This window comes from Lutra lutra, chromosome X (assembly GCF_902655055.1).
Source record: "Lutra lutra chromosome X, mLutLut1.2, whole genome shotgun sequence".
Lineage (NCBI taxonomy): Eukaryota > Metazoa > Chordata > Mammalia > Carnivora > Mustelidae > Lutra > Lutra lutra.
The window spans coordinates 170,167-242,255 of record NC_062296.1 but is presented as its reverse complement, the minus strand read 5'-3'; the positions used below and the strand labels follow the sequence as shown (position 1 = coordinate 242,255).

The 72,089-nt window shown below is 37.9% G+C and overlaps 1 protein-coding gene across 3 annotated transcripts; it reads left to right on the top strand.

The window, feature by feature from the left end:
* Positions 1 to 38,268: 38,268 nt before the first annotated feature.
* SPRY3 (sprouty RTK signaling antagonist 3) lies at positions 38,269 to 49,092 on the top strand. 3 transcript variants are annotated; one of them, XM_047716636.1, is made up of 3 exons: positions 38,269 to 38,572; positions 38,968 to 39,139; positions 45,133 to 49,092. In XM_047716636.1, the coding sequence occupies exon 3, from the start codon at positions 45,236 to 45,238 to the stop codon at positions 46,100 to 46,102; it is 867 nt and encodes a 288-aa protein (XP_047572592.1). In that variant the 5' UTR covers positions 38,269 to 38,572; positions 38,968 to 39,139; positions 45,133 to 45,235; the 3' UTR covers positions 46,103 to 49,092. The 3 variants fall into 3 exon arrangements, with proteins under 3 accessions (XP_047572592.1, XP_047572593.1, XP_047572594.1); XM_047716637.1 differs by lacking the exon at positions 38,269 to 38,572 and adding an exon at positions 38,757 to 38,868 and having other exon boundaries at positions 39,006 to 39,139; XM_047716638.1 differs by lacking the exons at positions 38,269 to 38,572; positions 38,968 to 39,139 and adding an exon at positions 43,968 to 44,037.
* Positions 49,093 to 72,089: the final 22,997 nt, after the last annotated feature.

Sequence of the window (72,089 nt, the reverse complement as noted above, 5' to 3'; positions counted from 1 at the left end):
TTTTCATTTTATGAACAAAAGACAATACAAAGGTTTTGTAAATAGTTGGAAAATCTCCTCACCTTAAATTAACTTTTCTATTCTCTAGGATTTCATATCTCCAATAATAACTTGGATATCTGTTAATCTTCAATTTATAATTGTACAGAGGAAAAAATCATTTTCTCTTATGTATTTGTCAAGCCTTAAGATGGTTCCAATAGTGACTAGTTATTTTTCACTCTGCTTTACCCTGTTGTGTTTGGAGTATTACATTCTCTAACATTAATAAATAACTGTACATCTACATTAGTCTTTCTTCACTAGAGTGCCCTCAACTTCTGGAAGGACTAACCTGGTGATCTATAATGGACTGCTGTATAGCCTCAATGAATGAACTCTCGAATAATCTGCAACTAATTCTAGGCTAGAAGCATGGGAATAGTTTTTGAAGGTTGGATAATTGAATGGTCAGAATTTTGTAAGAAAGCTACTGGAAATGTTCACTTTACACACAAAGTTTCCAGGTACTATATTTCTGTATTTTTATTTTTCATTTACTGCTTTGATTTCTTTGTTGTCTCCTTTTGGCTCCAAACTATGGACCACATATATCTCCAAGAAAATTTTTTAAAATTTCTTTTCAGTGTAACAGAATTCATTGTTTATGCACCACACCCAGTGCTCCATGCAATATGTGCCCTCCATAATACCCACCACCTGGCTCCCCCAACCTCCCACCCCCAGCCCCTTCAAAACCCTCAGATTGTTTTTCAGAGTCTATAGTCTCTCATGGTTCATCTCCCCTTCCAATTTCCCTCAACTCCCTTCTCCTCTCCATCTCCCCATGTCCTCCATGTTATTTGTTATGCTCCACAAATAAGTGAAACCATATGATAGTTGACTCTCTCTGCTTAACTTATTTCACTCAGCATAATCTCTTCCAGTCCATTCCACGTTGATACAAAAGTTGGGTATTCATCCTTTCTGATGGAGGCATCATACTCCATAGTGTATATGGACCACATCTTCCTTATCCATTCATCCGTTGAAGGGCATCTTGGTTCTTTCCACAGTTTGGCATCTGTGGCCATTGCTGCTATGAACATTGGGGTACAGTTGGCCCTTCTTTTCACTACATCTGTATCTTTGGGGTAAATACCCAGTAGTGCAATTGCAGGGTCATAGAGAAGCTCTATTTTTAATTTCTTGAGGAATCTCCACACAGTTCTCCAAAGTGGCTGCACCAACTTGCATTACCACCAACAGTGTAAGAGGGTTCCCCTTTCTCCACATCCTCTCCAACACACGTTGTTTCCTGTCTTGCTAATTTTGGCCATTCTAACTGGTGTAAGGTGGTATCTCAATGTGGTTTTAATTTGAATTTCCCTGATGACTAGTGATGATGAACATTTTTTCATGTGTCTGATAGCCATTTGTATGTCTTCATTGGAGAATTGTCTGTTCATGTCTTCTGCCCATTTTTTGACATGATTATCTGTTTTGTGTGTGTTGAGTTGGAGAAGTTCTTTATAGATCCTGGATATCAACCTTTTGTCTGTATTGTCATTTGTGAATATCTTCTCCCATTCTGTGGGTTGACTCTTTGTTTTGTTGACTGTTTCCTTTGCTGCACAGAAGCTTTTGATCTTGATGAAGTCCCAACAGTTCATTTTCGCTTTTGTTTCCTTTGCCTTTGAAGACGTATCTTGAAAGAAGTTGCTCTGGTTGATATCGAAGAGGTTACTGCCTATGTTCTCCTCTAGGCTTCTGATGGATTCCTGTCTCACGTTGAGGTCTTTTATCCATTTTGAGTTTATCTTTGTGTACAGTGTAAGAGAATGGTTGAGTTTCATTCTTCTACATATAGCTGTCCAATTTTCCCAGCACGATTTATTGAAGAGTCTGTCCTTTCTTCCGCTGTATATTTTTTCCCTGCTTTGTTGAAGATTATTTGACCATAGAGTTGAGGGTCCATATCTGGGCTCTCTACTCTGTTCCACTGATCTATGTGTCTGTTTTTTTGCCAGTACCATGCTGTCTTGGTGATCACAGCTTTGTAGTAAAGCTTGAAATCAGGTAATGTGATGCCCCCAGTTGTGTTTAAACTGGGGACATCACGTTGTTACCTGGTTCCAAGCAAATTTTTAGCCCTTAATTGCCCACAGCATTGCATCCTTTCTGAAGCACAAGATAATTTTTCTCTAAATTAAAGGGAAATCATAAGTCCTCACGTTTAATGCTCCTGATTCAAAATTAGTTTTCTTTCCTTAGATGCCTAAATTACCCCCGTGCATAATTACAGAATCTTGCTTTGAAAAGGGCCCTCGAGGGACATCTGGGTGGCTCAGTCATTAAGCAACTGCCTTCGGCTCAGGTCATGATCTCAGGGTCCTGGGATTAGCCCCCACATCAGGCTTCCTGCTCAGTGGGAAGGCTGCTTCTCCCTCTCCCACTCCTCCTACTTGTATTCCCTCTCTTGGTGTGTCTCTCTCTGTGAAATAAATAAATAAAATCTTAAAAAAGAGAGAAAAGGGCCCTAGAGCTTAATCTAATTTTCAGCTCATTGAAGGATTCATTATTGCAGTATCAATGACAGTTTGTAAATCAGTCTCTAATTGAGTACTTACCTGGTAAAGAAGACTACTTTATTAGTTGTTAGAAAAATATTTCTTAAAATAAGACCCACCTCCCTAAGTTTTCTTTAAGGAAAAGTTTATAGTCCAAAATAAGATTTCCCTACTTTCTTTTTTTTGAAAGATTTTATTTATTTATTTGACAGAATGAGAGCAATCACAAGTAGGCAGAGAGACAGGCAGAGGCAGGGGAGCAGGCTCTCCACTGAGCAGAGAGCCCGATGCAGGACTCAATCCCAGGACCCTGAGATCATGACCTGAGCTGAAGGCAGAGGCTTAACCCATTGAGCCACCTGGGAGCCCAAGATTTCCCTACTTTCATTTAAAATGTTGTACTATCAAAATGTTGTACATTTATCTCTAAATGGATCAAGTATGGCACATTTTAACAGGAAGTATTCATAGTGGTTCTATGTCCATTAATCCATATTCCAAAATATTGTCTACTCTTTAAAGCTACCAGCCCTGATGCAACATCCCAAATATCATTGCCAAAACCAGAAGTACATTCTCCTATTACATTAATTATAATTTTATAGTATGGTGGCAGGAAATGCACTTTCAGTTCACTGGCTATAGCTATTATACTATGTGGAAACAACTGCCTGGAAATCAGCCAAGTCCCTTGGCATAAAGGCCAACCCTGAGTAAGACAAAGGTAATACAAGAAAGGAAACTATGCCACCACACCAAAAGCATTATTGAGACACTCTAAAGCAGGGCTTCTCAACTCTTTGCTAATCATATGTGTAAGGGAAAATATGTTTGCCTGGTGGTAGGTTGTATCAAACATCATTTTTTTCAGTTAGGTAATCACCAGAAATAGAATTCAGGAAGTGGCATCACCACATAGGCAAAAGAGAGACCCTCCAAAAAGTAATTTTTCCAGAACCCTGGAATAACCTTAGGTCAGAGGTAGCAAAAAGGAGAGGGGAATGCGCCGTAAAATGATAGATGGTATATTTAATTAAAGAACCGAGGAATAGTTACATGATTTGCCCTCCTCTGTCACTGGTGATTGCTTCAGGATGAAACTTTTAAAAATGAAGTCTGACATTGAAGGTTATCAGGTTGCACTTACTTGTGGAATATAAGGAATAACATGGAGGACATTAGGAGAAGGAAGTATTTACTGAAAAGTAAAAACATTAAAACATTAAACATTAAAAAACATTAAAAGTAAAAACATTGAGTCACCAGACTCAACTAACATGATAACTAATATTCAAGGAAATAGTAAATGGCGAAAACAGAAAAGAACTATAAATATGCTTAAATAATATTTAGAGAAAGATTCATCACCCTTAGAATACATCATTAAATAATTCACATTCATAAAATAAAAATAAGCTCCCGTTCAAAAAAAGGAAATAATCAGGGTTCTTATTTGTAAATAATATAATATAATACAACCCATATAGCTTTGTCCAAGCCTAAGAAAATGGCTATTGAGTGGCTGCTATGTGCCAACTACTCTTTTAGACATTGGAGATAGGAGATACAGCAGCAAGTAAAACAAAGTTCATTTCTTATAGAGCTTATATTTCAGTGCAAATCTAAAGACTACAAAGTTGTATGATTCAAGGGGTACTTGGGTAGCACAATCAGTTAAGTGTCTGGCTCTTAGTTTTGGCTCAGGCCATGATCTCAGGATAGTGAGACTGAGCCCTGCATTGGTCCCTACTTTTCTCTTTCCTTCTGCTCCTCCCCCTCTCAAATGAATAGATAAATCTCTTTTTTAAAAAGTGTATGATTCAGGTAGTGATATCAAGCAGAATAAGGGGACAGCAAATGACAGGGGCATATGTATGTGTGTCTGTGAGTATGTGAGCACATTGTGTGTGCTATTGTATATAGAACAACAAGAATAAGCCTCTCTGATAAGGTAATATTTGAGCCAGGAATTAAAGAAACTGATAAGATGAGCCAAGAGGATAGAAGAAGAATATTCTAAGCAAAAGGAGTGTCTAGGGGTTTTTGATTAATAGTAAGGAGACCAGTGTGTCTTCAGCACACTGAATAAAGAGTGGTACAGTTGAAATGAAAGCAATAAGAGCAGGCCCAGTTATATAAGATCTTGTAAATCATTGTATTTTGGGTTTCGGTATGAGATATTTGGAAAGCCATTGTGTGCTTACTAGGTGAAGACTGACATAATCTGACATACATTTTAATAGTCTCACATTGGTGGCTGTATAGACAATAGGCTACAGGGAACGTGAGTATAAGTAGGGAGACCAGTTAGCAGGTTATTATAGTGATATGGAAATGAGGTGATTGTGGCTTAGAGCAGGGTGTTACCAGTGGGAATGAGGATATATGGTCAGACTCGATATATCTAAAAGGAAATATGGAAAGGATTTGCTGGTGACTTAAATTTGGGGAATGAGAGAGAGAAGACAAGAATAACTCCAATATTTTGCCTGAGGAAGTAGAGTAGCAAAGGTACTATTTATTAAAATGGAGAAAATTACAAGAGAACTGGCTTATTTTTGTTGGAGAATGAAGAACTGTGGTTTTGGACATGTTAAGTAGGAGACATCTATTGAACATCCAAGTGGAGACATTGAGTAGGTAGTGGGATATATTATTCTGAAGTTCAGGGGAGGGATCTTAAGCTATAGATATTAATTTGGCAGCCCTCTATATATAGGAGGCATTTAAAGTCATGAGACTGGGGATGAGTCTAAGGAATGAGTGGGGTCAGAAACGAGAAGAGGACCAAGGATTGAGTCTTGTGTTTCTTCACTATTTTGTAGCTGGGGACTAAAATATTACCAGAGGATATGGAGAAGAAACAACCAGTGAGGTAGGAGAAGTATAAAGAGGTGTCCTGGAGGCCAAATGAATAAAGTGTTCCAAGAAAGAGAGAGTAATTGACAATGTAGGTAATACTGACAGGTCAACTAAGATGAGGACTAATAATTACCCTTTGATATTAGCAATATGGAGGCTATTGTAAACTTAAGGATTATTTGTTAAATAGGGTTATCTGTTGAGGGTGAGAATGGAATACTAGTTATTAAAGGCTTTTTTAAAAAAAGTTTTTTTATGTACTTAAAACATTTTTTTAAAATTTCTTTTTGGTGTTCCAGAATTCATTGTTTACGCACCACACTCAGTGATCCATGCAATACATGTTCTCCTTAATACCCACCACCAGTCTCACCCAATCCTCCACTCCCCTCCCTTCCAAATCCCTCAGTTTGTTTCTTAGAGTCCACAGTCTCTCATGGTTCATCTGCCCCTCCGATATCTCCCAACTCCCTTCTCCTCTCCATCTCCCAATGTCCTCCATGTTATTCCTTATGCTCCACAAGTAAGTGAAACCATATGATAATTGACTCTCTCTGCTTAACTTAGTTCACTCAGCATAATCTCTTCCAGTCCCATCCATGTTGATACAAAAGTTGGGTATTCATCCTTTCTGATGGCTGAATAATATTCCATTGTGTGTGTGTATATATATATCACATATTTTCTTTTCTCAGATCTTGGAGTATGGTTCAGTGTTGGTCTGGAGTAAGGATAAGGGTTCAGGTTAGGGCTGTGGTGAGTGTATGGGTCTATTGTACTGCAGTTCAGAGACCTCTACAGAGGGCTAAGTTTAGGGCAGGGTTATGGTCATGGTGAGAGCTTAGGGTTAGGGGTTAGTGGTTAGCAGTTTGGGGTTAGTGTTAGGGTTTGGTTTAGGATTAGGTTTTTATGCTCTACCTCCATCCATGTCTTGCACAGGGCAAGATTTCTTTTTCATGGCTGAGTAATAGAACATTGTCTATATACACCAAGTCTTTTCTTTTCTCAGATCTTGGAGTAGGGCTTGACATATGGCTGTATGGAACCACAAAAGACCCCAAATAGCCAAAGCAATCCTGAAAAAGGAAAGTAAGGCTGGAAGCATCACAACTCCGGATTTCAAGATGTATTACAAAGCTGTAGTCATTGAGACAGTATGGTACTGGCACAAAAGCAGACACAGATCAATGGAACAAAACAAAAAAACCAGAAATAGACCACATTTATATGGTCAATTAATCTTTGACAAGCAGTAAAGACTTTCTAATGGGAAAAAGACAATCTTTTCAACAAATGGAGTTGAGAAAACTGGACAGCAACAGGCAGATTAATGAAACTGGACCACTTTATTACACCTTACACAAAAAAATAAACTCAAAATAGTTTTTCATGATATTCTGATAATTGTATTTTTGTGGATTATTTCTCCTCTCTGTTTGTGATTTTATTTATTTGATTCCTTTCTCTTTTTCTTGATAAGTCTGGCCAGAGGCTTATAAATTTTGTTGATTTTTTTCAAAGAACCATGTCCTGGTTTCATTGATCTGTTCTATTGGTTTTTTTGTTTGTTTGTTTGTTTGTTTAGTTTCTGTATCATTTGTTTCTGCTCTTTATTATTTCATTTCTTGTGATGAATTTGGGTTCTTTGTTGTTATTTTTTCTAATCCCTTTAGGTGCAATGTGAGGTTGTTTATTTGAGATTTTTCTTGATTCTTGAGGTAGTCATGTATTTCTATAAACTTCCCTCTTAGAACACTTGCTGCATCCCAAAGGTTTGGGACCATTATGTTTTCATTTTCATTTGTTTCCATGTATTTCTTAATTTCTTCTTTTATTTCCTGGTTCAGCCATTCATTGTTCAGTGACCTGTTATATAACCTTCATGTATTTGTGATCTTTCCAGATTTTTGCTTGTGGTTGACTTCTAGTTCATAGCATGGTGGTCACAAAAGGTGCATGGCATGATTTTGATCTTCTTGAATTTGTTGAGGCTTGTTTTGTGGGCTAGCATTTGATCTATTCTTTTTTTTTTTTAAAGATTTTATTTATTTATTTGACAGAGAGAGATCACAAGTAGACGGAGAGGCAGGCAGAGAGAGAGAGAGAGGGAAGCAGGCTTCTTGCTGAGCAGAGAGCCCGATGTGGGACTCGATCCCAGGACCCTGAGATCATGACCTGAGCCAAAGGCAGCAGCTTAACCCACTGAGCCACCCAGGCGCCCCCATTTGATCTATTCTAAGGGATGTTCCATGTGCAGTTGAAAGGAATGGGTATTCTGTTTTAGGATGGAATGTTCTGAATATATTTGTTAAATCCATCTGTTCCAGTGTGTCATTCAAAGCCATTGTTTCCTTGTTGGTTTTCTGTTTAGATGATCTGTCCACTGATGTAAGTGGGATGTTAAAGTCCCCTATTATTTTTGCCTTATTATTATTAGTTCATTTATGTTTGTTTTAATTATATTATATATTTGTTGCTCTTATGTTGCATGCATACATATTTACAATTGTTATATATTCTGTCATATATTTATTATCCCCTTTATTATTATATGGTGTCTTTCTTTGTCTCTTGTTACAGTCTTTGTTTTAATGTCTGCTTTTTCCAAAATAAGTATTGCTACTCCAGTTTTCTTTTGACATCCATTGCATAGTAAATATTTCTTCATCATCTCACTTTGATCCTTTACGTGTCTTTAGGTTTAATGGATAAAAAAAGATGTGGAAAATATGTAAAATGGATTATTACTCAGCCATCAAAAAGGATGAAATCTTACTATTTACAATGATGTGGGTGGTAGTGGAGGGCATTATCCTAAGCAAAATAAGTCAATAAGAGAAAGACAACTATCAAATGGTTTCACTCATAGTGGAATTTAAGAAACAGAACAGAAGATCATAGGGGAAAGGAGAAAAGGAGGAAAAAATAAAATAAGACAAAATCAGAGAGAGAGAGACAAACCATAAGAGACTCCTAACTATAGGGAAAAAAATAAGGGTTGCTGGAGGTGAGGTTGGTGAGGGGATGGGGAAACAGGGTGATGGGGGATTAAGGAGGGCACATGATGTAATGAGAACTGGGTCTTATAAGCAACTAATGAATAACTGAACTCTACATCTGAAACTAATGATATACTACAGGTTAACTAATTAAATTTAAACAAAATAAGTTATTTTTAAAAGAAAAAAAAGAAAATGAGTCTCTTGTAGATAGTGTATAGATGGATCTTCTTTTCTTATTCATTCTATCACCCTCTGTCTTCTGTTTGGAGTGTTTAGTCTATTTTCAGAGTAATTATTGATAGATATGTATTTAGTGTCATTTTCTTATTTGTTTTGTGGTTGTTTTCTGAAGAAAGATCTTTTCTTGTCTTTCTGATTTGCTGATTTTCTTTAGTGATATAATTTTCTTTCTCTTTATTCTATACATATTTATTAGTGGTTTTTGATATATGGTTACCATTAGGTTATATATAACATCTGCATATAGCAGAAATCTGTTTTAAGTTGATGGTCATTTAAGGTGAACCCATTCTCTTTTCTCCTCCCCATATTTTAGGTGTATGTTGTTATATTTTATATCCTTTCTTGTGTGAGGTCCTCAACTGATTTTTTTCCAGAAATATTCATTTTCACTGCTTTGTATTTCCTACCTCTATACTGTCATTTTTGGTATCTCCTTTCCACTCAAGAAATCCCTTTTAATATTTTTTAAAAATTATTTTTATTAACATATGATGTATTTTTGCCCTGGGGTACAGGTCTGTGAATCATCAGGCTTACACATTTCACAGCACTCACCATATCACATACCCTTCCCAATGTCCATAACTCAACCACCGTCTCCATACCCCCCCACCATCCAGCGACCTTCAGTTTGTTTTGTGAGATTAAGAGTCTCTTATGGTTTGTCTCCCTCCCGATCCCATCTTGTTCCATTTTTTTCCTTCCTTACCCCCCAAACCACCTGCCCTGCCTCTCAAATTCCTCATATCAGAGAGATCATATGATAATTGTCTTTCTCTGATTGAGTTGAACAAAAGAGAGAATAAAGAATTGCACAAAACAAGAGTAGACAAGGAACTCAGTGATTCCATCAAATTTAACAATTTTAATAATATAGGAGTCTCAGAAGAAGAGAGAGAAAAAAGAGCAGAATATTTGAAGAAATGATAGGTGATAACTTCCCTCATCTGGTGAAGAAAACAAATACCCAGATCTAGGAGGTACAGAGAAATCAAAATCAAGAAAAGCACATGCACACCAAGATATATTGGGAGCAGCCAACTACATAAGCCAATTAATAACAAAATCAAAGAAACACATTGACAATAATACAATAATAGTAGGGGACTTTAACACCCCCCTCACTGAAATGGACAGATCATCCAAGCAAAAGATCAACAAGGAAATAAAGGCCTTAAATGACATACTGGACCAGATGGACATCACAGATATATTCAGAACAGTCTATCCCAAAGCAACAGAATACACATTCTTCTCTAGTGCACATGGAACATTCTCCAGAATAGATCACATCCTGGGTCACAAATCAGGTCTCAACCAGTTCCAAAAGATTGGGATCATTCCCTGCATATTTTCAGACCACAATGCTCTGAAGCTACAACTCAGTCACAAGAGGAATGTTGAAAAGAACTCAAATACATGGAGGCTAAAGAGCATCCTACTAAAGAATGAATGGCTCAACCAGGAAATTAAAGAAAATTTGAAAAAAATCATGGGAACAAATGAAAATGAGAATACAACAGTCCAAATCCGTGGGACACAGCAAAGGCTCTGCTGAGAGGAGAGTATATAGTGATACAAGCCTTTCTCGCCTTTCTCAAGAAATAAGAGGGGTCTCAAGTACACAACCTAACCCTACACCTAAATGCGCTGGAGAAAGAAGAGCAGAGAAAGCCTAAACCCAGAAGGAGAAGAGAAATCATAAAGATCAGAGCAGAAATCAATGAAACAGAAACCAAAAGAACAGTAGAACAAATCAACGAAACTAGGAGGTGGTTCTTTGAAAGAATCAATAATATTGATAATTCCCTGGACAGACTTAGCAAAAAGATAAGAGAAAGGACCCAAGCTAATAAAATCATGAATAAAAGAGGAGAAATCACAACCAACACCAAAGAAATACAAATGATTACAAAACCATATTATGAGCAACTATACGTCAGCAAATTTGACAACCTGGAAGAAATGGATGCATTCCTAGAGACATATAGACTACCAAAACTGAACCAGAAAGAAATAGAAAACCTGAACAGACCCATAACCAGTAAGGAGATTGAAGCAGTCATCAAAAATCTCCAAACAAACAAGAGCCCAGCGCCAGATGGCTTCCCAGGGGAATTCTAACAAACATTTAAAGAAGAATTAACACCTATTCTCCTGAAACTATTCCAAAAAATAGAAATGGAAGGAAAACTACCAAACTCATTTTATTAGGCCACCATCACCTTGATCCCAAAACCAGACAAAGACCCCATCAGAAAGGAGAATTACAGACCAATATCCTTGATGAACACGGATGTGAAAATTCTTACCAAAATACTAACCCAATAGGGTCCAAGAGTACATTAAAAGAATTATCCACCATGACCAAGTGGAATTTATTCCTAGGCTACAAGGTTGGTTCAATATCCACAAATCAATCAATGTGATACATTAATAAAAGAAAGAACAAGAACCATATGATCCTCTCAATAGATGCTGAAAAAGCATTTGACAAAATACAGTAACTTTTTTGATCAAAACTCTTCAAAGTGTAGGGATAGAGGGTATATACCTCAATATCATCAAAGCCATCTATGAAAAACACACAGTGAATATCACTCTCAATGGGGAAAAACTGAGAACTTTTCTCCTAAGATCAGGAACACAGCAGGATGTCCACTATCACCACTGCTATTCAACATAGTACTAGAAGTCCTAACCCCAGCAATCAGACAACAAAAAGAAATAAAAGGCTTCTGAATCATCAAAGAGGAAGTCAAACCCTCACTCTTTGCAGATGATATGATATTTTATGTGGAAAACCCAAAAGATGCCACTCCAAAAATGCTAGAACTCATACAGGCATTCAGTAAAGTGTCAGGATATAAAATCGATGGACAGAAATCAGTTGAATTTCTATACACCAACAGCAAAACAGAAGAAAGAGAAACTAAGGAATCAATCCCTTTTACAATTGCACCCCAAACCATAAGAATACCATAAGATACCTAGGAATAAACCTAACCAAAGAGGCAAAGAGTCTGTACTCAAAAAACTATAGAATACTCATGAAAGAATTTGAGGAAGATACAAAGAAATGGAAAAACTTTCCATGCTCATGGATTGGAAGAACAAATATTGTGAAAATGTCTATACTACCTAGAGCAATCTATACATTTAATGCAATCTTTATCAAAATACCATCAACTTCTTTCAAAGAAATGGAACAAATAATCCTAAAATTTGTATGGAACAAGAGAAGACCCCAAAGAGCCAGAGGAATGTTGAAAAAGAAAACCAGAGCTGGTGGCATCACAATTCCGGACTTCAAGCTCTATTACTAAACTGTCATCATCAAGACAGTATGGTACTGGCACAAAAAAAACAGACACATGGATCAATGGAACAGAATAGAGAGCCCAGAAATGGACCCTCATCCCTATGGTCAACTAATATTTGACAAAGCTCCTGTTCTTGAGGGTAATGGCCTTATGAAGAAGAGGATATATAGTACACTACCATGTAGTGTTCCCTCCTTGCGAGGGTCTGGAGCTTCTGAGTGTCTCTAATGTATGCTGCATGTGCTCTGCTGCTTTGTTCTAGACGTTTTTTCCCGCGGGCCAGTCATCTGCAGAGGATCTCTTTGGCTGCTGTGGGCAGTGTTTTGTTCCTGGTCTGAATGTGGTACATTTTAACTAGGTGTGTTCTGGTCTGTTTGTGAAATGAGACCTGTTGTGACCCCCACTAGAATGAGGCTCCACTCTTAACCAGGAGATGTAGTCTGAACAGAGGTTTGGGCCAGTCTTGGGGAGGGGGCCTACATGCTGGAACTGAGACAAACTAACTGGGAGGGGTAGCTCCATGGGAGCCCAGAGATTGGGTAGTTGGGGCTTGGTATAAGCAAGTTCAGTAGTAAGCATCAGGGCTGCACTGGTTCCCACAGGTGGCCCTGTCTGTGCTTATGCTGAAGGGTAAGAGGGAACTGTTTCTGGCCAGCCTTTGTCCCCAGAGGAGTCACTCTTAGATGCTGCCTCTCTGGGATGTACTCCAAGATGTGCAAATTACCTCCCCACTGTGTCCTTGTGCTCTTCAAATTACTGTTTCCACATTGTATGTCTGTGAGCTGTTTCCGCTGCCTTCTCCAAGAGCAGCATAATGCCCTCAGGGTTCTATCCTAGCCAAGACTGCTGATCTTTAAAACTCAGGTCTTTAAGCTCAGCTCATGTAAGAACCCATGAAATTCTCCTGCTTTCAAAGCCAATTGCTATGGGGATTCATTTTCCCCATGTGCTTCCCTGTGTGCTGGTCTTCACTACACCTTAATGATTGAAGATACCTCCCCACTGCAGTGGCCATGATCCATTTTTCTCCCAAACTATGTCTCTGCACTTCCTACCTTCTTGATATGGCCTCTTCTCTACCTTTAGTTATGGAGTTTTTTTCTGTCAGTGTTCAGGTCGATTTCTGGAGAATTTGGGATGATTTGATAGTTATCGAGTTGTGGGATGAGGTGAGCATAGGATCCTCCTACTCCACTGCTACCTTCCTACACCCCCTAGATATTGGAGGTTTAAGAAGATAATAGGTGGTATACAATAGTCATCTAGATAACATGTTATGAAAATGTCATAGCATTGCCAGGCAACACTAAAGGCCCTCTGAGATTAATGGTCATGAATTTGAAGATGAAAATTAAAGGAAGATCAAACCAGTTAAAATGAAAACAGAGAAATGAAGAATTGGGTTTAAACAGGTTTGAGATTATTTTTTCTGGTGAGTATAATGAATGGAAAGAAGAGCAAAGGAGTAAATGGTATGCCTGGGAGTTGTTATAATAATGGACCATGAAATATAAAATTATAAAAAGGAAAGTAGTAGTAAAAGGTCAATGGATTGGAGTTCCCAGAAGGGTCAAGAAAATGTTGAAATTGAGGTATTACAAGGAGTGAGGAAAAAGATAGGGGAAAATAGTTTGAGAAGGGGGATGTTAAAATTGAGGATGTATACCTGGTGAAGTTATTTATTAAAGGAAAGCTGGAAAACCAATTTTAAGACTCAGTTTCCAGAAACAATTACCCAGGGCCAATGCCACAGAACTGGCCTGATTTGAAAAACTGTTGCTCCTGCATTATATGCCAACAAATTGACTTTACTGCAACAGCTACTGCTGCCAGCCCCGATGCCACTACTTTAAGAACTTGACCTTGCATTCTCTGCCATCCTTCAAAGCCAAGTTCCTTCAATACTACCTATTCCAGAAAATAGAAACCACACAGTACCACTTTATTCATTGCAATTCCAAATCAAACTCTCATGCCAGGGCATCTAATTGGTAGACCCTAAGTCATATTCCTACATCTTAGTTTCAACACAGACTAGAAGTTTGAGTTTTGACTTTTTTTTTAAAAGATTTTATTTATTTATTTGACAGACAGCGATCACAAGTAGGCAGAGAGGCAGGCAGAGAGAGAGGAGAGAGGAGGAAGCAGGCTCCCTGCTGAGCAGAGAGCCCGATGTGGGGCTCGATCCCAGGACCCTGGGATCATGACCTGAGCTGAAGGCAGAGGCTTTAATCCACTGAGCCACCCAGGCGCCCCTGAGTTTTGACTTTTATATTTGATAGGTAAAAATTATAATATAAGAATTTCCCAAATATCAAAAGGCCATTCATAATATGCTGGTCAAACACAATATGACAAAAATTTACTATAGATATTTTTAGAAATTAAAAACAAAATTGTCAAAAATTTACCCATTTCTGAAGGAATGAGTATGCATACAACTAAAACTAGAGTTATATTTTAGTTGAAGATTGAACACAGAGATTCTTCCAAGATGCAACACAAAAAAGCAAAAAACAAAAAGATAAAAATTCAGAGACATGCAGATCTTTATGAGAATCGCAATATTTATTTAATAAGAGTTCCAGAAAGGAAAGGAAGGGGACAGAAGGAAAGATGAAGGAGAGACAGTGACAGAAAGACAGAAAGACAGAAAGGAAAGGAGAGGAGGGGAGAGGGAAGGGAAGAGAAAGAAGGGAAGGAGAGAGGGAAAGGAAGGAAGAAGGAATCAAAGAAATACTATATACTAAAATGTCCTTAAATTGAAGAATGTCTTATATCTTCAGATTTAAAGGGTCCATCAGGGGGACTTCTAGAGAATATGGTGGAGCAGGAAGACCTTAAATTCACCTCATCCTGTGGCTACAACTAGATAACACTGCATCAATGTAACTATCCCAGAAAATGACCCAAAGACTGGCAGAACAGACTCTCCATAGCTAAATGTAGAGAAGAGACCACATCAAAGAGTGTAGGAAGGGCAGAGATACAGTCAGGAGCTAAACAGATCTTTAAGACTGCCCATAGGAAGGAGGGATGCTTTGGGCATAGAGATGGAACAAAAACAGACCTTCACTTCAGGCACCCCAGGCATGGGGAACCCACAAGGGAAGATAAATCCCCATAACATTTGGCTTTGAAAATCAGAGGGGCCAAATTTCAGGAGTTATTATAATTAGTGGGGCTTAACACCTGGAATTTTAAAAATCAGTGGGGTTTTGCTCTGGGAGAGTTGGGAAGGTGATATGAAATTGAGTTCCCACCCTTAAAGAGATAACACAACAGATGGACCTGATGAGATATATCATAGAAGCAGCAGTTTGAAAAACACCTGGGGGGGTATGGAAAGGAGATTTATTTACTAATTTTAGAGCATGTGCTGGAGGAACAGGGATCACTGGGAGACTTCTCCAGGAACTGGCAGTGCCATTTCCTTCTCCAGCCCCCTACCTTGATACAAGAACCTGCAGGAACCAGCACAGTGCCAACACTCACTACCAAACTTGTTAAAATTGTACCCTATTCCCAAGTCTTCCTGTGGACATGCTCCCTCTGGCCCTATGTTTTCTAAAGCTGCTCCAGTTCCCCTCACACCGCAGATCTGCACAAACCTTGTTAATACCATATGTCCTGCCCATGTGCATGATTCTGTGGACCTGCCCCCTCCAACCTGGCCTGCCTTGGTTCCCAGTGGCTGCAGGTCCCGTCCCACAGCAGACTGAAATAGAGCTTAATGGCACCATGTGCCCCACCCCGATGTTTTCCTGCAGACCTGTCCCCTCCAATATGCCCTTGGCCAGAGCCCATCCAAAGCAGTGTCACAAGCCTGGAGTGTGCAAGCAGGATCCCTGCTGAACAGAGAGCTTAATGTGGGGCTTGATCCCAGGACCCCGGGATCATGACCTGAGCCGAAGGCAGAGGCTTTAACCCACTGAGCCACCCAGGTGCCCCTGGAGAATTTAAATAATGATCATAAAAATACTCACTAGACTTAAGAAAAGAGTGGATGACTTCAGTGAGACCCTTAACAAAGAGATAGAAAATATAAAAAAGGAACTAATCAAGAGATTGGTTATTTTAATTTTTATTGGTTATTTTTATTTCAGTTATTTTCAATAACTGAAATTAAAATTAGATGGAATAAATAGTAGACTAGAGGAAGCAGAATGGATCAGTGACCTGGAGGACAGAGTAATGGAAAGAAATCATGCTGAAGAGAGGAGAGAAAGAAATAAAAAATGAAAACAGACCAGGAATACAGTGTCACAAGCAAGCATAATACTCACATTATACAAATCTCAGGAGAAGAGAAATAAAAGGGAATAGAAATTATATTTGAGGAAATAATGGCAGGAAACTTCTTGAATCTGGGGAAAGAAACAAAAATCCAGATCTAGGAGTCACAGACAGTGTCCAAGGAAATCAACCCAAGGAGTTCCACACTAAGACACATAGTAATTAAAATGGCAAAAGTGATGATAAAGGGAGAATTTTAAAACAGAAAGAGAAAAGAAGATAGTTACATACAAAAACCCCATAAGACTATAAGTTGATTTTTCACCAAAACTTTGCAGGCCAGAGGGAGTGGTGTAACATATTCAAAGTACTGAAAGAGAAAAATCTGCAGCCAAAATAATACCATATCCAGCAAGGCTGTCATTCAGAATAGAAGGCAAGATAAAGAGTTTCCCAAACAAACAAAAACTAAAGGAGTTCATAACCACCAAACCAGCTCTACAAGAAATGTAAAAATGGACTCCTTGAGTGGAAATGAAAGACCATAAGTAGGAGTAAGAAAAGAAAGAAGCACAAAAACAGTAAAAACAAGTATATCTATAAAAATCAGTCAAGGGATTCACAAAATAAAAGTATATAAAATATGATACCATACACCTAACATATTGAGGTGGGGAGAAGAGTACATAAGGGGTTCACACTTAAGCAACCATCAATTTAATATAGACTGTTATATGCATGAAATGTTATATGCAAATATAATGGTAAGCATAAATCATAAACCAGTAATAGATATGCAAAAAATAGAAAGAAATCCAAGGATATCACTAAAGAAAGCCAACAAACTGTGAGAAGAGAGAGTAGGAGAAGAAAGGAGCAGAGAACTACAAAAACAACCACAAAACAAGAAACAAAATGCCAATAAATACATACCTATCAATAATTACTTTAAATATAAATGGACCAAACACTCCAATCAAATGACATAAGGTAACAAAGTGGATAAAAAAGAAACACCCATCTCTATGCTGCCTACAAGAGACCCATTTTGTTTTATTTTATTTTATTTATGATTTTTTATTTATTTTTTATGAGACCTATTTTAGATTGTTTTTAAAGGTTTATTTATTTGAGAAAGAGAGAATGGAGGGAGGGGCAGAGGGAGAGAATATTCAAGCAGACTCCCCACTGAGCACAGAGACTGATGTGAGTCTCAATCACACAACACATGAGATCATGACCTGAGCCAAAACCAAGAGTTGAATGCTTAACTGACTGACCCACCTAGGCACCCTGAGACCCATTTTAAAACTAAAGACACCTGTATATTGAAAGCAAAGGGATGAAAAATATTTTTTACACAAATGGAAGTGAAAATAAAGCTGGGGCAGCAATGCATATGTTGGACAAAATAGACTTAAAAAAAAGAGTAAGAGACAAAGAAGGTCACATAATCATAAAGGGGACAACCCAAAAAGAAGATATAACAGACACATGATAAAATGTTCATCATCACTAGCCATCAGGGAGATTCAAATCAAAACCACATTGAGATACCACCTTACACCAGTTAGAATGGCCAAAATCAACAAGACAGTAAACAACAAGTTGTTGGAGAGGATGTGGAGAAATGGGAACCCTCTTACACTGTTGGTGGGAATGCAAGTTGGTGCAGCCACTTTGGGAAACAATGTGGAGAGTCCTTAAGAAATTACAAATAGAGCTTCTCTATGACCCTGCAATTGCACTACTGGGTATTTACCCCAAAGATACAGATGTAGTGAAAAGAAGAGCCATCTGTACCCCAATGTTTATAGCAGCAATGGCCACAGTCGCCAAACTGTGGAAATAACCAAGATGCCCTTCAATAGATGAGTGGATAAAGAAGATATGGTCCATATATACAGTGGAGTATTATGCCTCCATCAGAAAAGATGAATACCCAACTTTTGTATCAACATGAATGGGACTGGAGAAGATTATGCTGAGTGAATTAAGTCAAGCAAAGAGAGTCAATTATCATATGGTTTCACTTATTTGTGGAGCATAAGGAATAACACGGAGGACTGGGGAGATGGAGGGGAGAAGGGAATTGGGGGAAATTGGAGGGGGAGATGAACCATGAGAGACTGTGGACTCTGAGAAACAAACTGAGGGTTTGGGAGGGGAAGGAAGTGGGGGTTGGGTGAGTCTGGTGATGGTTATTATGGAAGGCATGTATTATATGGCTGGGTGTGGTGCATAAACAATGAATTCTGGAACACTGAAAAGAAATTTAAAAAAAGAAGATATAACAATTCTAAATGTGAAGCCAACATGGGAGCACCCAAGTACGTAAAGCAGTTAATAAGAAACATAAGGGAGTTAATTGATAGTAATACAATAGTAGTAGGGGCCTTGAACGCTCCACTTATATCAATGGACAGATCATCCAATTAGAAAATCAACAAGGAAAAGTGGCTTTGAATGACACATTGGACCAGATGGGTCTAATATATATTTAGAATAGTCCATCCTAAAATAGCAGATTACACATTCTTTTCAATTGCACATGGAGCATTCTCTATAATAGGTCACACATCTGGCCACAAAACAAGTTTCAGCAAATACAAAAGGATGAAAATCATACCATGCATTTTTTCATCACTATGCTATGAAACAAGAAATCAAACACATGAAAAAATTTGGAAAGAACACAAATACATGGCTGTTAGTAACATGTTATTAAACAGTAGATGGATTAAACAAGACCTCAGGGAGGTAATCTAAAATTACTGGAGACAAATGAAAATGAAAACACAACAGTCCAAAATCTTCAGGATGCAGCAAAAGCAATTCTAAGATGGAAGTTTAAGGCAATACAGGCCTACCTCAAGAAGCAAGAATAATATTAAAAGACTGAATCGTACAACTAAAGTAGCTAGAAAAAAGATGAACAAACAAAAACCCCAAACAAGTAGAAGGAAAAAAAAATGATGATTAGAGTAGAAATAAATGATACAGAAACTTAAAACAAAAAATAGAACAGATGGATGACATCAGGAGCTTGTTCTTCAAAAAGATCAACAAAATTGATGTCTATTTTTTTTTGGTCTCCCAGTCTTTTTTATTTTTTAAAATTGATAAGCCTTTAAGCAGACTCATAAAAAAAGGATAGTACAAAATCAGAAATGAAAGAGGGGAAATAAAAATGAATACCACAAAAATACAAAGGATTATGAGAATTTTTTTAAAGATTTTATTTATTCATTTGACAGAGAGAGAGATCACAAAGTAGGCAGAGAGACAGGCAGAGAGAGAGAGAGAGAGAAGCAGGCACCCCACTGAGCAGAGAGCCCGACGCGGGGCTCGATCCCAGGACCCTGAGACCATGACCCGAGCCGAAGGCAGAGGCTCAATCCACTGAGCCACCCAGGCGCCCCCTCCTTTTTTAAAGATTTTATTTATGGATTATGAGAATATTATGAAAAATTTTATGGCGACAAATTGGGCAATCTAGAAGAAATAGACAAATTCCTAGAAACATATAACGTCCCCAAATGGATCAGGATGAAATAGAAAATTTGAACACAGAATACTATCAATAAAATTGAATCAGTAATCAAAAAACTCCTAACAAACAAACCCCAGGACCAGATGGCTTCACGAGGGAATTCTACCAAACATTTACAGAGGAGTTAACACTTATTCTACTCAAACTTTTCCAAAAAATAAAAGAGGAAGGAAAACTTTCGAATTTATTCTGTGAAGCCATCATTACCCTGATACCAAAACCAGATAAAGACACTACAGAAAAAGAGAACTACAGGCCAATATCTCTGATGAACATAGATGCAAAACTCCTCAACAAAATATCAGCAAACTGAATCCAACAATACATTAAAAAAATCATTCACCATGATCAAGTAGGATCTATTCTGGAATACAAGTCTGGTTCAATATTTGCAAATCAATCAATGTGATAGATCACATTAACAAGAGAAACCATATTATGCTGTGAATTGTGTAAGACTGATGAATCACAGACCTGTACCCCTGAAACAAATAATATATTATATGTTAATAAAAATAATAAATAAAAAAGAGAAACCATATTATCATTTCAAAGGATGCAGGAAAAACATTAGACAAAGTACAACATCCATTCATGATAAAAATCCGCAACAAAGTAGGCTTAGAGGAAACATACCACAACATAATAAAGGCTATATGTGAAAAACCCATGGGTAACATCATGGGTTTCAATGATGAAAACCTGAGAGCTTTGCCCCAAAGGTCAGGAACAAGATGAAGGTGTCCACTATCACCACTTTTAATCAACATAGTACATGAAGTCCTAGACACGGCAATCAGACAACAAAAAGAAATACCAAATTGGTAAGGAAGACATACAATCTCCCTTTGCAAATGACATACTATTCTATATAGAAAATCCTAAAGACTCCACCAAAAAACTACTAGAACTAATAAGTGAATTCAGAAGATTGTGGGATACAAAATCAATATTCAGAAATCCATTGCATTTCTATTCACTAATAACAAAGTACCAGAAAGAAATTAAGGAATCTATTCCATTTACAATTGCACCAAAAATAATAAAATTTGTAGGAATAAACTTAACCAAGGAGGTGAAATGAAAGAAACTGAAGATGACACAAATGGAAAAATATTCCATGCCCATTGACTGGAAGAACAAATATTGTTAAAAAGCCCATAGTACCCAAAGCAATCTATGTATTTAATGTGATTTCTATAAAAGTAATGATGCACTTTTCACAGAGTTAGAGCAAACAACCCTAAAGTTTGTATGGAAGCACAAGAGATCCTGAATAGCCAAAGCACCCTTGAAAAAGAAGAACAAAACAAGGTATCACAAACCCAGATTTCAAGGTATACCAAGCTGTAGTCATGAAAACAGTATGGCACTGACACAAAAATGGACAAATAGATTAATGGAACAGAATAGAAAGCAATAAACCTAGGATTATATGGTTAATTAATCTTCAACAAAGGCAGAAATATGCACAGAAAAAAGTCTCTTCAACCACTGCTGTTAAGATAATTGGAGAACTACATGTAAAACAATAAAATTGGACCACTTTCTTACACTATACACAAAAATAAACTCAAAACAGATTAAGGAACTAAATGTGAGACCTGAAACCATAAGAATCCTAGACAAGATCACAGGCAGTAATTTCTCTGACATCAGCCATAGGCACATTTTTCTAGATATGTCTCCTGAGGCAAAGGAAACAAAAGCAAAAAAGCAAAATAAAGTATTGGGACTATATCAAAATAAAAAACTTCTGTACAGTGATGGAAACAATCAACAAAACTAAAAGACAGCCTACTGAATGGGAGAAAATATTTGCAAATGATATATCTAATGAATGGTTAGTAGCCAATATTTATAAAGAACTTATACAACTCAACATCTCCCAAACAAATAATCCTAATTAAAAATGGGCAGAGGAGGGGCGCCTGTGTGGCTCAGTGGGTTAAAGCCTCTACCTTTGGCTCAGGTCATGATTCCAGGGTCCTGGGGTCAAGCCCTTAATCGGGCTCTCTGCTCAGCGGGGAGCCTGCTTCCTCCTCTCTCTCTGCCTGCCTCTCAGCCTACTTGTGTTATGTCTGTCAAATAAATAAAATAAAATCTTTAAAAAAAATGGGCAGAGGACATGAGCAAACATTTCTCCAAAGGAAATATACAGATGGCCAATAGACATATGAAAAGATGCTCAACATTATTCATTATCAGAGAAATGCAAATCAAAATCACCATGAGATAACACTTCACACCTGTCAGAATGGTGAAAATCAAAAACAGAAGAAACAAATGTTGGCAAAGATGGTGAAACCTTCCTGCAGTGTTAGTGGGAATGCAAACTAGTGAAACTACTCTGGAGAACAGTATGGAGGGTCATCATAAAATTAAAAATAGAATTACCATACGATCTAGTAATTCTCCTACTGGGTATTTACCCAAATAATATAAAAACAGCAATTCAAGAAGATATATGCACTCCTATGTTTATTGCAGCATTATTTACAATAGACAAATTATAGAAGCAACCTAGTGTCCATTGATAGATGAGTGGATAAAGAAGATGTGGTATATATATATACAATGGAATAATATTCAGCCATAAACAAGAATGAAATCTTCCTATTTGCAACAGCATGAATGGATCTAGAGAGTATAATGCTAAGTGAAATATATCATTCAGTGAAATACAAATACTACATTATTTCACTCATACGTGGAATTTAAGAAAGAAAACAAACAAGAAAAGGAAAAAGGGATAAACCCAAAAGCAGACTATTAGCTATAGAGAACAAACTGACAGTTATTAGAGGCAGGGGTGAGGGGAGGGGAGATAGGTGAAATAGGTGAAGGGGATTACGAATACATGTAGCATGATGAGCACTGAGTAATGTATAGAATTGCTGAATCACTGTATTGTACACCTGAAACTAATATAACACTGTATACTGCAATTAAAATTTTTAAAATACGTTGAATAAATATGTAGCCCACCAAGTCTCAAGAAGGAAGAATGGAAAGAATGGTGCATACCGATATAGATCTTAGTAAAAATATATCCAATTATCATATGATTTCGTTTATTTGTGGAGCATAAGGAATAACACAGAGGACTGGGGAGATGGAGAGGAGAAGGAAGTTGGGGGAAATCGGAGGGGGAGATGAACCATGAGAGACTGTGGCCTCTGAGAAACAAACTGAGGGTTTTTGGGGGGAGTGGGGGGATGGATGAGCCTGGTGGTGGGAATTAAGAAGGGCACAGATTGCATGGAGCACTGGGTGTGGTACATAAACAATGAATCTTGGAACACTACATCAAATACTAATGATGTATTGTATGGTGACTAACATAACATAATAAAAATTTTGAAAAAATAATAAAACTAAGAATAAAAAAGAATCTTTTAGGAAACCCCTGCCTCAGTAGGTCAAGAGTATACAGGTGCCCTAAGGCTAAAATGGGTTATTTTATTTACTCATTTTTAAATATTCCCAGACTGGAGATAACTATGTCTGTCTCTTTATGTGTAAACTGACACATAATATTAATGAAATACTAGCATCTATTGAGCATTAACAGTGTACTGTTACCATTGTCCTAAATACTTGATACATATATTCCTCATAAAAATCCTCCATGTTAAGACACCAAAATCATCTCCATTTTAGGATGGGACAACTGAGGCCAAGAGAACTAAAGCTAAGTTACCTCATGTCAAACAACAAATACGTAGCATAAATGAGATTTGAACCTAGGCAGTCTGGTTCCAGAACTTACACACTTAACTTCCATACCATACCTCTTCCCTAGAGTAGGACTGATATCTATTGCATGACTTGTAAATAAAGAGGGAGCAAGGTGAGCAAATAAAGAGGGAAGGAAAAATGGGAAGAGTAAGTGCATCTAAAGTAGCTTTCAGCTGACTGAGAAGATTGTACTCCTTTTAACTTTTGCTTTTACTAAAGCAAAATATGAAAGAATTCAGAAAAACTGGAGTTAAATAGGAAAGAATTGGAAAGGGTTTTGCTTTCACTTCTTTTTGCTAATTCTGAATATTAGGCATTGATAATCTCTTTATTCTCCAGTTAGACTATGTGAGTTCTTCAGGACCCAAATAATTTTTAGTTTTATTGCAAATTCTGTACCAGTTACAGGGGATGAGTGATGGAGTGGTTATATCCGTACAATGGATTACAATTCAACAATACAAATGACTTGCTTTTCTCCACTACTATTACCCAACAGCCCATGATTATTATTTGTAACAGACTTCCTGAGCAACTTCTTTATCTAAAACACACACACACACATGCACATTCACACACACAAAAATACACACACACATTCAACTAGATGACAAGATGTAAGATCAATATATAAATTGTATTTCTACACACTAGCTATCAAGAATCTGAAAATGAAATTAAGAAAACAATTTCATTTATAATAGCATCATAAGGAATAAAATAATTAGGATTAAATTTCACAAAAGAAATGCACAGACTTATATCTTGGAAAATGCAAAATATTATTGGAAAAAATTGAAGAATATCTAAATAAATGGAAAGGCAGTCTGTGTTCATGGATCAGAAGACCTAATAAGTCTTCTTATCAGACTTGTTAGTCTTATTAAGATGGCAATACTCCCCAATAGATTCAACACAATCCCTATCAAAATCCTAGCTGGATTTTTTGCAGAAGTTGATGAATCCAAAGATTTATATGGAAATTCAAGGGGGCACAGAATAGCAAAAAAAAAAAAAAAAATCCTGAAAAGGACAAAATAGGAGTACTCAATCTTTCTAACTTCAAAACTTACTACAAAAACTGTAGGAATCAAGACAGTGTTGTGGCATAAGAATAGACATATATATCAATGCAGTAGAATTGGGAGTCCAGAAATAACCCCTTACATTTATGGTTAATTGATTTTCTATAAGAGTGTCAGGATAATTTAATGGGGGAAACAAATAGTCTTTTCAACAAATGGCACTGGGACAACCAAATAGTTACATATAAATGAATAAAGTTGGACATCTACTTCAAACCATATACACAAATCAACTCAAAATGGATTATCAAAACAACTTATGAGCTAAAGCTACACAAACATTCTTAGAAATAAGCATAGGAGTAAATCTTTATGAACTTAGATTATGCAAAACTTTCTTAGATTAAACAACAAAAGCACAAATGACAAAAGAAAAAATAGATAAATTGCACTTCTCCAAAATCAAAACTTTTTTGCTACCAAACATATCATCAAGAAAGTGAAAATACAGCACACAGAATGGGATAAATGTTCTCAAATCATATATCTGATAAGGAAATTGCATCCACAATAGATAAGTAAATCTTTTTTAATTGTAGTTTTATTTTATTTTTCAGTGTTCCAAGATTCTTTGTTTATGCACCACACCCAGTGCTCCATGCAATACGTGCCCTCCTTAATACCCACCACCAGGCTCACCCAACTCCTCACCACCTCCCCTCTAAAATCCTCAGTTTGTTTCTCAGAGTCCACAGTCTCTCATGGTTCATCTCCCCTTCTGATTTCCCCCAACTCCCTTCTCCTCTCCTTCTCCCAGTGTCCTCCATGCTATTTGTTATGCTCCACAAGTAAGTGAAACCATATGATAATTGACTCTCTCTGCTTGACTTATTTCACTCAGCATAATCTCTTCCAGTCCCGTCCATGTTGCTACAAAAGTTGGGTATTCATCCTTTCTGATGGAGGCACCATACTCCATTGTATATACGGATCATATCTTCATCCATTCATCTGTTGTAGGGCATCGTGGCTCTTTCCACAGTTTGGCAACTGTGGCCATTGCTGCTATGAAAATTGGGGTACAGGTGGCCCTTATTTTCACTACATTTATATCTTGAGGGTAAATACCCAGTAGTGCAATTGCAGGGTCATAGGGTATCTCTATTTGTAATTTCTTAAGGAATCTCCACACTGTTTTCCAAAGTGGCTGCGCCAACTTGCATTCCCACCAACAGTGTAAGAGGGTTCCCCTTTCTCCACATCCTCTCCAACACTTGTTGTTTCCTGCCTTGTTAATCTTTGCCATTCTAACTGGGAAAATTGGACAGCTATGTATAAAATCTTCTTAAAAAAACAAACAAACAAACAAACAAACAAACCTGGAGACATCAAGAGGAAAGTGCCCAGAGGAGATAGTGAAGGACACCAAGAAAGCAGAGAAGAGGAATAGGGAAGAGAAGAAAGTTAGAAACAGAAGAAACTGAGGAGGCCAGATAGAGGAAACAAGGTAGTTGGGGAGAGGGAATAGAACAAGAATAAGGTTCATGAGTTTGTGGGGCTGGAGGGAGAGAGAGAGAGAGAGTTAGAGAGAGAATGAGAGGAGGGAGGCCGACCTTGTAATACAGAGCTAAGAGCTTTATTGAAGTTTAACAGAAAAGAAACCTTGTTTGAAAGGAAGAGATTGGCTATATTTAGTACTGGGTAGGATGTCAGTTCTGAAAATAAACTGCTCCCAGAACCAAATGTAATCCTCAGTGCTGTTGTCACCTGCAGCAAGCTGGCCTCCCTTCCAGGGGAATGAGGAACATGGACACATCAGCTACCTCAGAGTTCCTGACATTGACAAGGACTTGCTTTGCTCCATTATCAAGTTTTAAAACTTCAACTTCTGAGTAATATGGGGGGGAAAGTAGCATAGCTGGAGAAAGTGAAATATATGTTAGTATATATGTGGGGCAGGGATGTGTCCTGCTAAATAAAAACCAGAATCTAAACACCATGTGGCCAGATGCTTAATACAATATTCGCTACTTCCATGGTACACTTAGAATACATGAATGTGAACATAGGGGCCCAGAAGGAAGTATGATAGACCACGTAGAAGGATATACTTGAGGTACACTATAAGTGGCATAGAGATAAGTCCTGTGGAGAGGTCATGCATACACAATGGCAGACAGACCAAGGTCAGGCTACATTAGGAAAAGACAGAGACTTAAAGTGCATTTACACACACACACACACACACACACACTCACTCACTGTCTTGGGAAAGTATAGGTGATCACTGAAATGGAAAAAAAGAAAACCTGAGATAAAACAGGTATTTCAATGGAAGATCTACTTTAAAAGCAAAGTGTACCCCCAACACAGGGCTCAAACTCACAACCCCAAAATCAAGAGTCACATGCTCTGCAGACTGAGCCATGCAGGTACACCCATGGTAGAAAATACAAGCAGAGTTCCAGAATTCTAAGGTTCAATTTTATCTTATCACTTCCACTGTTACCCTTCTCTAGTCTAGACTGTTTCAACAGCCTCTTAGCTTGCACCCTAAGGCCCTATCCTGAATACATGTTCTCCACAGGGCAGCCAGAGAGATCTTTTTAATATTACAAGTCAGATTATTTCAACTCCTCTGGATCCAGCCCTCTCCTACCTCTCTGGTTTCCTTTGCTACCAGTATCCCCTAATTTCTTTCAGTCTAGGCATGTTGACCTTCTTGCTCTTCCTAGAACATTCCAAGAACATTCTGGCTTTGGGATTTGCATTACTCTACCCTCCATGTGGGAGATGCTGTGCCCATATAGCTAAATGGCTTTTTCTCTCACTTTTTTGAGACTTATCTAATGCCATCTAATGAGAGAGACTTTCCATGACTACCATACATCAAATAATGGCCACCCTACTATATCAAGTTTATTGGATAAAGAAAGATGATGGGTGGAGATTTCTGATAAACTGTTAGATATCTGGGTCTAGAGTTCATCTAGGAGGTCTGGATCATATTTGGGACTTTCCATCACTGCAAGCAAGGATAATAGTGTTTGTAATGGTCTAGAGATAAGGGAAAACATAGTATATTCAAGGACCATGTGGGAGTTTTTGAAAACACAGATTTGTTGGTCTCACCCAAGATCTTTTGAATAAGATCTCTGGAGGTGAGACTTAGGAATATGTAGCTTGATAAAGTTCCACATATCATACTGATGTGCAGTCACAGTTAAGAACCACTGCTTGAAAGGTACATGCACCTTCACAAAATTTACTAGTAATCTCCACAATGCCAAACCAGCAGATACTTTATATATCTCATTTGACCACTCTGTTGGAATTGATAGTTGATCACTCAACTTCAAACATTTTACTTCCCTGGCTTCCAGGCATCACACTGTCATGATTCTCCTGCCATATTTCTGACCATCCCATCTCAGTCTATTTGATGGACTTCTTTCATGCCAGTCCCTTAAATATGTATGATCTCCAAAGTTTGTCTTCCTTTCTGTCACTCTTCCACACACTCTCCTACTAGGCTCATCCATTCACATGACTTAAATTTGTGTACTACTGGTCCCCATATTGCCATTTCTGATCTATATCTTCTCTCTTCAAGTTTTTATTTAAATTCTAGATAGTTAACATACAATGTAATGTTAATTTCTGGTGTAGGATTTATTGATTCATCACTTACAGACAACACCTGGTGCTAGTCAACAAGTGTCCTCTTTAATCCCCATCACCCATTTAACCCATCCCCCCACCCACTTCCCCTCCAGCAACCCTCTATTCTCCATAGTTAAGAGTCTATTTTATGGTTTGCCTCTTTTCCTCCCCATGTTCATGTTACATTTCTTAAATTCCATATATAAGTGAAATCATATGATATTTGTCTTTTTCTGACTGACTTATTTCACTTAGCGTAATACATTCAACTCTATACACATTGTTGCAAATGGCATTTTTTCATCTTCTTTACGGCTCAATATTATTCCATTCCATTGCCTTTCATCCATTTTTAGTTTATTTTTGTGTATGGTATAAGCAAGTTGTCCAGTTTCACTCTTTTGCATGTGGCTGTCTAGTTTTCCACCACCACTTGTTGAAGAAACTTTTTTCCATTGGATATTCTTTTATTCTTTCCTGCTTTTGTGAAGATTAGTATATATATATATATATATATATATATATATATATCTTCTTTGTCCATTCATTGGTCAATGGACATATGGGCTCTTTCTTTAATTTGGCTATTGTTGATAATGCTGCTATAAACACCAGGGTGCATGTACCTCTTTGAATCTGTATTTTTGTATCATTTGGGTAAATAACTGGTAGTGCAGTTGCTGGGCTGTAGAGTACTTCTACTTTTAACTTTTTGAGGAACCTCCATACTGTTTTCCAGAGTGGCTGCACCTTTGCATTCCCATCAACAGTGCAAGAGGATTCCTTTTTCTCCACATCTTTTCCAACATCTCTTGTTTCCTCTGTTACTGATTTGAGCTATTCTGACAGGTGTGAGATGATAACTGATAGTGGTTTTGATTTGTATTTCTCTGATGATGAGTGATATTGAATATCTTTCCATGTGTCTGTGTTAGCCATCTGGATGTCTTCTTTGGAAAAAGGTCTATTCATGTCTTCTGACCATTTTTTAACTGGATTAGTTGTATTTTGGGTGTTGAATTGTGTAAGTTCTTTATATTTTGGATACCAACCCTTTATTACATATGTCATTTACAAATATCTTCTCCCATTCTGTAGATTGCCTTTTACTTTTGTTGATTGTGTCCTTCACTGTGCAGAAGCTTTTTATCTTTTTTTAAAAAAGATTTTATTTATTTATTTGACAGAGATCACAAGTAGGCAGAGAGGCAGGCAGAGAGAGAGGGGGAAGCAGGCTCCCCGCTTTGCATAGAGCCTGATGCAGGGCTCGATCCCAGGACCCCGGGACCATGACCTGAGCCGAAGGCAGAGGCCTTAACCCACTGAGCCACCCAGGCGCCCCCAGAGGCTTTTTATCTTGATGAAGTCCCAATAGTTTATTTTTGCTTTCATTTCACTTGCCTCAGAAGATATATCTAGTAAGAAGTTGCTACAGCTGCTGTCAAAGATGTTGGCTGCCTTTGTTCTTCTCTAGGAATTTTATGGCTTCCTGTTTCGTGTTTAGATTTTCATCCACTTTTAGTTTATTTTTGTGTGTGGCATAAGAAAATGGTCCAGTTTCACTCTTTTGCATGTGGCTGCCCAGTTTCTCCCACACCATTTGTTGAAGAGATTGTCTTTTTTCCATTGGACATTCTTTCCTGCTTTGTCAAAGATTAGTTGACCTTAGAATTGAGGCTCTCTATTCTGTTCTATTGATCTATGTAATTGTTTTTGTGCCAATACCATACTGTCTTGATCACTACAGCTTTGTAATGTAACCTGAAGCCCAGAACTGTGATGCCCCCAGATTTCATTCTCTTTTTCAAGATTGCTCTGTCTATTCAGAGGTCAACAAACCCAGGAGCTGGTTCTTAGAAAAAATTAATAAAATTTATAAACTCAGCCAGGCTTATCAAAAGGAAAGGAGCTAGATAAATAAAATCACAAATGAGAGAAGAGAAACAGTAACTAAAACCACAAAAATACAAACAATTATGAGAGAGTATTATGAAAAAATATATACCAACAAACTGGACAACTTGGAAGAAATGGATAAATTCCTAGAAATACATTAACTGGAAAAACTGAAACAGGAAGAAATAGAAAACTTGAAAGACCAATCAATAACCAACAAAGAAACTGAATCCATAATAATGTTAAGTGAAATAAGTCAAACAGAGAAAGTCAATTATCACATGGTTTCACTTATTTGTGGAACATAAGGAATAGCATGGAGGATGTTAGGAGAAGGAAGGGGAAAATGAAGGGGAAGAAATCAGAGTGAGAGATGAACCATGAGAGACTATGGACTCTGGGAAACAAATGGAGGGTTTTAGAGGGCAGGGGATGGGGGGATGGGTGACCTGGTGGTGGTTATTAAGGAGGGCATATATTGCATGGAGCACTGGGTGTTATACACAAACAATGAATCATGGAACACTACAAAAAAACTAATGATGTACTATATGTTGACTAACATAACACAATAGTTAAAAAAAAAAAAGAAATTGCATCCATAATAAAAAATTTCCCAACAAAGAAAAGTCCAGGGCCAGATGGCTTCCCAGGAGAATTCTACCAGAGAGTTAAAGAGTTAGTACCTATTCTTAAAGAAATGAAATAATAGAAATGAAAGAAAAACTTTCAAACTCATTCTAGGAGGCCAGCATTACCTTGATTCTGAAACTAAACAAAGATTCCAATAATAGAAGAGAACTACAGTCCAATATCCCTGATGAACATGGATGCAAAAATTCTCAACAAAATACTAGCAAATTGAATACAACTGTATGTCAAAAGAATCATTCATCACGTTCAAGTGAGGTTTATTTCTGGGTTGCAAGGGTGGTACAATATTCACAAATCAATCAACATGACATACCACATTAGCAAAATAAAGGATAAGAACCATATGATCCCCTTAATAGATGCAGAGAAAGCATTTGACAAAGTACAACATCCATTTTTTAAAAAAATTTTTAAATTTATTTTCACTGTAACAGTATTCATTGTTTTTGCACCACACCCAGTGCTCCATGCAATCCGTGCCCTCTCCAATACCCACCACCTGGTTCCCCCAACCTCCCACCCCCCCGCCCCTTCAAAACCCTCAGACTGTTTTTCAGAGTCCATAGTCTCTCATGGTTCACCTCCCCTTCCAATTTCCTTCAACTCCCTTCTCCTCTCCATCTCCCCTTGTCCTCCATGCTATTTGTTATGCTCCACAAATAAGTGAAACCATATGATAATTGACTCTCTCTGCTTGACTTATGTCACTCAGCATAATCTCTTCCAGTCCCGTCCATGTTGCTACAAAAGTTGGGTATTCATCCTTTCTGATGGAGGCATAATACTCCATAGTGTATATGGATCACATCTTCCTTATCCATTTGTCTGTTGAAGGGCATCTTGGTTCTTTCCACAGTTTGGTGACTATGGCCATTACTGCTATGAACACTGGGGTACAGATGGCTCTTCTTTTCACAACATCTGTATCTTTGGGGTAAATACCCAGTAGTGTAATTGCAGGGTCATAGAAGCTCTATTTTTAATTTCTTGAGGAATCTCCACACTGTCCTCCAAAGTGGCTGCACCAACTTGCATTCCCACCAACAGTGTAAGAGGGTTCCCCTTTCTCCACATCCCCTCCAACACATGTTGTTTCCTGTCTTGCTAATTTTGGCCATTCTAACTGGTGTAAGGTGATATCTCAATGTGGTTTTAATTTGAATCTCCCTGATGGCTAGTGATGATGAACATTTTTTCATGTGTCTGATAGCCATTTACAACATCCATCTTTTATTAAAAACCCACAACAAAGTAGAGGTAGAAGAAACATATGTGAACATCATAAAGGCCATATATGAAAACCCCACAGCTAATAGCATCGTCAATGGGAAAAACTAAGAGCTTTTCCTCTACTGTCAGGAACAAGACAGGGATGTCCATTCTGACCACTGTTATTTAACATAATACTAGAAGTCCTAGTCACAGCAATCAGACAACAAAAAGAAATAAAAGTCATTTGAATTGGCAAGGAAGAATTCAAACTTCCACTCTTTGCAGACAACATGATGCTCTATGTAGAAAACCAAAAAACTCCTCCAAAAAACTGCCAAAACTGATGCACAAATTAGTAAAGCTGCAGGATACACAATTAATGTGCAGAAATCTGTTGCATTTCTATACATCAATCATGAAACAGCAGAAAGAGAAATCAAGGAATTGATCCCATTTACAATTGCACCCAAAACCATAGGATACCTAGGAATAAACCTAAAGATCTGTACTCTGAAAACTATAGAACACTCATGAAAGAAACTGAAGATGACACAAAGAAATGGAAAAACATTCCATGCCCATGGATTGGAAGAACAAATACTGTTAAAATGTTTATATTACCTCAAAGCAATCTATGCATTTAATGCAATACCTACTAAAATGCCACCAACATTTTTCACAGAGGTGGTACAAAAATCCTAAAATTAGTATCAAACTGATCTATATCTTCTTATAAAGTCAAAATCCATGTATAATTTTGCCTGGATTACCATTTAGGTACTACATGGGGACCTCAAACCCAACATTCTCAAACCTAATTTTTTAATGTTCCTTCCATATTTCAGTATATGGCATGATTAATAGCTCACATCTAATAAGTCACTTAATCTTTATTCTATAGTCTGCATATCATCCACTTTTCTTCATCCACACTGCCCCTACCTTGAGTCAGGCCACAATTATCTCTCATCTGATTTAGTGACAGGTTGTGTTGTAGTTTATATGTTTACATGTCCATTTATTCTATCAGACTGTGAGTAATGAGAGGCTAAGATCACTCATTTACTCATTCAACCAGTATGTATTCATCTCTATATCTTTCACATCTAGTGTATTCCTTGACATTAAGTAGGTGCTCAGTATATGTTTGTTTTACTGAATTACATTGAAACTTACTATGTTACAGATGAGAAAAAATGGGCCTATAGATGAAAAATGACCTGCCAAAACTGCAAAGGCTAAGAAACTAAAATTTACATTTCCTTACTCTTAGTCAAGTTTTCTTTCCACAGAACAACTTTGTACCTATCTCCTACCCCTCTATGCTCTCCCACATTATTTTTTTTGTCTCTAATTTTTCTATACCATTCTCTCATTATTGGTCATATTGCTCCTATATTTGTTTTCCAGCTTCAATGGGGAAAAATAATTACCACCATCCCTATAGGCTTTTCGGTTAAGAATCTGTATTTCCTTGGCATTGTTTACTTCTGGCATCATCACTGCTGAATCAGGATGACCATAGGTCAGCTTTTCATCTGGCATTTATAAAGAGTTCCTCTTGATTTCAGTAGGGTATGGATAAAACTTGCCTTATGTAGGAACTTACAAGCTCTCAAATGGATTTAGCTGCAGTCTGGGAAAAAGGAAAAAGGAAAAAAAGGAAAGAGTTTCAGAATTTGTGTAGAATACGTGTTTTATGTAGACAAACTAAGAGAGTATGGGTTATAATTATAAGTGAGAGAAATTGATATTTTATTGGATTTATGGATGAAGATTCTGATAATGATTATTTTAGATACTGTATTGGACCATCAGACAAAATTGTTTCTTTATGTATAATCTATTTCTACTTGCTACAATTTAGTAAAACCTAAGTAAGAAACCTAAATAAGCTCAGTACATTCTAGGAATATGAAGAAAATACGTGGGCCATGCCTTCTAGAGAAAATTTCTGCTCCTAATTTGTTCAGACTATGAGTATAGGGGACCCTCTTAGAATGGTTTATAAAACATATTGTTTTCACATCTTTGTATCTTCATTAGTTTTGTTATAACTGCTTGTAATTGTTTTCATTCGTCCTTTTATTTATCAAATATTTTCTGATCATCTACTCTGTGCCAGGCATTATGCTAAATTTGGGAGATTCAGTGATGGTTCTTTTTGCACTTCATTCTGTCATCCCCTCTCTTACCTCTGGCTTTTTGCACTCTGGCTCTAATGTCCTTCCCATCCTTCAATTTTATATTTAAATATCACTTTTCCCAGGAAGCATTCAATAACACCCTCAATATTGGATTAGGTGTATTTCCTCTCTGCTCCCTTACATAACACTTATCCTTTATTATACTTGTCTGTTTGCTACCTTTCCTACTAAATTATGAACCCCTTGAGACCAGGGATTCATTGACTAATTATATATTAATTAATAGCATATATAACCTAGTATCTATATTAATAACATAGAATTAACTTATTCTATATATTAATTTATTACTATATTATTATACTGTGAGCCTATATTAAGGCACCAACGAAAATAACTGAGATTATTCAAACTTCTCATCTCTTAGGATGATACCCATAAAAAATGATAATTAGGTTAATTTGATCATTCATTCAACAGTGCCTTCTATGGGTCACTCACTAAGTTCTGATTATTCAACAATTAAATTTCTTACTCTTGTGGAGTTGACACTCAAGTGGGTAGGGAACGATGTTTGTTCTGTGCCAGATACTGTTCTAAGCATTTCACATGTTTTAACCCATTATAATTCTCACAACAACCCTATGAAGTATATTTGTAAGTTGTACTGATTTTACAAATAAGAAAACAAGGCCCAAAGAGATTAAGTAACTTGGCCAAGTATATATAGCTGGCAAGTGGCTGATCTGGAATTCAACTCAGGTTGACTCATTTCAGAGTTTACACTCTTAATCACTACACCAGAGAACCCTCTCATCTGTAAATCTCTGCAAGGATTTTTGCTCTAACTTTTCCAAATTACTTGATATCCCTGAATATTCCAGGTCATTATGTACTGTTTAGGTATCTGTCCTTTTCTTTATCACCCTTAATTATAATTATCTGTCTCCCACTCTAGACAGTGATCTCTTTGAAGGTAGATATAACACAACATATTTGTCTCCACTGCTGTATCCCCAGGGCCTGGCACACTTGGTCACTCAATTATTGCCTATTAAATGAATAAATAACTGACTCTTGGTAATCAACATAAATATTTTTATTTGTGCTTTAAGCTGTTGTGTTTCTGAAAGATTATTTGCAGTTTCATGATTTTTGAAAAGATATTGGGATAGTACAATTATATACAGAAATTGGTGTTGAGACATTACAAAATTCACTATGTGATATCTGACAACCTGATTTACAAACTGGTTAGAATCAGTATATTTCCGGAAACATGCTTTCTTAGCTCTTTAGTTAATGGTGTGCTTTTCAGGAAACACATTTAGACATATTCATTGGATTGTCTAAAATCATACAACTAGTTAGTGAAAGTGTTGGCCTAGAAGCAAACACAGGTCCTCCTGTCTCCCAGTCCAATGGCTTTTTTCTCTTTATAGATACCTTGTTGACATTAACTCAAATCCAGCTGAATTTGGACATACTGTCTTAGCACAGATCAACACACCTACATCTAAAAGTCAGTAATTTCAAAAAATAAGTAACCTTGAAGAATACCAGATAAATCACTCTGCCCTCCAAATATCTTCCTTACTACTATGTTTTAGAAATCTCTAGGTTATAGTTTTATGATTAATTAAATACACTCTTCCATACTTACAACAACTGGTTGTCCAAATCATTTTTTTAAAAGATTTTATTTATTTATTTGACAGATAGATTTCACAAGTAGGCAGAGAGGCAGGCAGAGAGAGAGAGGAGGAAGCAGGCTCCTGGCTGAGCAGAGAGCCTGATGTGGGCCTCTATCCCAGGACCCTGGGATCATGACCCGAGCCGAAGGCAGAGGCTTTAACCCACTGAGCCACCCAGGTGCCTCCAAATCATTTCTGATATGACAGCTAAGTCAAAAAGATTTTGAGAAAAAGGTTAAGTATTTAACAAAGTCTACTGAATAACCAGGACAGGACATAAATGAAAGTGTTATAGGAGTTACAAATGTAGAAGTAAGTTAGGGTATTAGTAAAAACTATCATAGAGCTTTAGAACAGAAAGGAGCCTTAGAGTCAGGGAAGTATTCACAGAGGAATTAGGACCCTGATATAGAAAATGAATAAATATATACAATCATGTGAAGGATACATATGGAAAGCTGGATTGGCAGCCATGTACACTGGTATTTTAGAAGAGTGAAATATTCAACTTTTCTTATGTTAAAAGATATGTTGAGAAGTGATTGAATGTATAGAGTCAGAGAATAACTTGATTGACAAGCAAAGCAATTTAAACTTAATGCTGTAGGAATTAGAAATAAGTTTTTGAACAAAGGAATAAAGTATGAAAATAAGTCACATTTAAGAAAGATATATTTGGCATATATCTGCTTAAATTTAAAACTGCAGCTTAAAGTAATAAAAGGATTTCAATCATTGAAATCATCTCCTGCCTTTCCTGTGGGCTTCATTAGGGTGAGAACAATTTCTTAATTTTCATATTTACTCTTCATTGAGCACTTACTAATGCCAGACCCATGATAAACCTTTCAAATGCAAGACCTTATTCAGTTGATAGGAAATAGCACAATCCTGTGATGTGGGGACTATTGTTACTTCCATTTTATAGAAATGGAGGAAACAGGTTCAGAGAGGTAAAGTGACATGCCTAAAGTCAGACAGCTCATAAATTTAGGAGCAAAAATTTGAATCCTGATATGTTTGACCCAAATCTAGCTAGTACAATAGTTGGCACATAGTTGATGTGCAATAAATACCCATTGAAAAAATGGGTGAATGAATTTATCAGTAAATCTATCCTCTTCTGCTGATGAAACTACAGATTAATGTTTTTCATGATCTTGATAACCTCAAGTCAATATTAAGAGTAAAGAAAATGTTTAAGCCATGAAAGAGAAAAATTTACATAGGCAAATCTCTTGGCTCTAGAAATTCTGATTAGGAAGAGATCTGGATTTGCTTAGAAATTATATGCACACACACACACGCACACACACGTATATGTGTGCGTGTGTGTGTGTCTGTGTGTGTGTGTATACACTATACATACCTACATATCAACAAAAGAGTTTGGAGAACCTTTGACACACACATAGACATATGAGTATGTAGACCCACACAAGCATGTATATTTTTAATCCCATGCTTTCTTCTGTTTTCTTAATCCTTCTGAGAGGGTGTAAATAACAGAATGTCAGAGCTAGAAGGGACCTTAGCAATTACCAGCAATTATCAGATCTTTTCATGTAAATGTAGAAATTGAGGCACTAGAGGGAAAGTAAATTGCAAAGGTCACACAAGGAGTTAGAGTAAGATTAAGGATCTCAGGTTCATGACTCACACAGGTTTGTTTTACTCTGAACTGTCACCATTTACCATCTCAATTTTATAGATGGGGTAAGCAAGGCATCCTAAGAATGTTGATGATCAAGCTCCTGCTACTTGTCCATTGAAGCAGGACTTGAAATCAGATCTCTTTTATTTTAAATGTGAGGCTTGTTTTCAACCAAGTGCTTCTGTCTCGATGCCCAAAACAAAGACCCGTTCCTACTGAATTAAAAAGTGGACTGAGGATAATTTACAGAAAACTTTGTCCTTCACTTTAAGAGAAATCGTCCAAAGCTGCTTTATTTTCAGAAGACTGGCAGCCCTAAGGGGGCTGCATGAAGGCAGGGATTTTGTCTTCCTTATTGAATCCACAATATCCAGCGCAAAAGAAGGCACAACATTTTTGTTGTTGTTGACTATATGGCATACTAAAGGCAGGAAGGGAAAGTAAGGTGGGTAATGGTTTCCCAGCGGATGATGGATGGATAATCATTATTAGGGTAAGTGGGAATGAATGTGGGTAAGAGGTGGGAGAAACCCTTAAACAAAGGAGAAGCTCTGTCTGATAGAAGCTGCAATCACTGGCAGAGATATTTAAATGAGGCCTCCTTAAAATCGTTACTTTCCACCCCACCCCCTATTCCCCTTTAAATTTTGTTTCAGTCATTACCCAGGGACCGGATACAGAGATTCCTATGGGGAGTTCTAATGGGTCGATTCAATTTCAGCTGGATGACGCCACTTAGCTAAGCATTAAGAGCTACGGCTCCGGGAAAGCCAACGACACAGAGAGAGGGAGAGAAAGAAATTATAACAAGGAGCAATAAATCCCTTTCCTCCCATCCTCCCCTATAATCCATTCACAAGACCTTCAGAAATCACCTACATTCACAAAACAGCCGGCTAGCTGAGCTGAACACACTGCAGTCTCACTCCCCTCCCCCCGTCTCTGCAGATTATATACCAGCACACCCTGAGCTGTATAAATAATCACACACTAGCGGTATCTATTGCTCTGTTGAGATACCCTGTGTCTACAACTGCAGTTTCTGCTGCTTCGGTTCATCCGTCACATTGGAGGAGACAGAGGCGGAGGCGGAGGCAAAAGAGAAAGAGGGGGAGGAGGTAAAGAAGGAAGAACGGGGGGAGGGAAGGGGGAGGGAAGAGGAGGGGAAGGAAAACGCTGAAGGAGGAGGGGGAAAAGAAAGAGGAGGAGGAGGAGGAGAAGGGGAGGAGAAAGAGGCGGAGGAGGAGGGGGAGGAGAAATAGAAGAAGGAGGAGGAGAAAGAAGAGGAGGAGGAGGAGAAAGAGGAGGAGGAGGAGGAGATGAACAACTTACCCCGCTGAGCTTTCTTTGGGGAATACGTGCATCAAGATTGAGATCTCCATGTAAAATCTATACAAAGTATCTGCCACTACAGGTCTGACTCTCCTCCCCACCCCCCACCCCCCACCACCGTTTTTTTTCTTTTTCTTTCTTTCTTTTTTTTTCTTTCCGTTTTCTCTGCTGTGTCAGAAAGACCGACACAGAACTATCTGTTTCTGGCTCCACTGCCAGTGAAGGAGTTTTCATTCAGACTTTCCGAAGAGAGGTGGAGAAACCTAAAGACTCAGGAGAAGAAGAGGTCTTTTGAGCCAAATGGGGCATTAGTTCTTCTGCTTTCCTCAGCATGGATAAACCCTTTCCTCAAGGTAAGCCATAGAGATTAGCTCTTAAAGACCCTAGAATTCTTTCTGTGCAATGGATATATTGCCATTCATTCCAGCCATCGTGTGTGTGTGTGTGTGTGTGTGTCTGCGCGCGCGCGTTCGTGTGTGTGCGCGCGCGCGCGCGTGTGTGTGCACGCGTACAAGAGCAAACGCATGGGTAAAATAAAATGAAAACCATTTAAATGACATTTTAATGAATCAGCTTTTGCAAAAAATTTTCCGTATTAGATATTTGTAAATCAAAATGGAACTTCAAAATAACCCTTTCGTAGCCAAATGTCAATTTAATTTTTAGCCTGTTGACCTTTAAATGCATTTTGGTTCGTGCCTAAGCCCCTTATAGCGCAGCCTAACCACCCAAGCTGAGGACGTAGGGAGAGCCCGTGCTGAGGCCAGTCTGGCTGCCCAGCGGGCATCCTGTCAGCGTGGGGCTAGTCTGCTATTGGCTCACAAGTCTGGGCTGTGCATCGTTCAGATTTCATCACATCACCTTGCCCTGGGTAGAAATGGCGCAAGCTGACACGGCATAACCCCCTACTTACATTGAGTCAGAGCAATGATTTAGAAATCTCTGGATCCATGCCTGGGTGTGTGTGCACATGTCTCCGTGTGGCATACGGAAATTTTGTTGAAAGTGAGAACCTGTGACCATGTCCAATTAGCCAATAGGCATTTGATAGGACCTAGTACAGTGCTTTACACTCCTTCCATTCCTCTAGCCAAGTATAATTAGCATTCACCTCTGTGTGCGGCAAACCAAGTTGGATGAACAGAAAACAGACCTCCAACTCTTAAACAGAAAATCTATTTTGAAATGCAAACTATTGTTGCTTTTTTGGGTACATTAAAACTTCATTGTAACATAATGTGCTATGACATGAATTTGGATATACCAGGTGTTAAATCATGCTCCCAACAAGTCAGCTGCATATATACATAACCAATAAGGTACTGACTAGCATTTTATCCATAAGGGAGTATTAGTCTTGTTCCCTGTACCTCTAAATAAACATTTACTAAGACTTTATTCTATGCATTTTGGTTTCTTTGTGTTCTGTTTTTAGGTCTCTCTAGCTGTGAAACAATCTAGATAGTGATCTGAGTGACTTGGATTTAGAAGGTTTTTACTCAGGGTAGAGGAGTTGGGTAGTGAGGAATGAAAAAACTTGAAGGAAGGAGACTAATTCTTCATGAAAGACTTTTTGAGACAGAGAAATACAACCAACAAACTCAGTATAAAAAATGTAGAGCATCAAAACAAGAAGGGGCCTTAAAAGCCCCCTTTTCATGCCTCTCATTTTGCAGATAAACTGAGGCTTGGGATAGAAGTCGTTTGCCCACAGTCACACAACAAAGCAGTTAAGACTGGAACTTAAATTTCACGTATCGTGTAAAAGGTTATGGGGTTTAAAGAAAATCCCCACTTCTTAAGTGAACAACTAGCATTTTCTTCAGGATTAGAAGTATGTGAATTCATTCAATATTACAATTTTCCCTGTATTGCTCATCACTAAAACACCTACATCTTTAAAAATGCAAGGTCTTTAAACTGCTAGACTCTCTAGTTTGAGTCTTAATGAAACTATTAAAGTAATGAATACAGCTAGGGTAGCAAAGTGACAAGTTAAGAGTTAAATGTGGTGAGAACCTGGCAGCTCCAGCAAGATGTATGTGGTAGGAGGGAGGCCCAGTCAGTGGCTGAGAGGTTAGTAATGTAAACTATATACAACTTGGTATTTGTAAGGGGGAAGTGCTTTGATAGAGATGCAAATGCTTTTGCACAGAGAGGGATTTTTGGAGAGCAGACTTTGGAACAGTAGAACTAAGAAAACATATAAAGCCATAGCAGAAATTCCCCCTATGTTTGCTTTCAGTTATTCTGAGAAGGAGTGTATGTAACAGCAGAGCACAGAAAAAAGTAACACACCCCAGAGCTGTTACACAGTAAGGTACAAAACAGCATTGAACCCATGGGAGTGGGATAAAACAGGAGCCAAGCTCTCCTTCTCTGCCCTCCTCTTCTTTGAAATTGAGGTTGAGTCATATTGTATCAGAAAGGATTTACCAGAAAAATCAGAACTGTCTAAGACTGTTAGCATAGTAGAATTTGAGATTAGGGAAGTTTTCAACTTTGGTTTCAACATGGCAGATTTTGGGTTCCAGGGAGTAAATACATTTTCCTTTCATTAACAAACAGAATTTCTTGAATAGGTTTAGCTCTCTAGTCCCTAAATTGGCATAAGAAAAGAAATTTCTGTTTAGATTGAACAGAAAATTTCAGGGCTACAGGAAAAGTGTTGAGAAAGCTCTGAGCACCTGGCCAGAGGGACTGAGATGGGAGTGGGTTTACAATGCATCATTCATTACTGCAGAGGCACTACGTGACAGAAATCACTAGATCCCACCAATGTGCAGCCAAGACTTGTAATCACCTTGGCTCCTATTTAATAATATGTGATATGCTTATTCTCTCTCTCATTTAATAGAAAATGGAACTGACCAACAGCACAGTTTCTTAACTGGTTTTGCTCACAATGAATTGCCCTTTAGCAGGAGGATTTCTGAATCATAAACATGCATGCAGTCATAGTTTTTCATCTAATCTATGTGCTGTAACAGTCTCTCTTGCCTATTTGCTTCTCAGTCCCCCCTCCCCTTACCTTTCCCTATGGTATCTATTTGGGTTCTTCCTGTTAGCCGGATCAAATCAGCAAACATTTTATTGTCATTCAGTCCTGTTTTATTCTTCTAATTTTGCCCAGGTCCTCCTTCCGCCTATATTGCAGATTTTCCACAGTCCATTCTGATACAAGATTTGGTAGGGCAGGAGTTCATTCTGTTAAGCCTCTTGTAAACAAGGCGATAGTACCTCATCATCCCAGACCAATGCCCAAAGTTTCTTTTAATTATCCAACCAGCAACGCAACTTTTCAGTCTTACAGCAATCTAATCCATATCCAGATATACCTTCTCAACTTAAGCACCATATACCCTTCTGCTGCCAAGACAGGATCCCCTTTGAACATGGTTCTGAGTCATTTCTATTATGACCTAGATTCCTCCAAGCTTAGCTTTTCAACCTTCTGGGCATGTCCCTGAGATACCTAGTGATATCTTTGGAATCCCAGAGGATTATCTTTTGTAACTTTGAGACCTTGTACGCCTTCCTTTGAGTTATTGATTCTTAGAATTTCCAATATATTTTGAGTCTAATTTCCTTTGGGAAATCAATGAGTCTAAAATGCTTCCAGTGTGTTTGTTACTGTTCTTATAAAGGACACAAAGGGCCCCATGCATTCTTTATCTAATCAATGTGCAATAAATCTACTATTTCTTATAAATTTGCCAAAAGACTCTTCCTGATGCAAAGTTTCCACATGCCATACTCTGCAAGTGAGCTGAACAATGTGTCTTTGTTTATTTTTTTTAAGATTTTACTTATTTATTTGTCAGAGAGATTGAGCATAAGCAGGGGGAGTGGCAGGCAGAGGAGAAGCAGGCTCCCCACTTAGCAAGGAGCCCCCGTGGGGGGCTCTTGCAGTGGGATCCTGAACTGAGCCAAAGGTAGACCCTTAACTAACTGAGCCACCCAGATGTCCCGTGTCTTTGTTTATTTAGGTGTTCCAATGAAAACTACTTTTTCCTTTCCAATGCTGAGATTATGAATCTCAACTAAGTTCAGTAAAGGTAGATACAGAAGGTTTCAGGGGGCTGTGAGTCCAAGTAAATTAAAGAGACATGGGGTGCCAGAGTGGCTTAGTTTTTAAGCGGCTGCCTTCAGCTCAGATCATGATCCCAGGGTCCTGGGATTGAACCCCACATATCAGGCTTCTTGCTCAGTGGGAAGCCTGCTTTTCTCTCTGCCCCTCCCTCTGCTTGTGTTCCCTCTCTTGCTCTCTCTCTCTCTCTCTCTGTCAAATAAATAAATAAAATATTTTTTTTAAAAAGAGACATAAATTTTGCTTTTGAATGCTGAAATGAAAAAGGGCATGTTCCTTAATTTACCCTCAAGGATTGAAGATATAGAAGGTGTAGATGAAGAGAAATTTTTGTCAAATTGTGTAGTTATAGAACTAAAGACCATAATAGGGCAGAGTCCTTCAGAATCACCTAGTTTACCCCTATAATTATATAGATAGTAAAATTGAGGCCCAAACAAAGCAAGTGATTTGACAAAAGTTTCATAGATATTTGAGTGCTAGAATGTCCATAGTGTTTATTTGCATTCCCCTGTGCTGCATTAAATAACACCAAAACAACTAGCTAAAAAGTGAAATTATAGTCAGACTGGTTCTTTTCTGTGATGTGCCAGAAAAGTTATTTTTAACCAAATTAAATCTTTTCAAAAACGAACAGATGTAAATTCAACTAAACAGGTTTACACGGGGATATAGCCTCAAAAGGCAATGAGGCCAGTCATATTATTAGCCACTGAGTCCTTTGTGAGCTGCACCCTTCTCTTTCCTGTTATTGAGCTCTGGGCACATTTCGGTGTCATGTTTGCTTGCTTATGGAAACCTAATCAAGCACTATCCTCTTTCACTTGTTCATTTCTATTACTCATTCAAGCTCTGCATTCCATACAGTAGTGTGAGTAATCGATCTATTTTGAGGAGGCCTGAAATATGATGGATTTCAAATATATGCTTTATTCATGCTAGTGTTTCCTAGGTCCTAATGCCTCCAGGATGACTCTTGGATTTGTGCTTAGGTTTTCTTGTGTATACCTTTTTGGCCGGTCAGTCTTCCAGGTGTGGTACAGTGATCTACTGTTTGTACCATATTTTCCTCATAGTCACCATTATCAGTTTTAAGCTCCATCAAATCCTTCAGGGAATGACCGCCCAACTCTTCCTGATTGTGGTACCGTGGAGACACAAGTAGGTGCTTTCTAGATATTCAACTTGGTTTAAATAGGTACTGTTAGGGGCGCCTGAGTGGCTCAGTGGGTTAAAGCCTCTGCCTTCAGCTCAGGTCATGATCCCAGGGTCCTGGGATGGAGCCCCACATCACATCGGGCTCTCTGCTCTGCAGGGAGCCTGCTTCCCCCTCTCTTTCTGCCTTCCTCTGTGCCTGATTGTGATCTCTGTCAAATAAATAAAATCTTTAAAATAAATAAATAAATAAATAGGTACTGTTACAGGTGACATTTCAAATAATTCAGGGATCATCTTACATTGTTCTCCCATCCCTAGTGTTTGATTCTGGAGCTGCACTACCGCTTAGAAAGAGTTATCTCCTCAAGGAGTTAAAGCAAACTAAAGGTGAGGAGAACTGCAGGGTGATTAGTCTTGGCTTCCATACACCGTGGGGTGGTTTTTTCCTGTTATTCTACAAATAGGCTGCTTTTCGCTCTTGGTTTCTCTGCCATATCACTGCCGTTACTGCATCCTGCCTGCTTGTAGTCACTGAATCAAGCAATTTCTTTCTCATCTGTTTATTATGCTTATCAGAAATTTTACTGAAAGGAGAATATGTATACCTAGATCCCATCAATCAAAAACATATATATGTACATGTGTATAAATGTCTCATACATATACACATGCAACTTCTCATGGAAGACTTTTGAGGATTTTTCTTTTTGTTTTACATTAGCATTACTACAGGTTGTAGCCTTTGCATTTGAAATTAGCTTCCAGTTTTATTAGAATTCAGAGGCTCAGGGCCTAGATTTCTCCATTAGCACACATCTGAATGGTCTAGCTGCTCCTGTGACCCTGGTCGTGTGACGAAATACAAAAGGAATCAATGACGTGAGCTTTGCTCTCAGAGAGCTTTATAGTCCAGATGCGTTGAGCAGATTTGCCTGTACAGAAGTCGGTGAGGTCAACTACAGAACAGAGGTGTAACCCTAACCCTAACCCTAAAGTGATTGAAGGTCGTGGTAGAGTTAGGGCCTGAGCTTTGGTAGTTCCCTGCAAAGTGGTCCTCCTGTGTCTTCTCATGTATTGTGTCTGTCTCCTCTCTCCTAGGATTTTCTGATGTGCCCTAAGGTCCATGTAACTAGAAGGGCTATTTATCACCACAAGTGCCACCCTGACCCCAAACCACTCAGAAGTCAAGAATCAAAGGAAAATGGATGCCGCCGTGACAGACGACTTCCAACAGATCCTCCCGATTGAGCAGCTGCGCTCTACTCACGCTAGCAATGATTATGTGGAGCGGCCCCCGGCCCCCCGTAAGCAGGCCCTCTCCAGCCCCTCCCTTGCAGTGCACACTCACAAGTCCGACTGGTCTCTGGCCACCATGCCTCCTGCTCTTCCCCGCAGTCTCAGCCAGTGCCACCAACTGCAGCCCTTGCCTCAGCATCTGAGCCAATCCAGCATTGCCAGCTCCATGTCCCAGAGCACCACTGCCTCCGACCAAAGGCTCTTGGCCAGCATCACGCCCTCACCTTCGGGCCAGTCCATCATCCGAACCCAGCCCGGAGCAGGGGCCCACCCAAAGGTCGAAGGTGCTCTGAAGGGAGAAGCTGAGCACTCCGCAGGCCACTCCGGGGAGCACCTCTTCATTTGCGAGGAGTGTGGGCGCTGCAAATGTGTCCTCTGCACAGCGGCTCGTCCTCTCCCCTCTTGCTGGCTGTGCAACCAGCGTTGCCTTTGCTCTGCTGAGAGCCTCCTCGACTACGGCACTTGTCTCTGCTGCGTTAAGGGCCTCTTCTACCACTGCTCCACTGATGACGAAGACAACTGCGCCGACGAGCCCTGCTCCTGCGGGCCCAGCTCGTGCTTCGTCCGCTGGGCAGCCATGAGCCTCATCTCCCTCTTCCTCCCTTGCCTGTGCTGCTACCTGCCTACCCGTGGATGCCTCCGTCTGTGCCAGCAGGGCTACGACAGCCTCCGGCGACCAGGCTGCCGCTGTAAGAGGCACACCAACACTGTGTGCAGAAAAATCTCTTCTGGTAGTGCACCATTCCCCAAGGCCCAGGAGAAGTCCGTATGACCTTCCCACAACACGGAGCCAGAGCTTTCTCCTTCTCGCACCCATTAGGAAAGTGCAGGCCTCATCTCTGGAGAGAGGGAGAAGGAGTAAAGCAGCCAAAGTTAGGGCCTCACCAGTTTTGCTCCCGCAGTGTCAGGGAATGGCCGAGTACATCCTGGCGCAGGATGCCTTGTTCTTTCTCACAGTATCTATCCCACTTCTCTTCAACCTTCTTACACCTGGCCATTTTAGCCATGTGGCTATCCTGGCAAATTCAGGTGATACATAGGCATGAGATTCGGACACGGAGGACTGACAGAGCCACCAACGTGGAGGGTTAGGGGCTCCCCAACATAATGCCTCTTGATGCAGGCTCTGAGCATCCCTCCACTGTCCACAGTGCCTTTGGAAACTCTCTTCTAAGATGGTTTTCAGGGGTGCACGTGGAACAGTGTTCAATATTCCAGGGAATCCGACCCCTTCTCCCTGTTTACTGCCCTTCCCTTCTTCCGTCTTCTCCCTCTTTCCTCTTGTTCTTTGTTCCTTCCCCCTTCATTCCAGCCTGATTCTTAGTTGTCATTCCATTTCTTTCTCCCTCCCTTCCTTCTATTCTTTTCCTCTCTCTCTTTCAGACTGACCCATTCTCTGTCTTGTTTGATCTATCTTTGTCTCTCTCTACCTGTCCTTTCTCAACTATGTCCAAAAGTGCTGTTTTTCCATAGGTGTTTCCTTTGACGCCAAACTTTGCTATGCTATACTATTTACTAAATTTTATTAAGGGAAATGGATTACTGTAATGAACTGATCACTAGCAATAGTCTATATCCTGACGTGTGTGTGTGCGCTCATAACCACACTCACCTGTTTGTGAACACACGAGGCAAAAATTAATCTTACATTTCCTGGTTTAATGAGCTGGAGTTTTACTCCCTTTCCCAATAATCAACTTATAGTACTGACAGATTCCACTAGCATGCAGAGTAGGATAGTAAATCAGGATGCTCATAACTTTGTATGTCTGACCCAAGTGCCAAAGGCAGACGTGCTTTATAGCTAAATGAACAAAGCAAGGGATATTACAGAGGTCTGTTCTCTCTTAGAAGCTAACTGCCCTGAGACTGCATGGCTCAGGCCTTAATTACGGACATAAAAAGTCATAAAACTTTAGAGCTGGAAGGAATCTTAACTGTTAATCTAGTTCAATGCCCTTATTTTGCAGATGGGAAAACTGAGGCCTGGAGATAGGAAGGGATTTTTCCCAAGGCCACACACTGAGTTCATAGCAGGGTGAGACTGGAAAAAAAGTCTTCTGACTTCTAGTTCAATATTCTGTACTCTACATCACATTAGGTCATGGGACTTTTCTCTTAGGACTCTATTAACAGTGACAGAAAGCCATTGTCATTCAATTTTTCTGGAACCATGCCAAGTTAGTGTGGTGGTCTTTATGCAGTGCATGGTGGGTAGCTAATTAACTATCAGGTGTCGAGGCTGCCCCCAGTGGACATCACCTTTGACTCTGTCACCTGTAGAAGCTCCAGTGTGGAAAACAAAACAAAAACAAAAACAAGGAATCCCTAACCAAGCTGTATCTTCGCCTACTTTTTGCTGCACATGTCGTGCTTGCTCCTGGCTTTGTCTGCGATGGCAATTGCCTGAGAACCTAAATTTCAGCAGCTGGAAAACTGAGATGAATGACATATAAAGCAGAGAACTGACTTCTCTTTTAAAAATATACCAAGAGCCTGTGTTGTGAATCCACTTCAATGGGAAAAGGCTGCACTGGGGATGGCAGGCACCTAAAGACACAAGAATTAGATCCAGTTTCCCTCTGTAAGTGAATCCAAAATTCACTAAGGAATTCAGAGATTGAGGGCACTTGCTTGAAATCAAGGTGCTCCAACTTAGTTTAAGACTTCCAGACTCTAACTTTATAGATCATCTCTTTTAAAGTGTGCATGGATGTGTACTGCAGAGCGGCGAGTTGGGAGAAATGTATAGTCATACACGGGGGGAAGAAGGGAACATCCACATCCCTTTGTTGGCTATATGCTATAGAAATATGTGCCACTCACTTTGTGTTGGTTCTGAATCTTCCTGGAGTGTACTGACACAGCCCCATGCTTTCACTTTCGCCTCCTCTTCTAGAATTGCTTTGCTCTATTTTTGTATATATAAATATGTTATGATGATTATTAATAATGTTAATGATATTGCTGCAAATGGTGCCATATATAAGGTTTGGCTTCTTGGAACATTATAAACCCAAACCAATACCTGTAACCTCTTAAGTTGCTTTCAGATCCTTCCATTTTAAGTAACTTTTAAAAATCTTAACGAGTCTGCCTGGTTGAACTTTGACTTATCTATTCCTAAAAGCTGTGCCCAGTTCTCTGGCTGGATCCAGCTGGATGGTGATGAGTAGCAACATACCCTTCTCCCCGCTTATGCCTGAAATTTGCTTAGAGCTGAGATATATAAGGGTTCTATGACACTAGTGCATTGTTCCTGGAGCTAAAGTTATTCTATGGATGTTTGCTTATTAGTTTCAGGGCCCAAAACAACACAAGTCCCTCCTCCTTCATAGCTCCTTGATATCCCAATCCTGCAGTCCTTACTCAGGCAAATTGTGCACTGCCAGAGGGGCCCTGGGCTCTGCCATACACCCAGAAGAGCTCTTCTCAGTGTATTTCTAAATGGCCTTACACTTGGTAGAAGAAACTGAAGGGTTACTCAAATGCAATTGCAATGTGCAATCTGCTGCTGAGTCAGGGCTTTGCCTTGTGTCCAAGTTGGCCTGATACGGGCTGCATCTGGTTTACGTATAGATGGGTCCTTTTGGGGTATGTGTACAGACGTGTGAGTGTGCATATGTACCCTTCTGTGAAATTTTATATATATATATGTATACACATATATGTATGTGTGTATATATATATATGTGTGTGTGTGTGTGTGTGTGTGTGTAAATATATATATTCACACATCTCTATATATTTTAATGTATTGCACATGTATATTTAAAATATATATAAAAGAAGTCTAAATCCTGAAGAAAGTGTCTGTTTTCATTATTTTTCTACCTTGTGTCATGTACTATATAAGCAGGAATATTTAGAGGATGTTTCCTGCTTAGCATTTTTTTGCAGTTAAGTCATCTGTTCCCCCTAATTCTACTATTTTCCACATATTTGTTCCTTGATATATTTATTTCACATGGCTTAGTCAAGAGTTTTCCTTTGATTCCAGCCCATCTTCCCTCATCACGATGGGTATAATAAATATAGTGAACATTTCTATAGTGCTTACTATGTGCTAAGCATTATTATAAACGCATTGCCTATATGAGCTCATTTCTTCTCACACTAACTTTAAGATGTAGGTATAATTACAACTGCCATGTTACATATGAGAAAACTGAAGTGCAGGGAGGTTAATTGACTTGCCAACAGTAACAAAGCTTGTCAGTGAAGGAGCTAATATTTGAACCTAGACTGTCTGAATCCAAAGTCTAGGCTCCAAAGTTAGCTATAGAAGTCTGGAACATAATGTATACCCTTCTGGTATAAAACAAGCCTCAAACAGTGAATAGTCCTTTACCCAACACCAGTTCCTCTGCAGCCTAAGAGTTGAGACAAATGGGCTCCTATGTTAGCAGTGAAGCAATAGTTAACAGATATCATATATTAGCTGTCTTGTCTCCCAAGATGGCGGCATTAGAAACTTCTCCACTACTCCCTTTGAAAACATGTTTGCAGCCAGTTGCCACTTCTCAGACAGTTTACAGTGCCGAGCTACTAGAGAAATATTTTCACTTGTGCAGGAGAAGGTAAGAGTTTTTAAGAGTGTGACATTTTCTTTATAGGGCCAGGAAAACTATTTGATTTGTTTCTGCAGAAAGTAGAACTAAAACTATTTTTAGAATTTGAGATTAGTTGGAACTGTTAACATTTAAATTCATTGATTATACTGAGTGCATTCTTCTGATTCAAATGTAAGCAATCCACTGATGACCATTGTTCAGTATAATTTCAGCCACTAATTATGATGATATCACATAGACACGGTTTAAGTGCTACACTATCATTTATTCTTATAAACAATAGTTCCCTGTGCCCTATAGACCATTCTTACATGAAGTCAAAGCATCTAGTTAATAGAAACATCCCATAGGTATGGTTTCATATCTATGGACAATGTCATAAAAGCATTGAATGCATTCCACTGATTTAATTTTTGCTTTTTTTCATGTAAGAAAGGATAAGCATAGGAAAATTCTGAAGAAGTCTTCCAGGTACATAATGGAATCATGCTATCTCTACAAACAATACAGCAAAACTCTACTTTACCTGAGTTACTAGCACCATTTGACAGAGTTGCTCATTTTATCACCTGGCTTCCAGGATACGACATTCTTCTGGTTTTCCTCCTACTTCACTCTCTGCTCCTCCTCTGTATTCTCTGCTGGACTCCCTCACTTTCTTCACTTCTTCATATTCAAGTAACCCAGCGATTGGTCTTTGAAATATACTCTTTGGGTACCATTTACATGATGACTTTCAAAATTCTATCTCCAGCCTGGACTACTTTCTTGAACTCCCCACTCATATCCAACTGCCTATTTCACATCTCTACTCTGATATCTGGTAGGAATTTCGAACATAACATGTTCAAATGAAGCTCTTAATCTTTCTCTCCTCAAACCTGACTTTTGCAGCATTTCTTATCTTTTTAAATGCCAATTCCAAACTTACAGTTGCTCAGATAAAAAACTTTGTATTTATCCACTAGGCCTTTTATTAGTTATAAATGTAGCTAAAATTCTCAACCTCTAAATCCTCAATTAGCCTTTTACTCTGATGATTTAGCATGTGGTCATTAGTACCCTTTTGAACCTCTGGCCTAAGGTTTGATAAGACTAAAATCCTTTGTCCCTTTATCCTAATCTAGGCCCACATCCTTATCTTGACCCTCAAATTGATCAACACTCTACCAGTGTTGCTGCTTTCAAAGGCCAGAATGACAAGACACATGGCCCTCAAGGAAAAGCATCTTGGGAATGACACCGCTCATTATTTAGAGATCTTGATATCATCACAATCAAAGTTATGTATGTTGCTCCCAAATGCATTTACTGGCCAGTCTCCTAGAAAAGTAGTAATCTTGACCCACAAGTTGTCATTCTCCAACTATTCAGGCAATTCTTTTGACTATACCATATAATTGTCATGTCTCTGATGGTAAAAGCCAAAGATGATAAGGACCTGGAAGCCCCCAAGTCCTTTAGGAACTAACAAACACCGCTGATGCAGGTTACTAAGGAAAGAAAACAGACACAGTCACTTGGGCAAACACCCTAGGTTTATTAATATAGGGTTTTAACCTCAAGTCACCCGTATGTTTTCCTACTGTGACAAGATGAAACGAACTATACAAGTATTCTGAAGGTTCATTTTGAACATATGTTCTAATGCTTAAACTAAAGGGACACTGAACGACTCAATTGGCCCTCTTCTCTTAGGTCCACACTTTAATCTTACCTTCAAATTCTTACCACTCTGATGACAAAAACAAAACAGAATAATCAAACAAAAAATTAAAAAGGAAATACAAGGAAAAGAATACTAATTTTTATAATATCAGAGATTAGTTGGTAACTATTTTACTCTAAGAAAGGGACATTTCTCAGTTGGAGTGAAGGCCTTCCAAGTAGAAGTCTCCAGCTATATTAATACATGAGCTATATTAAAGTAAAGAAAGAAACTGTAGTGAGGAGTAATACTAAACTTGGGTTGAGACATTAAAAAAAAAAAAAAACAACTCTATAATCAGTTTGTTTCTCTCACCTAAAACTCCATTTCACCAGTCTCCTGAACTCCTTTTTGTCCTTGACTTTTATTTATCATCTTTCTTCTTTCTTTTTCAAGCTCCTATAGCACATCTGCTGGAATGATTCTCTGTGTCTATGCATGTGTGCATGTGTGTGTGTGTGTGAGAGAGAGACAGAGAGAGAGAGAGAGACAGAGAGAGATGTGGATGGAGCTTGAGCTCTCCCCTAGAGGTTTTAAGTTAAGAGTATGCCCATTAACACTCTCAGCCTTTCAAACTCCCTTCTAGGACTTGTACCAGAGTACCTGGATCTTACACTAAACAAGGAGGTTTCTTTCCTTCAGAAATACTAGACTGGATTTGTGGCTTTCCCTGGATTGGCTTCTTCTAAGTCAATATGGTATTGTGGAAATCATAGTACCCTGAGACCAATTAAATAAAAATCTGTGGAGGTAGGGCTGAAGAAAGGATTTTTTTTAAAGCTCCTGGGTGATTATAATATGCAAACAGTGTTGAGAAAGCCTAATCACTTCATTCTACAAATGCAGATACTGAAACTCAGAGAGGGGAAGTGACTTAATTATAACCACACAGTGAGTTAGAAAGAAAGTTAGGAGTTATGAAAACCCAAGTCTGCTGACTCTTAGGTCAGAGGCCTTATCTTCATACTATACTGCTTCTCTTTCTATCTTGTGCTTTCTGGACCTTTGCTTTCTTCATTTGGAAAATGAAGATAATAAATCCTAGAGATTTTGTGAGAGTCATTAAACAGACAAATTTCTAATATACAAGGTTCTGTGCAAATATGGAAGAATGTTATACTTGAGGGAATTAATATACAACACATATGTGAAGCTGAGTCTATAAAACAAGTTGTTTCCTATTTTAATCAGTCAATTGTTTGGGTATTGGGTATTGTACCTACCTAATAAGATATATCAAGAAGGACTCTTGTGTGGGTTGTGTGTACCTTTAAACCTAACTTGGTGTCAGTGACAAGAAACTCAGAGTTGGGCGCCTGGGTGGCTCAGTGGGTTAAGCCGCTGCCTTCGGCTCAGGTCATGATCTCGGGGTCCTGGGATCGAGTCCCACATCGGGCTCTCTGCTCAGCGGGGAGCCTGCTTTCCTCTCTCTCTCTCTCTCTGCCTGCCTCTCTACCTACTTGTGATCTCTGTCTGTCAAATAAATAAATAAAAAAAATCTTTAAAAAAAAAAATAAAAAAAATAAACCTAACTTGGTGTCAGTGACAAGAAACTCAGAGTTGATGAGAGAGTTCATTCTTTTCTTTCTCTTTCCCTTACTGCAATTGGAATTTTTAAAAAAATATAAAAGTAGTGAGATATCTGCACTTCCTATAGTCAGTCAACTACAACATGGCCTTAGGACTGAACTAGCCCAGGGTTTCTATTCCTGAGGACAGTTAGGGGTTGGAGGGAAGGGATTTAAAAACAAAAACAAAAACCTGTCTCTTCTGAAAGGCAGACAGATGCATAGAAAGGCAAGGGGAGGGCTTGTAGTTAGGAGGAGCTACTGCTAAAGAAGCAAGACAGGAGGGAGGACGTTTCCTAATTTGGCTGATCTGAGGAAGTAGATTATTTAGAGGTCTAGTATCCCCAGATTGACAGAGAATTAACCACAAGGAACACATTTTCTGAATTCCAGGGCCCCAGCACAGAGTTCTAGACCCATTCCTGTCTTATCCACCCCAGGTATTAGGAATTTCCAGAAGAGGCCCCTTCTATTCCCCTAGGAGTCATACATCTGGCTACTTGTTTATTTGGTAAAAATGGAATTCTGTACCATTTATAAAATGGACCTCTTGTGTCTTCCTTATTTTGAAAGTATAATGCACATTCCTAATTCATCTTTCATTTTTGCCAATGATTTTTAAGTATTTATTTGAAAGTTATTTTTAATACAAAAATATATTTATTTAACAAAGCACTCCTTTATCCTTTTATTTCAGCCATACTAATAAATTAAAAAGAAGCCATGATTAAAGTAGGTATTTCTATATGTCACATTACAAACTAGTTTTAAAAAAAATCTACTTAGTAGGGACACCTGGGTGGCTCAGTTGGTTACATGTCTGTCTTCTGCTCTGGTCATGAATTCAGGGTGCTGGGATCAAGTCCCACATCAGGATTCCTGCTAGGCAGGGAGCCTGCTTCTCTCTTCTCTCTGTTCTCTCTCTCTTTCAAATATAATTTAAAAATCTTTTTAAAAATCTACTTAGTATATATATCATCATTTCATCTCGAAATACCTCCTTTTTAGGGGGGGAGGCAGAGACACAAGGAATTTGAAGGAATCAAGATGCCTAAAAGTATAGTTATGAGAGCCTATAATCAAGACCTGTCTCAGGCAGGGGTTACCTTTCAGGTAATTAAGACATGGTGACTTATGCTTAGGAAAATGTGGGTCTATGATATCCTAGCAAATATAATGCAGAAAGCTCCTTGCTAATAGCTACACTGCTGATGAAGTGCTTGTACTTTGCCTAACAACAATTAACACAAGAACCTAGAATGAGCTGCATAAAATAGCATGTGGACAGAATAAGAAATCAGACTGTCTCTAGTCCTAAAGTAATGGTCAAATTTGGTTGTGCATTAATAGTAGGAGCATTGAAATCTCTTTCAAAAGAACTTGAAATAAACAGAATGGAGATTGGACCTGAGGGGAATGAATAAAGGGTAATTACTCCATAAAGGACTAGAGCATAAGCTAAAGTACAGAAGCAACACTGAATTTAGAATCAGAAGAGAAATGTAATAACATACAAGACAGTACGAGATGAGAGAAGCCAACTTTGATGAATTTCATCCAAAGAATTATAGGTCATTCTACTATGTGTTAGGCACCTTTGGTAGGTTACTTAGGCTTTCTGTGCTTGGTTTTGAACCTAGAAACCATGATTCTAAATATTTTGTGCTCTTAACTACTATAATCTACTTCTTTTCTGTATCAATAAAAATGGCTGTATGAGTAAAGTCATAGGATGTTCTCATTTGCCTGGGACAGTCTCAGTTGATACCTGTTTCCCAGAATATTTAAGTATATAAGTCTCCTCTTATATTCTGAGAATTTATCCAGACATAACTTGGTTGTAATATGTAATAGTATGCTTAATTAGCTAACTCTGATAAAATCATTCTATGAAAAGAGTTCTCGGTAATTTCAGTGTTGGCCCATTGCTCCTATTATCCTCAAACACCAACCAAAATTGACCTCCCCTGCCCCCATTTTTAAAGCCTTTCTTACCCAGCTTGCATTCCCTGGTCCATCATGACACCTTTGACCTTTTTTCTCCCTAGCACACTTGCTTTAAAAAAAATCTAAACCTAAGTTCAATAAAACCACTTGTCCCACATTTTCATCTAAACAGAGGAATGTGTTTGGAGAAAAATACACAACCATAAACTTGAAGTGAGCCCTCAGTACCACCAGACATTTCTACTTTATTTCTCTCTTCAGTTTCTTTTCCAAATTTCAAAAAGGCTATCTCATACTTCTCTCATCACACATCCAATACCACTATCTCCTTCATACCTCCACTCTGTCTAAGACCTAGGCACGTATCATTGAGAAAATAGAGACATTCTCTCCTGAAACTTCTCCAGCCAGCCTTTTTGAACCAGCCCTCCACTGAAATGGCTTTTATTGATGTCATGAATGATTCTACCTTCCTAAATCCAATGGTAAATTCTCAGTCTTCATCTTACTTGTCAGTAGCTCTTGTCCCAGCTGATCATGCCCTCTATCCTAACTTACATTCTCCAAAAAGCCTAGCAGAGCCTGAGATAAGGACTTGCATGTAGTTAGTTTATTTGAGGAGCTGACTCAGGAAACAGGAAAGGTGACTGAGAAGAATGAATCAGGAAAGGAGGTAACATCAATTCAAAGATATGTTATTAATTTGTTTACTAATGTAGGCAACTGTGGATTATTCCCACTGAGGACTACCTTTGAAACTGTATAGATATGCTTTAGAATTTTCCACCAGACATAAAAGAGATGGGTGTTTATCCATCATATTTTATCTTCCATTGACCAAGGGTAATCTGAGAGAGTATTAACTCACTGGCACTTGCAGGTTTGTTCATGAACTAGAATCACTGAGCAGGTTCCTGCAGTTGTTCTACCTGGTGACAGCACAGAAGCCCCAAGGCAGGAAGAAATAGTTTAAGAAACAGCTGAATGACGTAGCATCAAATTGCCCCTGCATACAGCTGCTATAGCAGTGTCCCGAAAAAGATGTGGTCCAGGAGCATGTGACGTGGGGCATTAAAGATTTTCAACACACCCTCCTTTCTGAAATATATTCTTTACTTGCCATCCCGCACATGATACTCTCCTAGTCCTCTTCCTGCCTCAGTGATCTCTCCTTTTCCAAATCCTTTTATGGTTCTTCTACGTCTTCTAAACTATAAATATATTTTTAAAGATTTTATTTATTTATCAGAGAGAGAGAGGACAAGCAGGCAAAGTGGCAGAGAGGCAGAGAGAGAAGCAGGCTCTCCCCTGAGCAAGGAGCCCGATGCGGGACTTGATCCCGGGACCCTAGGATCATGACCTGAGCCAAAGGCAGTGGCTTAACCGACTGAGCCACCCAGGTGTCCCTAAACTACAAATATTAGAGTGCCAAAAATTTCAGTTCTTAATCTTCTTTTCTCTATCTATACTCACTTTCTTGATGATCTCATCAAGTATCCTGCATTTAAGCACCATTTTTATATACTCACAACTCCCAAATGTATATCTCTAGCCCCAACCTCTCCTCTGAATTCCAGACTGTTTTCTTAAAATCTCCACTTAAAAGTTTAATAGTAATATAAAACAACATATTTCAGTGATAAATGATTTCTATACTCTTGAAAATTGCTCCTCTCTGTTTCCCCCATCTCAGGAAATTATGACTCCATTCTTCCAATGACTCAAGCCAACCATTTTGGAGGTATCTTTGACTCCTACCTTTTTCTCATATCAGTTGGCCAACAAATCCTGTTAGCTCTACACTCAAAATAAAATAAAATACTTCTCTCCATTATCACTGTGACTACCTGGTTTCATCCACCCTTATCTCCTCCATTGATAACTGCAGGAGCTCCTTGATTCTACTCTTGACCCCTCCCCCAGAGTCTAATCTCCACAGAAAAACCAGAGTAATTGTTCTAAAACTGAAGCCTGGATCTTGTTTTTCTCCTGCATAAAATCCTTCAATGATCTTCCTATTATCTTACAATCAGATTCATAATTTCCATCATGGTTATAAAGCCCTACATACATGCTTTTCTCCTGATATCTACATGGTCCAGTCCCTCACTTAAATCAGGAGTCCACTCAAATCTCAATTCCTCAAGGCCTTCCCTGACCATCCTAAATCAGCATTACTCACCATTCTATCATCATTTTTCTTCATTTTCCCCGCATAGGATATCTTTCTACCTCATTATTATATTTTATTGTTGAATGAATAAATAAACAGATATCATGGGCATTAAGCTGGAGCAGACTTTCTTTTTTTAAAAATTTTATATGGTTATTTTTTATTTCTTAAAGTTTTTATTTGAATTCCAGTTAGTTAACATACAGTGTAATATTAGTTTCTGGTGGACAACTTAGTGACTGAACACTTCCATACAACACCCGGTACTCACCACAACAAGTGCCCTCCTTAGTCCCCATCACCTGTGTAACTCATCACCCGCCACCTCCCTTTGGTAACCATCAATGTGTTCTCTAAGGTTAAGAGTCTGTTTCTTGGTTGGCCTCTCTGTTCCTTTTATTTTCTTCCATTGGTTCATGGGTCTTGTTTTTTAAATTCCACATGTGAGTGAAATCATATGGTATTTATCTTTCTCTGACTGACTTATTTAACTTAGAATAATACTCTCTAGCTCCATCCATGTCGTTGCAAATGGCAAGATTTCATTCTTTTTTTTTGTGGCTGAGTAATATTCCATTGTACATACATACCAAATTTTTTTTCCTTCAAATTTAGGATTAGGGTTCAGTTTAGGGCCAGAATAATGGTTTGGGTTATGGTTTTGGCCACTGTGAGGCTATATGCCTATTATCCTGCAGTTCAGATACCGCTCTACAGAGATAAATTTAGGATTAGAGTTAGGGTTAGGATTAGGTTTTCATTTAGAATTATGCTTTCTAGCACCATCCATGTCATTGCACATGGCAAGATTTCATTCTTTTTTATGGATGAGTAGTATTCCTTTGCATATGTGCCAAATCCTTTTTTTTCCCCCTCTCGGATTCAAGATTAGAGTTTGGTTTGGGGCTAAAATACAGGTTAGGGTTAGGTTTGGGGCCAGGGTGCCAAATCTTTTTTTTCCCTCTCTTGGATTCAAGATTAGAGTTTGGTTTGGGGCTAAAATACAGGTTAGGGTTAGGTTTGGGGCCAGGGTGATGATATGTGCTTATTATCCTATAGTTGAGAGACTCTGCAGAGAGATAAGTTTAGGGTTAGAGTTATAGTAGGCCTAGGTTTAGGGGTTAGTGGTTATGGTTATGGTTATGGTTTGGGTTACGATTATGTTTAGAGCTAGGTTTGGTGAGGGTGTGTGCCTTATATGCTGCAATTCAGAAACATCTCCAGAGAATAAAACCTCAGACTCTGTTGGCTTGAGCATAATCACAGTAACCATATTCTGGCTGAAGTAAAGAGCAAATATGACCCTATAAATACTCTTTATTTGGATATTCTATTGGTTCTTCTTTTTCAGTCTCTATCTTTGCATACATTTTCAGAAATATTGCACATTCTTATTTTATTTTAAGTTTTCATTTTCATTTCAGTTGGTTAACATACAGTGTAATATTAAATTCTGGTGTACAATGTAGTGATTCAACAATTCCATAAAACACTCACTGCCCATCACAGGTGCCCTCCTTAATATTCATCACCTATTTCACCCATCTCCCTACCCATCTCCCTTCTGGAAACCAAAAGTGTGTTCTCTGTATTTAAGTCTGTTTCTTGGTTGGCATCTCTCATTTTTCCCCCATGATCATTTATTTTGTTTCTTAAACTTCACATATGAGTGAAATCATAGAGGCACTCTTCATCGACATCAAGAAATATTGACAAATGTGCCTGTGTGCTACACATTGCTTTGTGTATTATTCTACTGTGATCTCTCCCAAAACTCTTCCCTTGCCCCTTGGAACCTCTATTTTATTTCTCCACTTCTGGAACTAACACTCTGAAATTACACTGCTTCCCCTTCAACACTTTCTAGTGGTTGCTGTTTATTCTTCTCTATATGACTTCGCTTCATTCACAATGCAGCCTATACTCCAGAGAGATGACAATTTGAGTTCTCCTCATAAAAAGTGTTGGTTGAAATTGTATGGGTGTATGATCTTTCTCTGGCAGGAAGTATACACCAGAGGAATGCAGAACTCTAATAGAATTTTTCCTTTAAAGTGATGGCTTTCATAATTAGAGAAAAGAAAGAGATTTCTACTGGTAGGAGTTCCAATGATTAACAAAGGCAGGTTTACCAGGCCTCTTTAAGGTATTTCTACAAATGTATGTTTGGAAACAACTACAATAAAAAAATAATAAATACAATTTGTTGAGAATCCTTTATGTTTCAAGTGTAAAATTTAATCTTCATAGCAACTTTATGATATAGATTTTTTTATCAATATTGACAACAGATATGGAAACTGAAACTTTGGAAAGTTAAGTGATTTGTATAAGGCAATACAGTTCACAAGATTTTTTTCTAGATTTATTGAGGTACAATTGATAAAATAAAAATTGCATAATTGAATGTAGACAATGTAGTGTTTTGATATATGCACATATTGTGAGATTAGTACCACAGTCAAGCTAATTAACCTATCCATCACTTCACCTAGGTTTTGTTTTTTATTTAAATTCAATTTAAATAACATGTAATCAGAGGTGATTTAGTGATTCATCATTTGCATATAACATCTAGTGCTCATTACATCAAGTGCCCTCCTCAATGCCCATTACTGAGTTACCCCCTGCCCCCACCCACCTCTCCTCCTGTAACCCTCAGTTTGTTTCCTAGAGTTAAGAGTCTCTCATGGTGTGTCTCCTCTGTTTTCATCTTATTTTTCCTCCCCTTCCCCTGTGTTCATCTCTTTTGTTTCTTAAATTCCACATATGAGTGAAACTATATATTTGTCTTTCTCTGACTGACTTAGTTTGCTTAGCATAATATCCTCTGGTTCCATCTACATCATTGCAAATGGCAAGATTTCATTCTTTTTCATGGCCAAGTAATATTACATTCTATAAATATACCACATATTCTTTATCCATTCATCTGTCGATGGGTATCTGGGCTCTTTCCATAGTTTGGCTATTGTGGATATTGCTGCTATACCCTGGGGAGCACGTGCCTCTTCAAATCACTATGTTTGTATCCTTTAGGTAAATACCTAGTAGTGTGAACACTGGGTCTAGGGTAGCTCTATTTTTAACTTCCATGCTGTTTTCCAGAGTGGCTGCACCAGTTTGCATTCCCACCAACAGTGCAGGAGGGTTCCGATTTTCCCACATCCTCACCAACATCTGTCACTTCCTGACTTGTTAATTTTAGCCATTCTGACTGGTGACCTCACATTGTTTATGTGTGTGTGTGTGTGTGTGTGTGTGTGTGTGTGTGTGTGTGTGTATTGTGGGAGCCCTTGAGATCTAGTTTCAGCAATTTCAAGTATATAGTATTAACTTACTCACAGTGTTATACATTAGATCTCTAGAACTTATTCATACCACATAACTGAAATTTTGTGCCCATCAAACTCTCCATTTCCCCCACCTACCAGCACCTGGTAATTACCATTCTACTACCCATTTATATGAGTATGACTTTTTTATATTCTACCTATGAGATCAGGCAATGTTTGTCTTTCTGTGTCTGGCTTATTTTACTTAGCATAAAGACCTCCAGATTCATCAATGTTGTCACAGATGGCAAAATTTCTTTTTTAAGGATGACTAAGGGTGACTAACATTCATACATAGATGGATAGATATAGATATAGATATAGATATAGATATAGATATAAATTTTCATTATCTATTAGTCCACCAATGAACACTTAAGTTGTTTCCATATCTTGGCTACTATATGAATAATACTGCAATAAACATGGGGGTGCAAATATCTCTTTGAGATACTGATTTCATTTTCTTCAGATATGGACCCAGAAATGAGATTCCTGGATCATATAGTAGTTCCATTTTTAATTTTTTTGAGGATCCTCCATACTGTTTCCATAATGGCTCTACCAATTTACATTTCCACCACCATACAAAGGTTCCCAATTCTGCATAGTTGATCAACATTTATTATCTTTCTTGATTTTGATAATAGACATCATAGCAGGTGTGAGGTTATACTTTATTGTAGTTTTGATTTGCATTTTCCTGATGATTAGTGATGTTAACTACTTTTTCATATACCTTTTGGACCTTTTTATATGTTTTCTTTGGAGAAATGTCTATTTAGGTCTTCTGCCCATTTCTCAAATGGGTTATTTGAGGTTTTTTTTTTTTTTTTTTTTTTTTTTTTTTTTGCTATTGAGTAGTGAGCTTCTTATGTATTTTGGATTTTAACTGCTTAACAAATGAATAGTTTGCAAATACTTTCTCCCTTCCATCGGCTGTTTTTCACTCTGCTGATGGTTTCCTTTTCTGTGCAGATTTTTGGTTTGATGCAATTCCAGTTGTCTCTTTTTGCTTATGTTGCCTGTGCTTTTGATGTCATATCCAAAAAAATCACATTAATTTTCTGGCTGATTTGCTTGTCTGTTGCTTGCCACAACCAGTATCAAGACCTCAAGTTAGCGGTTATGCTGGCCTTTCCTGTTAGTTTGTCATTGAGGTTGTTCTTGTTTTCAGCAATACAGCAGTGGCTTTTTCCATGCCCATCTCTAACTTAGGACCACTTCCAGCAGTGAAGTTGCTGTTCCTTATGATTTACCTCATCTCTGGAGAATTACCATGGCATGGAGCTGGAGGTGGGTAAAGGAGCTGTTCCAGACTAAAGTGCCACAAACTTTCATCATTCTTATTGAGGTTTAGTGATTCTTCTTGAATAGACTCTTCTCAATTTGTTTTATGCATTTGGCTAGTTTACAGATTTCTGTAATCGTAGTTTTTGAAAGTTTTGTCTAGTTTCATCATTTGTTTGTGAAAAGGACTTGTCAAGGTCCTCACCCAAAATTTCTGGAAGTCTTGCCATAGATCACTGATTTTTTATCTTTATTCATTTTTAATATAATCATTGGAAGCTATAAATTTCCATATAGATGTTGCTGTATCTGTAGACCTACACATTTTGATGTGTTGCATTTTGGTTATAGCTAAGTTGTAAATATTTCCAATTTCTTCTTTGACTCATGGGTTATTTAGAAGGATGTTTCTTCATATCCAAGTAGTTAAGGATTTTCTAGGTATCTTTTTTTCTTCAAATTTTTATTTAAATTCTAGTTAGTCAACACATAGGGCAATATTGGTTTCAGTAGAATTCAGTGATTCATCACTTATATACAACACACAGTGGTATCGTTTAACTATTTTTTTTTGTAATTTAATGTTTTGGTCAGTGAACAATCTCTGTTTTCAATTTCTTTTAATTTATTGAGACTTATATTGTGGCACATCATATGGTCCTTTGTGGTGAATGCTTCATGTGTAGTTGAAAATAATGTGTATTTTGCTCTTTGGGAATGAAGTGTTTTATAAATGTTAATTGAACCATTATTAGTGTTTAGTGGTGTTCAGGTCTTTTTTATCCTTACTGATTTTCTGTCAGCTTGTTTTATCAATTACTGAAAGAAGTATGTTGACATTTCCAATTCTAATTGTACTTTATCTATTTCTCCTCTCATTTATGTCAGAGTTTGCTTTATGTATATTCAATGTCTGTTTTTAGGTGTATACACAGTTAAGATTGTTATGTCTTCTTGCAGAATTTACTCCTTTATCATTATGTGGTATCCTACTCATCCCAGATATTTTATCTCATTTTGAAGGCTACTTCATCTGATGTTAATATAGCTACTCAATCTTTCTTTTGTATAATGTTTGCATGACATATTTTTCTCCATTCTCTTAACCTATGGCTTTATATTTAAGGTTGTTTTCTTGTAGGGTCATATAGTTTCTCATATAAGCATATATAATGGTATTTTATTGTAACAATTTTTTAAATTATAATTTTCAGGACATTTGCATATAATGTAATAACGTGGTTGATGTAATTCTACTTTTTCGCTCTTTGTTTTCAATTTGTTCTATCAATTATTTATCCCTTTTTGTCTTTTTTCCCTTCTTTTGTGTTGAGAGGGTTTTTTAAAAATTGTTTTGCAGTTTATTTCCTTCATTGGTTTATTAGCTTAATTTTTTTTTGACCATTTACCCTAAGGTTGACAATATACATCTTTGACTTATCAGTCTGCCTTCAAATACATTACACTTTCAGGTTCAGGGTAGGAACTTTACAGCAACAAACTTCCATTATCCTCCTCTCAACATTAACATTATTGTTTTCATAGACTATAATTCCAAAATACATTATCATTATTTCTAAACAGTTAAAATTTATTTTTAATCTATAAAGCTACAATTTATACTTTTTGATGTACAATTCTTTGAGTTTTGACAAATGCATCAAACTGTACAACCACCACATAATCAGGATACCCCTAAAATTCCTTCATGCAAATCCTTTGTAGATAACTCTGGTCTGCAACCCCAGACCCTGGCAACCACTGGTTTGATTTCTGTCTCTGTAGTTAAGAGTTTCAGGAATGTCTTATAAACAGAATCATACAGCATGTAGACTTTTAAGTCTAGCTTCTTTAACTTGACATAATATATTTGAGATTCATCTATGTTTTCCTTTTTTTTAAGATTTTTATTTATTTGAGAGAGAGAGAAAGAGAGAAACAGATTTAGAGAACAAAAGGGAGGAGGGGCAGAAGGATCATGACAGGAGCCGAAGGCAGACACTTAACCAACTGAGCCACTCAGGCTCCATGTATGCATGTTTTTCTTTAAATTAGTGAGCATATTATAATATTTATCATACTTGTTTAAGGTATTTGGCTACTGATTACATTATGTCTAACATCTCTGTGATTATTTCTATTCTACAATTTTCCCCCTGGTAGGAGTAACATTTGCATGGCTGATAATTTTTCATTGGTTATTAGACTATGAGAATTAACATTTTTGAACAATGGACTTTGTTGTCTTTTTTAAAGAGTGTTAAAATTTGATAAACTTTTGTATCAAGGTGATTTCTTGAGATTTATTTTTTTACATTCTGCTAGAGAAAGTCTATATAGCCTTTTCTTTATGGCTAATTTAGTAAAGTATGACTCTTTTTAGGGGTTTCTACTGAATGTCCAACATTTATCAGAGGTATTTTTACTCTGGTTGGTCAGAATTCACATAGCTCTCAGTTCTGTGTGAGCTCTGGGTAGTTGTTATTTGAGATTTGTGTTGGGGTTTCATCATATACATGTGTGGATTGATGTTTAACCAAAGACTTATGAAGGCCCCTATGTACATTTCTGGAGGGATTTTCCTGACTAATTCTCCCCTCCTCAGTTTTCAATCCCCAAAGGTCTAGCACCTCCCAAGCATCCTCAAACTCAATTCTCTGTCCTGTCAACTCAGACTGATGTGTTGTATCTGGTATTCTCCCAGCACCAATGTCCAGAAGGTGTCTCCAAGCACAAAATAATTAATAATAATGCCCACTTTGTTTTCCTTGTTTTAGAGATCACAATCCTTTGCTTTTGTTTTCCAAAGTCTGAAAACTGTCATTGCATATATATTTGTCCAGCTTTTTCATTGTTAATGGTAGGAAGATAATTTCAAATATTAAGGTTTGAGTTTGGATCCCAGACATTTTCTTTTTTCTATACTCATATCTTAGGTAATGTTATCCAGTCTTATTATTTTATACAATATTTCTGTCTTGACACATTTCCAAAATTTATTTCTCCAGCCTGGACTTCTTTCAAATCCAGATGTATATAGTCAACTTGCATATTCACTTGAATGTTAACAGACATCTGAAGTTTCACATATTTAAAACTAAAGTCTTGAGGAGAGGAAGGAAAGTGTGTGAGGAGCTTCCACCAGTCCTGCTGGCTGCCTGTCCTTGGACTCACTCCAACAGATAAAAACCCTGAGAATAAAGAAGTAGCATAGGGAAAATTCAAACAAGTGGCTGAGGCATATGAAGTGTTATGAGATGCTAAAAAATGGGACATCTAACACAAATACAGCAAAGAAGGATTAAATGGGGGGCACCTGGGTGGCTCAGTGGGTTAAGCCTCTGCCTTTGGCTCAGGTCATGACCCCAGGGTCCTGGGATTGAGCCCCACATCAGGCTCTCTGCTTAGCAGGGCGCCTGCTTCCTCCTCTCTCTGCCTACTTGTGATCTCTGTCTGTCAAATAAATAAATAAAATCTTAAAAAAAAAGAAGGATTAAATGATAAAGGTGAAAGTGGAGCTCATTTTGACAATCTGAGTTTGGCTTCACATTCTGTAACTTAGATGACATCTTCAGGGAATTTTTTGGTGGAAGGGGTCTCTTTTCATTAGACTTCTTCAAAGACCCATTTGAGGACTTTTTTGGGAGTCAAAGAGTTCCCCGGTGGAAGCAGGAGCCAGGGACCAGGGTTAGTTATTTTTCTCTGCCTTCAGTGGATTTCTGTCTTCTGGAGAAGGTTTTCTTCTTTTGATACAGAATTTACTTCCTTCTGGTCACCAGGTCATGGCCTCACTTCATTCTTTTCCATGGCATTTGGTGGTGGTGGGATGGGCAACTTCAAATATATATCACTAAATGGTTAATGGCAGAAAAATCACTGCAGAGAGAATTATTGAAGTTGAAGAAAACAGCTAAGTCCTTAATGGTAGATGGTAAGGAGCAGCTGCTATAATTGGATAACAAGAAACTCAATGCACACCTGTCTAAGGGTTACAGAGGGGAGGGGGTGGGACGATGGGTGTTGGGTATTATGGAGGGCACTTGTGGTGAAGAGCACTGACTGTTATATGTAACTAATGAATCATTGAACACTACATCAAAAACTAAAGATGTATTATATGTTTGCTAATTGAACTTAATTTAAAAAGTCAATGCATAAATAAAATCTTTAAAAAAAAAAGGTGGGGAAGGGGGCCCCTGGGTGGCTCAGTGGGTTAAAGCCTCTGCTTTCAGCTCAGGTCATGATCCCAGGGTTCTGGGATCCAGCCCTGCATTGGGCTCTCTGCTCAGCGGGGAGCCTGATTCCCCCCAGTCTCTCTGCCTGCCTCTCTGCCTACTTGTGATCTCTGTCAAATAAATAAAAATCTTAAAAAAAAAGTCAATGCACACAATGTAACAGAAATGTTACCTGTAACCAGCACCACTGAGGATTAATGGGAACATTTTTTTGGGAACATTTCAAATGAACTCAACTTTCATCATAACTGTACCTAACCTAGAGTATTTATACACATTGGAGCCCTATTTGTCATAGGCTTTTGAGTTTATTGTTGGGGATACATAATGGGACCATTATTTGGGGAGATTTTGTTTTTTTGTTTTTGTTGGTTTTTTTGTTTGTTTGTTTTTGTTTTTGTCTTTAAAAGTGTTGTAAATCTCTGTATGCACCTTGCGTTTTTTATTAAATATAATCCAAGGTGGCCATGTTACACTAACACCAGGATGGGCCTGCTTTTCCATCGTGTTTCAAATGTGAGTCAAATAGAGTCAATCTTTTGTGAAATTAACATTGCCAAGATGAATCTTCCACAAAAATAATTTCAATTTTTGTCAGTATTTAATAGCAAGAGATATTAACGCATTAATGGTAAGAGATTTTTCATTTAACATAAATTGAGGATGCTTTTCCAGTTGTGAATGCTGACAATTTAGTAAGTTTTAAAACTGTTTAAATATGTAACATTAAGCTTAGGTTTAAAAAAAGTAAAGCTGGTACACTGGATCTTTGTCATTTGCTTAAAAAAATGCAAAGGTGTTTGGTGCAAACAAAACAAAACAAAACCAAAAAACCCTAAAGTCTTCATTCCTAAAGTCTTCCTATCCTTTCTTTCCAAACCTTTTTCTATACCACTGTCCATTTATGTGACTACTCCATTATTCTAGTTGTTATGTCCATCCTTGAGTCTTTTGTTTCTCTAACCCCCTTTCATGACCTCCACTCCACTACCCCATCAAAGCTCACATTATCTCTCACCTATATTACCTTAATAGCCTCCTAGCAGGTTTTCTTGCTTCTGTTACTGTACTCCCTACATTCCATCCCCTCAGAAAAACCAGAGTGGTTTCTGTTAAATGATAAGTGAGATAATGTTGTAACTCTTCTCAAAATCTATAACAGCTTCCCAGATTATTTTCTTTCCTTGCTCATTCCACCTTAGCATGGCCAGGATTACAGTGAGGCAAAAGAGGAACACACTACACAAAATTTAAGGAAGTCCTATGAGTGCCTAACCCTTGTTCTGGTCCAGTATTCTAGCTATATTGACTTCTTTGCTGTCCTTCACAAATCCCAAGAATGTTTTGGCCTTGGGTCCTTCGCATTTGATGTGGGCACTGCTTTGAATATATTCTTCCATCCAGTACTTTCATGTTTTGCCTGAGCTCTTCATTCAGGTTTCTATGAAAAATGCCTTGTCAGTGAGGTTTTACCTCACACTCTCACTCTTTTATTCTGTTCCTTTATGCCTCTCTAGTTTTCTTCTTAGCACTTACCACCACTTAATATATCTTTATACATTTATTGCCTATATCTACTACAAGAATGTAAACTCACTGAAAACAGAAATTTTGTTTTATTTTGTGCTGCATCCCCAGGAATTGGAATATTGCCTTGTCCATAGTAAGCATTCCATAAATTATTTGTTGAATGAATGACTATGCACAGCCTCTTATTTTTTTTTATCTCTTTTCATTTCATTCCTTTCTTGCAAACAACACGTGCTTAGATGATTTTTTTACTCAGTTTTATGGTCTCTGTCTTTTAAAGAGATAATTGAGATTATCCACATTTTGTATAATGTTTGATACACTTTATTTAATTTCTTACATGTTATTTAATAAACATATTATTTATTTTACATTGTTTTGCCCACATTTGCTAATTTGATCAAGATATTAATTCAGTCTTTCCTTTGTTAATTTGTGACCTCTAATACGCTTTATAATTTCATTAATGGTTACCTCAACTTTCAAGCACGTAAGCCTCCATTATTATTTGAAAACATGATTTCTTCCCTATTAGGGTTTCTTCTACTCCAATACTTTTATTTAGAATATTTTCTTATTTATTTAGAATACTTTCACTTTTTTCCCTCTACTAAATTCATACTTTTCCTAATAAGATCTTTAGAATGTGTTTACTTCTCTGGTCGCACTCCTTTTTTATTCATAAACTCTTATTTTTCATAGATGAGGTAGTACTTCTAGTAGTTCTAAACATAGAAATATATTAGTTCTAAACATTGAAATATGGAACTTCTGTTTCAAAAGTCATTATTTAACATTCATGTTACCCATTTCTAGATAGTCTATTATTATCTGCTTACATTAACTACTATATTTCATATGTAGACTTTGTTTTTTCACTTCAGGGATTGTTCCCCTCTTGTTTAATTTGGTTACTTTTCGTATGTTTTTTTCTCCTTCTGGAGCTGAAATTGTTCACATATTTGGCCTCCTGCATCTATACATCAATGTAGACCCATACCATAGAGCTTTTTGATATTGATCCCTAGGTGCTTGTTTAGCTCACGGTGTAAAAAGCCCAGCACCAATTCTTTTTATTATAATTATCACAGTATCAAAAACTTCATTTGTCTCCAGGCGATAGGTGCCATTTGATCCAGGTGAGGCAGATAATTCAGAGTTAGTAGAGGAAAAGTGAGCTTTGTTCAGATATCCATCTTTCTAGAGGATGGGTTTTAAATGGCAGTTCACGAGTGTGGAGAGATCCTTCCTTATTTCTTCCTCATTTTTGTTTAAAATGATAAGTGTACTTTCAGCTAGGTATGCTCAGAAACTTTGGCCTTCTCTCCTGCTACTTCTTTTGTAGACTTTCCCCCCATGACCCTGAATAAAGTGTAGTTTGAGGCATACTCTTCTTTAGAAGAGGTTAAGCTATTTCTTAACCAAATCTATTCTTTGTTTATTTATCTGTTCATTCATTCAAAAGTATTGAGTAAGTATTCTGTGCCAAACACTGTTCTAGGTGAGTTAGGCATATACAATCCCTACCCTCATGAAACCTACATTCTATTGTGAATAAATAATCACAACTTAATTTCATATAGCTATAAATGAGATAAGGAAACTGTGGATAAAATATGAATCAGTAATATCTTGGAGAGAAAGGTATGAGTAAGAAGCCTGGGGGGAAAATCAAGGGAAAACTCCTGATAGTAGAAATCCTTGTCAAGTAGGAAAAACAAACAAGAGTTTGCTCTTTTTCAGAACTTCATGTCAAATAATAAAAACAATTTGTGGCTTAGAAATATATAATCAGGAATGAGTTTTACTCCTGATCAGGTAGAATAAAGTCTCATACCAACAATTAAACAAATTTCAGAAAGAACCCAGGTACTCTAACTAAGGCTGTGCACAAATCTTAACTGACCTTCCCATTTGTATTCAGCTGTTCCCAAACTTAGAAATGAAAATTCATGGGCCCCTCCTCAGAACTATTGAGTCGGAATCTTGAGATAAGACCTAGGAATTAGGGCGCCTGGGTGGCTCAGTGGGTTAAGCTGCTGCCTTCGGCTCGGGTCATGATCCCAGGTCCTGGGTTCGAGCCCCACATGGGGCTTTCTGCTCAGCGGGGAGCCTGCTTCCTCCTCTCTCTCTGCCTGCCTCTCTGCCTACTTGTGATTTCTCTCTGTCAAATAAATAAATAAAATCTTAAAAAAAAAAAAGACCTAGGAATTAGTATTTTAACAAGGCCTCCTAGTGACCCTTATGTAAGTTAAAGTTTGAAAAATGCAAACTTAGAGCACAATATATAGGTAGAAAGAACTTTAAGTTGCCAACATTTTATTAATGCAAAAAAGGAGTTCTAGAATAGGCAAGATCACCGTTGTTAACATATAAACAAGGCGAAAAGAAACACCATGGCCAATATTCAAACACACTAGGGAAAAAGTAGTCAAGAGAAATAAATCTGGAAGAAAATATATAACAAATACTGAAAGTCACCTCCTTATCTTTCTCAAGTAATAAAATTTCTGTGTTTTGCCTGGACATATGATCACACAGTTAGAAAATTACATTGCTCAGCCTTTGTTACAGCTAGATGTGTCCATATAATTAAGTTCTGGCCAATAGGATTTGGGAAAAAGTAATACACTTCACTTTCAGATCCTTCTCTTAAAAGGAATGAGTATGCTCCCCTTTCCCTTTCCCCTTCTTACTGCTATAGATATTTAAATGGTACCTGGAGAAGCCTGCTTAGACACAGACATTGAAACTACACAATTTGTCCTATCAGCCCCATACCACCTTAGCTCTGGAATATAATGTGAAGTAGAATAAAATTTTATCTTATTTGAGCTCCTATATTTTGGGGTCTCTTTGTTACAGCAGTTTTGAATATACCCTAATAAATACATTGCATGAATCCAATAAAATAAGGACTGAAAGACAAATGATAAAACAACAGAATAAGATGAAAAGGTAGAGGGGTAGAACTCAGGAATTAAATCAAAGATCAAAACAATATTATTGTAGAATTAAAAATTAGGAAATTGAAAAGAATAAAAAAGATGGGTTAAAATATTGTTATTAATATAAAGAAATGTCTGAGATATATTCACTCAAGAAATATTTGTGTGGCAGCTACTTTTTTCCACACACTGTTCTAGGTACAGATAGTTGGGGGACAGAGTTTACACAGGTTGTATTTCAAACAAAGGAAACAGTATGAGTGAAAACCTTGAGGCAGAAAAGAGGTTGGTGTTTTTATTCATAATGGAAATGAAGTTGGTGCAGCTAAGGCCATGTGAATAAGGGGCCAGAATTGTATGGGATTAAGTTGGAAAGTTTGAGAAGGAAAAGACTATACAGGGCCTCTATAGGCCATGGTAAGAACTTCCATTTTATTCTTGGCTAATTGGGAAGTCACTGGGATGTTTAAGGTGGTGGGCAAGAATGATCTAATTTTGTATTTTGAAGCTAGTTTTTTTCCCTAAAGATTTTATGTATCTATTTGACGAGAGAGAGAGAGAGAGAGAGAGAGATCACAAGTAGGCAGAGAGGCAGGCAGAGAGAGAAAGGGAAGCAGGCTCCCCACTGAGCAGGGACCCTGATGCGGGGCTCAATTCCAGGACCCCAAGATCACAACCTGAGCCAAAGGCAGAGGCTTAACCCACTGAGACACCCAAGCACTCCTTAAAGCTAGTTGTTATATGAAAGATAGATTACAAGGGGATAATAATGGGAGCAGGGAAACCCACTGCTCACTGTCCCTCCAATAACAACTCCAAGGCAAGTAATAATGATGGCTCAAACCAGGAAATTCCAGTGAGTAAATACCTAAGTGATGTTTCACACAGATTGAGTGTGTAGATAAGAGCTTAGATAAAAAGTCTGATCAGGGCGCCTGGGTGGCTCAGTGGGTTAAAGCCTCTGCCTTCGGCTCAGGTCATGATCTTGGGGTCCTGGGATTAAGCCTTGCATCTGGCTCTCTGCTCAGCGGGGAACCTGCTTCTCCCCTCTCTCTCTGCTTGCCTCTCTGCCTACTTGTGATCTCTGTAAAATAAATAAATAAAATCTTAATCTTTAAATAATAATAATTTAATTTTTAAATAATAATCTTTAAATAATCTTTTAATCTTTAAATAATTAAAATAAATTTTTTTAAAAAAGCTGATCTGAAGATATAAGATTGGAAGTCCTCAGCATATAGTTGCCAATTGAAGGCATAGGAGCAAATGAAATCAAGTGAGGTTGAAATGTAGAATAAGAAGATAAGAGAATTAAAGCCCAAGCTTTGAGAGACTCTCAACATTTAGGATGGGTAGAGGGGGTAAAATTTCCAAATAGTATTATTGAAAGAGGGAATTCAGAGTGGTGGGAAGAAAGCTAGAAGAGTGTGGTGTCATGGAAGGTGGAAGAA

What these genes read in the sequence shown, in the direction of transcription:
- SPRY3 (XM_047716636.1), top strand. Translation starts at nt 45,236, where the DNA reads ATGGATGCCGCCGTGACAGACGACTTCCAACAGATCCTCCCGATTGAG.